The sequence below is a fragment of the Candida metapsilosis genome (assembly GCF_017655625.1).
Source record: "Candida metapsilosis strain BP57 chromosome Unknown scaffold7, whole genome shotgun sequence".
In the NCBI taxonomy this organism is placed as follows: Eukaryota; Fungi; Ascomycota; class Pichiomycetes; order Serinales; family Debaryomycetaceae; genus Lodderomyces; species Lodderomyces metapsilosis.
Window position 1 is genome coordinate 1,647,843 of NW_027138165.1, and position 68,916 is coordinate 1,716,758.

General features: G+C 38.4%; 26 protein-coding genes across 26 annotated transcripts; 6 read left to right on the plus strand and 20 right to left on the minus strand. All coding sequences in view use genetic code 12, as the record gives it.

Moving 5' to 3' along the window:
- Positions 1-516: 516 nt before the first annotated feature.
- I9W82_005299 (uncharacterized protein) lies at positions 517-2,073 on the plus strand (the record flags this gene model as incomplete). The annotated part of the gene is made up of 1 exon (XM_067694460.1): positions 517-2,073. The coding sequence occupies one exon, from the start codon at positions 517-519 to the stop codon at positions 2,071-2,073; it is 1,557 nt and encodes a 518-aa protein (XP_067546779.1).
- Positions 2,074-3,011: 938 nt separating this feature from the next.
- Positions 3,012-4,223, plus strand: I9W82_005300 (uncharacterized protein; the record flags this gene model as incomplete). Its single annotated transcript, XM_067694463.1, has 1 exon — positions 3,012-4,223. The coding sequence occupies one exon, from the start codon at positions 3,012-3,014 to the stop codon at positions 4,221-4,223; it is 1,212 nt and encodes a 403-aa protein (XP_067546780.1).
- Positions 4,224-4,685: 462 nt separating this feature from the next.
- Positions 4,686-8,690, minus strand: I9W82_005301 (putative acid anhydride hydrolase; the record flags this gene model as incomplete). Its single annotated transcript, XM_067694464.1, has 1 exon — positions 4,686-8,690. The coding sequence occupies one exon, from the start codon at positions 8,688-8,690 to the stop codon at positions 4,686-4,688; it is 4,005 nt and encodes a 1,334-aa protein (XP_067546781.1).
- A 923-nt stretch (positions 8,691-9,613) lies between these two features.
- On the minus strand, positions 9,614-11,740 carry I9W82_005302 (uncharacterized protein; the record flags this gene model as incomplete). Its single annotated transcript, XM_067694465.1, has 1 exon — positions 9,614-11,740. The coding sequence occupies one exon, from the start codon at positions 11,738-11,740 to the stop codon at positions 9,614-9,616; it is 2,127 nt and encodes a 708-aa protein (XP_067546782.1).
- Positions 11,741-12,499: 759 nt separating this feature from the next.
- I9W82_005303 (uncharacterized protein) lies at positions 12,500-15,798 on the minus strand (the record flags this gene model as incomplete). Its single annotated transcript, XM_067694466.1, has 2 exons — positions 12,500-15,379; positions 15,772-15,798. The coding sequence occupies 2 exons, from the start codon at positions 15,796-15,798 to the stop codon at positions 12,500-12,502; spliced, it is 2,907 nt and encodes a 968-aa protein (XP_067546783.1).
- Positions 15,799-15,945: 147 nt separating this feature from the next.
- OPI1 (transcriptional regulator) lies at positions 15,946-17,574 on the minus strand (the record flags this gene model as incomplete). The annotated part of the gene is made up of 1 exon (XM_067694467.1): positions 15,946-17,574. One exon carries the CDS (start codon positions 17,572-17,574, stop codon positions 15,946-15,948), a length of 1,629 nt encoding a protein of 542 aa, XP_067546784.1.
- Positions 17,575-19,259: 1,685 nt separating this feature from the next.
- I9W82_005305 (uncharacterized protein) lies at positions 19,260-24,362 on the minus strand (the record flags this gene model as incomplete). The annotated part of the gene is made up of 1 exon (XM_067694468.1): positions 19,260-24,362. One exon carries the CDS (start codon positions 24,360-24,362, stop codon positions 19,260-19,262), a length of 5,103 nt encoding a protein of 1,700 aa, XP_067546785.1.
- Positions 24,363-24,634: 272 nt separating this feature from the next.
- On the minus strand, positions 24,635-25,711 carry I9W82_005306 (uncharacterized protein; the record flags this gene model as incomplete). Its single annotated transcript, XM_067694469.1, has 1 exon — positions 24,635-25,711. The coding sequence occupies one exon, from the start codon at positions 25,709-25,711 to the stop codon at positions 24,635-24,637; it is 1,077 nt and encodes a 358-aa protein (XP_067546786.1).
- Positions 25,712-26,193: 482 nt separating this feature from the next.
- Positions 26,194-28,855, minus strand: I9W82_005307 (uncharacterized protein; the record flags this gene model as incomplete). Its single annotated transcript, XM_067694470.1, has 2 exons — positions 26,194-27,989; positions 28,219-28,855. 2 exons carry the CDS (start codon positions 28,853-28,855, stop codon positions 26,194-26,196), a joined length of 2,433 nt encoding a protein of 810 aa, XP_067546787.1.
- A 408-nt stretch (positions 28,856-29,263) lies between these two features.
- On the minus strand, positions 29,264-30,226 carry PRS1 (ribose phosphate diphosphokinase subunit; the record flags this gene model as incomplete). The annotated part of the gene is made up of 1 exon (XM_067694471.1): positions 29,264-30,226. One exon carries the CDS (start codon positions 30,224-30,226, stop codon positions 29,264-29,266), a length of 963 nt encoding a protein of 320 aa, XP_067546788.1.
- Positions 30,227-30,447: 221 nt separating this feature from the next.
- Positions 30,448-32,229, minus strand: I9W82_005309 (TATA-binding protein-associated factor TAF7; the record flags this gene model as incomplete). Its single annotated transcript, XM_067694472.1, has 1 exon — positions 30,448-32,229. The coding sequence occupies one exon, from the start codon at positions 32,227-32,229 to the stop codon at positions 30,448-30,450; it is 1,782 nt and encodes a 593-aa protein (XP_067546789.1).
- Positions 32,230-32,971: 742 nt separating this feature from the next.
- I9W82_005310 (uncharacterized protein) lies at positions 32,972-35,212 on the plus strand (the record flags this gene model as incomplete). The annotated part of the gene is made up of 1 exon (XM_067694474.1): positions 32,972-35,212. One exon carries the CDS (start codon positions 32,972-32,974, stop codon positions 35,210-35,212), a length of 2,241 nt encoding a protein of 746 aa, XP_067546790.1.
- Positions 35,213-36,334: 1,122 nt separating this feature from the next.
- I9W82_005311 (uncharacterized protein) lies at positions 36,335-37,444 on the minus strand (the record flags this gene model as incomplete). The annotated part of the gene is made up of 1 exon (XM_067694475.1): positions 36,335-37,444. The coding sequence occupies one exon, from the start codon at positions 37,442-37,444 to the stop codon at positions 36,335-36,337; it is 1,110 nt and encodes a 369-aa protein (XP_067546791.1).
- A 557-nt stretch (positions 37,445-38,001) lies between these two features.
- Positions 38,002-38,238, minus strand: I9W82_005312 (uncharacterized protein; the record flags this gene model as incomplete). The annotated part of the gene is made up of 1 exon (XM_067694476.1): positions 38,002-38,238. The coding sequence occupies one exon, from the start codon at positions 38,236-38,238 to the stop codon at positions 38,002-38,004; it is 237 nt and encodes a 78-aa protein (XP_067546792.1).
- Positions 38,239-38,808: 570 nt separating this feature from the next.
- Positions 38,809-39,444, minus strand: GPI19 (phosphatidylinositol N-acetylglucosaminyltransferase; the record flags this gene model as incomplete). Its single annotated transcript, XM_067694477.1, has 1 exon — positions 38,809-39,444. The coding sequence occupies one exon, from the start codon at positions 39,442-39,444 to the stop codon at positions 38,809-38,811; it is 636 nt and encodes a 211-aa protein (XP_067546793.1).
- Positions 39,445-39,612: 168 nt separating this feature from the next.
- I9W82_005314 (uncharacterized protein) lies at positions 39,613-40,260 on the minus strand (the record flags this gene model as incomplete). Its single annotated transcript, XM_067694478.1, has 1 exon — positions 39,613-40,260. The coding sequence occupies one exon, from the start codon at positions 40,258-40,260 to the stop codon at positions 39,613-39,615; it is 648 nt and encodes a 215-aa protein (XP_067546794.1).
- A 328-nt stretch (positions 40,261-40,588) lies between these two features.
- I9W82_005315 (mitochondrial 37S ribosomal protein mS45) lies at positions 40,589-41,802 on the minus strand (the record flags this gene model as incomplete). The annotated part of the gene is made up of 2 exons (XM_067694479.1): positions 40,589-41,044; positions 41,341-41,802. 2 exons carry the CDS (start codon positions 41,800-41,802, stop codon positions 40,589-40,591), a joined length of 918 nt encoding a protein of 305 aa, XP_067546795.1.
- A 446-nt stretch (positions 41,803-42,248) lies between these two features.
- On the minus strand, positions 42,249-43,580 carry I9W82_005316 (uncharacterized protein; the record flags this gene model as incomplete). Its single annotated transcript, XM_067694480.1, has 1 exon — positions 42,249-43,580. The coding sequence occupies one exon, from the start codon at positions 43,578-43,580 to the stop codon at positions 42,249-42,251; it is 1,332 nt and encodes a 443-aa protein (XP_067546796.1).
- A 936-nt stretch (positions 43,581-44,516) lies between these two features.
- I9W82_005317 (uncharacterized protein) lies at positions 44,517-46,064 on the minus strand (the record flags this gene model as incomplete). Its single annotated transcript, XM_067694481.1, has 1 exon — positions 44,517-46,064. The coding sequence occupies one exon, from the start codon at positions 46,062-46,064 to the stop codon at positions 44,517-44,519; it is 1,548 nt and encodes a 515-aa protein (XP_067546797.1).
- Positions 46,065-49,545: 3,481 nt separating this feature from the next.
- On the minus strand, positions 49,546-51,765 carry I9W82_005318 (uncharacterized protein; the record flags this gene model as incomplete). Its single annotated transcript, XM_067694482.1, has 1 exon — positions 49,546-51,765. The coding sequence occupies one exon, from the start codon at positions 51,763-51,765 to the stop codon at positions 49,546-49,548; it is 2,220 nt and encodes a 739-aa protein (XP_067546798.1).
- A 2,496-nt stretch (positions 51,766-54,261) lies between these two features.
- On the plus strand, positions 54,262-54,990 carry I9W82_005319 (ubiquitin-specific protease; the record flags this gene model as incomplete). Its single annotated transcript, XM_067694483.1, has 1 exon — positions 54,262-54,990. One exon carries the CDS (start codon positions 54,262-54,264, stop codon positions 54,988-54,990), a length of 729 nt encoding a protein of 242 aa, XP_067546799.1.
- A 51-nt stretch (positions 54,991-55,041) lies between these two features.
- On the minus strand, positions 55,042-57,153 carry I9W82_005320 (uncharacterized protein; the record flags this gene model as incomplete). Its single annotated transcript, XM_067694485.1, has 1 exon — positions 55,042-57,153. One exon carries the CDS (start codon positions 57,151-57,153, stop codon positions 55,042-55,044), a length of 2,112 nt encoding a protein of 703 aa, XP_067546800.1.
- Positions 57,154-57,896: 743 nt separating this feature from the next.
- I9W82_005321 (uncharacterized protein) lies at positions 57,897-60,116 on the plus strand (the record flags this gene model as incomplete). The annotated part of the gene is made up of 1 exon (XM_067694486.1): positions 57,897-60,116. One exon carries the CDS (start codon positions 57,897-57,899, stop codon positions 60,114-60,116), a length of 2,220 nt encoding a protein of 739 aa, XP_067546801.1.
- A 105-nt stretch (positions 60,117-60,221) lies between these two features.
- On the minus strand, positions 60,222-62,009 carry I9W82_005322 (uncharacterized protein; the record flags this gene model as incomplete). Its single annotated transcript, XM_067694487.1, has 1 exon — positions 60,222-62,009. One exon carries the CDS (start codon positions 62,007-62,009, stop codon positions 60,222-60,224), a length of 1,788 nt encoding a protein of 595 aa, XP_067546802.1.
- A 1,663-nt stretch (positions 62,010-63,672) lies between these two features.
- On the plus strand, positions 63,673-65,469 carry BMT3 (Bmt3p; the record flags this gene model as incomplete). The annotated part of the gene is made up of 1 exon (XM_067694488.1): positions 63,673-65,469. One exon carries the CDS (start codon positions 63,673-63,675, stop codon positions 65,467-65,469), a length of 1,797 nt encoding a protein of 598 aa, XP_067546803.1.
- Positions 65,470-65,643: 174 nt separating this feature from the next.
- On the minus strand, positions 65,644-67,752 carry GSY1 (glycogen (starch) synthase; the record flags this gene model as incomplete). Its single annotated transcript, XM_067694489.1, has 1 exon — positions 65,644-67,752. One exon carries the CDS (start codon positions 67,750-67,752, stop codon positions 65,644-65,646), a length of 2,109 nt encoding a protein of 702 aa, XP_067546804.1.
- Positions 67,753-68,916: the final 1,164 nt, after the last annotated feature.

Sequence of the window (68,916 nt, forward strand, 5' to 3'; positions counted from 1 at the left end):
AGCAGATTTGAACGCATCAACACCCGTGATTGTACAGTAGCTAGCTTTACTTTCCCAACTGTGCGCCTCCATAAACGAATAGTGGAAAGTGGGTGATTTTTTGACTATGGTGCTAATTCTGCGATTGATGAATTGTGCTTGAGCAATCGTGCTTCCAAGGCTGGGCTCAACCCATGAACGCAGGGGAAATATTCAAGCTTCGTCAAATATATCACGTGCTATCAAAGTCAAAGGAACTATTACATAGTATAAGCAGGAATGTGAGGATCTGCATATTCTACATCTCCATTCAAGACGGTTGTGATTGTTCAATAGTTCATGCTGCATTTACATACTACCTAACTACTGTCGAGCTTCTGTGGTAGCCCAGATGTTTCAAAGTACATCAAAAGGGTTGCAAACTTTTTGTTATTCCTATTGATTCGGACTATAAAAAGGGCACCAAGAAAATCCAAAAATCATTTTACAACTTCCACTTCCTTCCTTTTACCATAAACCTTAACCCACTTTTTAATCATGTACGATTTACTCACTAACTCCTCACAAGAGGACCAAAGCGTTACTTGTTTCAACCAAGCTTTTACTGTTGACAACAAGGAAAATGAAGAATATGGATTTGCTTTGATTGAATCAGCACTATCAGAGTTGAAAGAATTGGTATCCCATGTTTATTACAAAGATAAGATGTCACCCACTCAAGTCCACCCAAACATTCACCAGTCTACTAAGAAGAGCAAAGTCAAGAAGATAAACAACGGCACAGCATTTTATCCAGCAGATTCTTTGTCAACTACTTCAAATGTTTTCAACTCAACCACTCATACCAAAAAAGTGTTCACCAATTTTCAATCCAAAAGTAATAGTCAATCACATAAAAGATTAATGAAGTCGAGAATGAGAATGAGAAGAGACGAGGAAGATGACGTTGCCACTGAAGGTGCTTTTTATCCATTGTGTTTCAATGACGAAGACGAGAGTGATACATCGATCGTTATTGAATCGTCGAAAATGATGCTTGCAAGAACTAACAAGCGTATTCAACAACAAAGACAACAGCAACAACAACAACAAACAAGATTCCTCCCATCAAGTCAGAGCAGTATCAACCAAAGCAACACCAACAGCTGTTTCAATCCCTCAGTCAACTCATTTCAACCACCAAAACAAAGAAAGAAGTCAAACAAAATCGAAAAGGTTGAGTCAAACAAATCGAGTCTTGTTACGGGACCAGTTAAAAGATTTGCGACCCCCTGGGATGATTGCGAAGATGAAGATGAGAATGGCTCATCTGAGACTGATAAAATTGGAAACCACTTGAGCGATGGGTTGCGTATCACAGAAAAGATTAATTTCGTCTTTACATTACCACAGCCAGAACCACCAATGAAACATACCCCAGCAGTTTTGCACATCGGGGATGACTCTAGGAACAAAGTCAAGTTCAATAACAAAATGGAAGTGCGTCGTTTTAGTGATGACAAGTGTCAAGATTTCACCAGAGTTATTGAAGGGAAGAATAGAGACAAAAAACTTCAAAGGAAATGGTCTTGGGGATCTAAAAGAAGAGCTTCTAAAGAGATAGTTGAACAGAAGCCCAGTATATTAAAGAGAACTGGGTGGATTCCTGGTGAAAACATTACAGATGAAGTGATTCCATTATTCTCTCCTGATACTCAACTGGGACGTGTTGCTCTTCATTTGGGGATTGATCTGGACGAGGAAGATGAAGGTGAAAACGTTAGCAACACCGATGTACCCGAGGAAGCAAACTATGCAACTACTGTTCGTTGTGAGTTGTGGGATGATGGTGATGAGGAATGGACACCCAATCCTAAATTGATGGCTGATACACCAGTCAAGAAATTCAAAGTACATCTCCGAAGATTCGTTAATGGATTCAAGATACAGGGGGAAAAGCTTCAAAGCTTGTTATCATTGCACACTCTGTCGGGCATAATGTCAGGTCTGGCCAACCAGTCATTTACAAGTCCTGATTCGGGTGAAGATGACTCAAGTGAAGAAGCTGAAGGATTCATGACGATTGCTCCTAGACCAATGAGTGTGCGTGTGTAAGCCCACTCGATATGCTGTTACTGTATTGCTGTTGCTGCTGTTGTTTTTATTAGAAGTTGATGGTGTTTTTTTGTATCTTTGTTTAGATTTATTAATCCAATTTAAAATTTATTTACTTTACGAAGAATCTTTCAGATGATGTGCTCTACTCTATCACTGTACATCTACTTAATTAAGGGTGTCATAGCAAACACTGCTCAACTTGTTCTTTCCTAATGGTTCGTGCGGCTGATACGCCAAATTTGGAAAAATCTCTTTGTGTGTTGAATCGTATTTACGAGAATTATACTTTCCTTAAGGGGGGATTTGCTAGTAGTGATAAAACTATGATCTCTTTGTAGTTTCCTCAAAAAAGAGGAGAGCGTAGAAATGTGGTCATGCAAATTCGTATTTTGATTTTGTATATAAAGCATACCAATTTCAAATATATAATTCTTTTCTTTTAGGCAACAATAAGACTAACATTGGCACTTTGAAACGAGGAATAAGTGAGAAGTGGTCATGCAAATCATACGGCTTAACACCCGCCTTGATATACCAAAAAAACCACGAAATAGAACCAAGGTCTAGACTCGCAGGGATTGAAAAGTAACAGGTGGTAAAGGTCAGGAGTTGCCACTAAGGAAGAAGAAAACACATGGGATGGCTGCTATCGTCTGGTCAGAGAAGTACTAGAGCACTATAAAGTCCGTGAAGTGAGCTGAGACCCTTTCTCATTGATGGTTCCACACTATAGGTTGGAAGACGAGTGTCTTTGGTATGTGTATAGTGTTCAGAGTTACACGACCTTTGGCACGTGATTAATTGAAGTTTGCAACAATTTTGTTATTCTCAAAAAACATATAAATACCCTTCAATTTGCAAGAAAATAATTGTACCCATTTCCATCACTTATCTTTCCAAATACATTCCATTAATATCAAATTTTACACGCAAACATGACTTCCAGTATTAATTACATCACACCTGAGCAATTTAAACAAATATTTAAGTTGCAAGATATTGATTTAACACAAATCATTCCTAATTTCAACCCAGATGGAGCTTTTATGTTGACATCACCAGTCAACTTCCAAAATACAAACAAGGATGAGCCTATAATTGATCCAACTGAATCATCCACCGAAGAGTCATCCACTGAAGAGTCCCCTATCATTACCACCGACTCATCAGTCACATCAGAAGACGAAGAGGACCAGTTAAATTTAGAACTGACTACCCATACCAAGAAAGATCCTACAAACAACAACAGTCAACCAACCGACCAAGGAGATTTCATTGCTGTACAGAGTGTTCAAGACTCTGACCCATCCCTCAAGACATATTCTACCTTCAACAAAATATACTCAAACAAGTCTGATCATCACGCGAATACTGTTGATAACGCAGTATTATGCCCAAAAGGTTTAATAGAGGACATTTGCGGTGTCCCAGAAATTAGACCTAAGCGAGCCCTTGATGACAACCGTTTTGAGTCATTATTTGATTTAGTGAATTTCTTGCGAGAAGCTGAAGAGGATGTTGCTTTGATTGAAGAGGAAGAAGTTGCATCTATTGTCACGTTGGACGGAGAACATACTATTGTACAACAATTACCAGAGGAAGAGGTTACAGCTACAGAGCTGAGTGAGAATGCCCCTGCTGAGTCAAATATTACCGACGACACACAAAGGAATGGAGTGTTATACCGTTTCCCGTGTCCGGAGAACGACAACTTCGGTTACTTTGTTGATGCAACAAGTCGTTGCTTTGTTGGTAAGGTTGATACTAGAATGGTCCCTGGCAGCTATGTTCCTGATCACATACCCATCGTTCGTCATCCAGGAGGCTTTTTTTCCTTACCACTTCAAGAGGTCTTGTATTCAAGTACTGACCCTTCACCCATGTCCGAAGAAGCTTTGCTGAGACGCCGAGTGACCTTCAACAACTTCACTCAAGAGAGAAAAGTTAAAGATGGAGCTAATGAGGATAGGCGTGGATTAATAATGGGAACTTCTGATGAAAATTTTTATGAGGGTGACTTGCAAAAGAGACCAAAGTCTCGTTTCACCAAGTTGAAGAAGCTCTTGACAAAGTTGAAGTTGAAAAGAAGCCCAAAGTCAAAGTCCAAGTCCAAGAGAACCACCCAGAATAGCCCCACCACCTACTAATCCAAATGACGTTTTCGATTTTTGGTTGATGGCTAATGGAGAGCCAAGATTTGGGAGGCACTTTGAGAGACCTGGTTCTGTTGGATGAAGTATGAAGAGGGGTTGAAGCCACTGAGAGCCTCTGTGTATTCGGAGTTGTGTGATGATGCTAGTCTGGCCAACTAGTATTCAGAGCCAATGATGGATGACACAGTTGGAAGGAAAGTGGTGAAGAGTTTGAAGCTTTATATTTTACATTCTTTCTAATTTTATTTGTAACCACAAGTTGGTTTTTATATATACATCTCATACTCTTTTGTAATACTGAACCTCGGCTTCGGTTTTTTGGCAAAAGAACGATGACAATGTAAAGATGATTTTTCCAAACGTGTTAAGAAATGGAAAGCACAATTATAGAGGTACGATATCTATTTATAGGATCCTACCAGTTAGCCTTCTTTTTACAATTCTAAAATTAAATGTCTAAACACTCTCTATTTGATCGAATTCTTTCCGCAAATTCTTGAATAATTTTTTACTCTTACCAATTTTGTGCCTTTGAAATAATCTCTTGTACACTTTAACAAATCGTGGAAACCAGAGTCTTTCACCAAATATCATGAGCACAAAGTTCAAGGCAGCAAAGAATAGGATGTAGTAGTAAAAATAGCCACGAAGGGCAGTCAATTGCATCAATTCACCAAAACTTGAATCCACATCCACGAAAAATAATGCTGCAGATAAGGCTATCGCAAGCACCAAGTTAATCAAAAAGGGTGCATTTTTCTGAATTGGCTCACGGTATGGAGGACCTTGATTCAAGACAACAGCAATCAAGATATACTGAAAATTTGAAAATAAGAAAAGGACAGTGTTATCAGATGATGCAACTTCGTCGTCGCTTCCTGGAACCGGCTTGATATACCATGGCTCCTTCTTCACCCACAACCACATAAATACCTGGAATATTAATAGAAGCATAATATTGCACACTAACGGTATAAGTATTTTGGGTGACACCAAATTGGCTGTGGGTCTCTTTATTGCTAGTTTAGGATAAGGCTTCGACCAGGACATAAATATAGCTAAAGGCAAGATCAAAAACAAGTCAATATACAAAAACTGAAAATCACCCAAGTTGGTTCCAGTTTTATAAAGAATAGTGACTGTTATGAATTGTATAGCAGAATATAGTGACATGTACTCAAAGCAAGAAAAACTTGTAACCAAACTTGATCTTCCTTCTTTAATAACATCAAGAACACATGAGATTTCAAATACTCTGGATGTGAAGGGTGCTGCCACGGAGGCCTCTGCTTCAGATAGAGAAATACCCACATCAGCTGCTTTTAAAGCACCACAATCATTTGCACCATCACCACAAAAGCCGACAGTGTAATCAATCTTTTGGAGTTGCTCCACCAATTCGTGTTTCTCATCCGGGGACATTCTGGCAAATATGTCACATTTCATCAAAAGATTTTGAGTTAAATTGGTGTCCTTTATCTCTGTCAATAAGATCCTGAATATGTCTCCGGTAATGGCCAATTTGTAATTAGAATCTTGTCTGATGTCAGTTGGTTTGAGAGTTTCTGGATCTAACCTATTTTCTGGATCGTTCACATCTTGCCATGCAACATATTGTTGATCGTCTTTTGCATCAATATAAGGTACAAACACAACAGATTCGCTATCAGGAACGAGTTTCGATTCCTTAGCAACACTGATTGCAGTTAAAATATTATCACCCGTGCACATAATCGTACGAATTTTTGCCTCATTCAACTTTTCCAATGTTGGTGCTGTCGAAGGTTTAAGTTTGTTCTCAAAGACAATGAACCCTGCAAAGATTAAGTCAGATTCAACGTCAGATCTCTCAAAGTGAGAATTGCCAACACTTTTATACCCACAAGCTATGACCCTAAACCCTAAGTGCGTGTAATGATGTAGTAACTCTTCGTAGTTGCCTGGTAAGGACTCCGGAACGCATATATCCAGCATGACCTCAGGAGCACCCTTAGTAAAGGCATAGGTATCCTGGTTTGAGCTACAGATCACTGACATTCGTCTTAATGACGCCAAAAACTCAAATTCCCTTTCAATCTTAAGTGAGTAAGTTCCATTGAATACAATGGGTTTCCCTGAGTTGATGTCCTCTCTATAGTCCCACCCTGTGAATCCAAACATCTTTACGTCCAACGGATCTCCCATAAGTTCATCATCTATATGTCTCAAAGAATGACACGAGGCCATGCATTGCAACAAGAATGTTCCATTATTTGTTTCATGATCACCGCCACGGTTGGCCCTCAACAATGGTGCTTCGGTTACCAAATCCTCGAATATAATCTCTTTTCTTCCTTTCGCATTATTAGCTAAATGAACTCCCAAGACATCCAAACCTTCCTCCGTCAACGTACCAGTTTTATCAAAACAAATAACATCGAGCTTTCCACCAATATTGACGCGTGTGGGGGAGATGCAATATATGTCTAATTTCTTTAGTCTTGCAATGGCAAATGTAGTACCAATGGTCAATGTTGCTGGAAGTGCTGGAGGTACCACTATAGTGATAATATCCAATGCCCTTAATATCATCAACCTTTTGCTGAGTCCAAGCTTTATAAAATTGTACGTCGAGTATGTGAATCCCAAAGCGGCAATTAGTGTCATGAACCCAATATACTTGAAAGAGTCTCTGTAAAACTTGAACCCCGTGGGTTTGGGGAACATCATTGATCGAACCAACGATCCTTTAGTTGTGCTGAACCCCGTCTTCAATGCCATAGCAATTACAGGCTCATCATTTGCCGATTTCATTTTAAGTAATTTAGTTCCATTGAATAAATAAGACCTCGATAAATTGGGATCAATGAAATTTTGTGGCAAAAGTTTAACAATATCCCTTGTCGCTTGCACTTTGGTGACTGGTACACTTTCTCCAGTCAACATTGATTCATTCAAAACGCATTCACCATTGACAAGCAAAGCATCACAAGGTATGACACTCAAGGAAGGATCGATTTCAAAAATATCACCTGGAACCAAATCTATAGAGTCGATTTGCTTCCAGAACCCATTTCTCCATACTCTCACCTCGCATTCAAATTTCGAAATTTGTTGCAATCTCTTCATGGTGGATTTGGTTTCAATCAACGAGTTGATTATCGATACCATGGAAATGATGAATATACACGACGCATAGTAGTAATAATCGTCTGCAAGCCACAAAAAGATTGAAAATATCTGAAACACATAGAATGGATGTAAAACTTCATCTGCAAGTAATTGTATCGTAGACTTTTCATCAATTTCAATCTTGTTGAAATCAAAAATTTCCAATCTTTGCTCCTGAAGGGATTGTGAAATTCCTTCCTTAATTGTTTTAATATTCAACCAGCGTGTATCATACCAGTTGGAATTGGTTCGAAAAATGTCCTCCATAGGGTCATAGAAGAATTTGATGTATCTGTAGTTGAATGAGTGAATATAGGGAACAACTGGATCATTCTGCCCTTTTTCTTCATGAATTGTCAAATAATTTGAACGTCTTTCATCAAATCTTTGCTTTTCAATGTCTATAATCTGAAGCTCACCAAACTCATTTTCAATGACACACCAATCAGCCAATCCAAGTGGACAAGTCGAGCCCATCAAGTTGACTCTGTATCTTGGAAACCATCTTAAAATTAAAAAGGACACTCCCAAAGTGCTGATGCATAATATGTAATACAAACACTTCTTCCGCAAAGAGTTACGATAGCCAGCAATTCCAACAACTATGTCCTCCTCAGCTAGGTAGTATCTCTGCGAACAAAGTTTGGCGGGGAATTGTTGATAAAAGTCTTGGGCGATGTGATTGGCTTCTTCGCCACTTTCGTTGATCAAGTCCGACTTGTCGCTACTACTTGCATCCGAATGACGTCGATTGCGTCGTTCAAAATTCATGGAGCCATAATCAGGAGCTTCAGGGCTTTGCATCCTACCAGAATAATCATCTTCAAACACTTCCTCTGCTTGTGACATTTCCTCATCTCCAACAAACTTGTCTATAGAATAATCCCAGTTTGTATTATAATCAACAGGATCTTCGGGATTCTCAATTGTGGAACCACCCTGTGCCATTTCAATTTCATCGGGAGAAAAGAATCGGAATTGCAGTTGAGTCTCATCAGATCGTCTCGATGCAGCAGAGCTAACGGACCTTATTTCAATATTGTTCTCGTCTGTGGTAAGTAGTGGTGACGTTTCTCGAGATACCACCGATACCCTTCTGTTACCAAAACTATGAGGATAGTGTAATGAAGTAATTGACGATGGAATAACTTCCGAAGCGGCACCCGAGAACATTTCATAGTTGTTATCATCTATAATGTGACTAGTTGAGGATTCTACCGATGTTATTGAGTTGGTACGTGACCTTGGGCCTCTTCGATCAAAGGAAGAAGACCTGCGACTTCTTAAGCCCGGGCTTTGGTTTTTTGACATTATAGCAGAATACAGGGTGATTGTCTGTTTAACTGTTGGCGTTGATAATTTCCCAATATCTTAGAGACGTTGCCTGTGTGTTTCTGGAATATACTGAGTTTGTAAAGTAGAAGAACTGGGAAGCAAAAGAAAAATGAAGAGTCGATATAGCAATTTTGAAAAATTTCATTGTACTTTAAAGCCGAGGAAAACCAATCACATAGAAAAGACTCCACTGTGTTTGGTTAAGCAGAAATGGAAATGCCATTCTCACGATCCGCATACAATCACCAGTTAAACTGATAAAACTGTTGCTCATGGCACCGAATGCCAATATTGCTGCTTCTCTAATTGGCCACTGTGTTGAGACTAAGAGATGAAAAGAAAAGAGCCCAACAAGAAGGAAAAGAGAAGCGCGCAAGTGAGAGGATGATTAACACTTTATATCACATTATAGAAAGCCAATAAACAGCAAAATAAATTCAACTCAAAAAGTTCTTTAAGCAGCAATTGTAGTAAAGCCAAAAACCAAAACAGACTTTCACGGTAAAACCAGAATCAACAACCAAAACACAAATTTAAGGAGGGACAAACCTATTACTTCAAGGACTTCTACGACGACGCAAACTTGAAAACATGACTATCTTTTTTTGTAGTCATCTCTAACAATTCTTGACAAAAGTCAACTTTAGCAAACAAAAAACAAAACCCGAATATCACTATGTAGAATGAACTCTTGAGCCGAACAGCACCAGGGGGTGCGCCGTTCAATATTTAAGTAATAATCAAAAGTTCTCTCACACATTGTGGATGTGTGTGAATCTATAGTGAGGTATTGTATCATTTGCTTCTAATTCTCTCTCATCCATGATCAACTAATCTCCCAACGTCGCTTCTCTCTTTCCTTCGAATATGTATCGCATTTTTCTTTCCCATCAAAATCCTTATTGTTTCAGACTTGAATTTAACTCATCTGGTTGTTTATCTACCACCTCCTTTATTTCTGGTTTAGGAGGTAAGCGATCTAACATTGTAAACTTCTCAAAGAGAACATAGTCCTTCATCTCAAGACGGACAGCAGCTGAAAGGACCTTTTTCACTTCTGATTCTGTAAACAGTATCATATGGTTTAACTTTTCAACTAATTGTTCATCAAATTCTGTACCATCAACCGCCAATTGAAATTCTTTGACAAGTGAGTTCAAAAACCTTGACACCGAGTTGAAAATCTTTCCAGCTGATGCCATTAACTGCTTCATCCGCTTCATCTTCTTCCAATCCGGAGTTTGCAACAATTGTATTGCGAGAAAATACAAACTGAAAGTTCTTTTGTATAGGTCGGACTCTAATGTCCGTTTCAAAACAGCTTCTTGAGAAGTGTCCATGTCTAGTAAATGTTGGTGGACGGTCCTTATAAAGGTTGCAAGTTGTCTCTCGCAACGAGTCTTGTAGCTTTTGTTAATCTTCCCCTTTTCGGTGAGGAAGAATTCCAACCTTACAAAGGTAGGTTCTTCATCATCGGGAAGTTGTCCTTGCCAGTCTGATGTCAACAACGGTAAGATCATTCCCGAGAAGATTGTGTCGAAAGATTCCTCTCTCAAGTCTAATAATTTCAGCAAACCATGAACATAAGGAAGATTGTCATCTTGGACAACCACTGACCCCTCATTGTCGTTTGGTTTAATTGCTGACTCTTCTTTGACGTTTAAATTAGTGACAGGTTCTTCTTTGTCTTTTACACAGCCAATGTCAATGGGTTGAGGACCTGAGTCAATAGCAATTACGCTCACAACCACTTGAGTTTCTTCCTTGACACCCTCTTTGCTTTCATCACAAACGGATCCTTGATTTTCTCCAGTGTCGTATACGTTGGTTACAACAGTTGGGTAGTTAGTCACTCCATTGAATGCAGCTAAGCCTTTCTTATTATTTGTAAGACACTCATTTTGCTCACCACCATTTTCAGTGGCCAATTTTTTCTGCAAAATATGTATTTGCCTTAACTCATCTCTAAGGCGGAGTGCCTGCCAAAAGTGGACATTGTCCAACTTTTTCGACACACAAGCCAACACGGAATTAGTGGGATCCACCCGTTTGGTGAATGGATAAACACTATTGAAATAACGAACCTCAAATGGTTCAAATTCCTTATCGTTAAAGTGTACGATAACTTTATGGATGTGCCACGGTTGGGGGACCTTTTCAAGCATGCGTTTCAATGTACCTCTTGGTGCACCTGCTGGAAGCTCCAAATGGATTGCATCTTTGTCACTTTGTTCCTGTTGTTTCATTATTAACTTGACATCAGATGGAATTTCAATTTTGGAGTAACAGTTGTGAGAACGTCCAGACCTTTGTTTCAAATGGGATTTAACTAAGTCATAGTTCAACGGTTGCTTATGGGAGCTGAGTACTTTATAAATCCTTGTCTGCAAATTTTTGGTTGATGCTTTTAATGCAATGATGTCGACATCACCAATAGTGGAAGGACTTGCAGAAGGATTTGCTGCGACAGTGGTTGTATTTGTTGGTAATTCAGATACAGTTGGAACAGATACGGTTGGAACAGAAACACTTGGAACAGATTCAGTTGGAACAGACACACTTGGAACAGACACAGGTGGAACAGACACAGTTGCAGTAGATACATTTGGAGCAGATTCAGCTGTAGCAGATGCGTTAGTTTCAGATACGGTTGGGACGGACACAGTTGGAGTTGATCCAGTTGTTTCAGATACAGTTGGATTAAATGCAGACGGAGAAGACGATTGATCAGATTCAGCGGTTTCAAATGACGGCGTTTTGGCCGTGAAATTTCCATTCAAGACCACTTTTGCAACAAGATTGTCGCTGCTGTTGCTTCCGGCCTTGGATGTGAAGGTGGTGGTGTTTGAGGCGGGATCATAGACAGCATCGTTGGCAATAAAAGGTGAGTTTGATAAATTACCAATTGGAAAACTAAAATGGTAAACTGGAGCGTTGTAAACAGGACCATAGTTCTTGATGATAACGGGGGCTTGGGGGACAGGATGACGATGTCCCATGCGGGTGGAATGAGTAGTGTTAGGCATGTTTGTGTGGAGTAAAAAGGTGGGAAGAAAGAGATGTATGAACGAGTTCAGGCGTTCTTTTTAAATGGTTTTGAGAAAATTACTGAATTGTGTTGCAAAACTTGACAAATACAGAAATCGGGATCTAACTACGTATTTTAGCAACGTCAATTGAGTTGTATTAGTTATGGATTACATAGGTGTAGACTGTCGCATAGTACTTCAAGTCTCAATTGACATCAACGAATGTAATATCTTTGGATACGCTTCTCATCCTTCGAAGTTTGGTGAACTTTGGTGGCTAGATTTCCACTTTGAGGCACAGGCGAAGTATTCACTAATCGGAGATCTGAGGAGCTTCAACAATGATTGATTAACTGCTTCTGATGATCATTGGTCGGACTGTCTTGGTGGATGTTAACTATTTGGTCAGCTGTTGAATCAAACTTTGCAACCAACTTTTTCTTGTCTGAAAAACTGCACACTCTGAGAGCACAAAAATTAAGAGAAAGAGGACATCAAAAGAGGTTACCCAAGTATGCATTAGAATTATGACTTCAATGTGGGGTAGTTGAATATTTGACTGTAGAGTCTCTTCACTGTTACTCTTCTATACTACAATCTGTGTCAAAAATCTATGTGCTTTTCTTAGTGATCCTATATATCTATAAAACTAAAACAATTAATTATACACATCTACCTCTTCAGTACCCGACCCCGCTTCTTCTAGCTCATTGATCCGCACAGCAATCTCCAATATCAATCTCCTTCTTCGTTTACTTAAAAATCCAAACTTTTTCTCAATGAAGGACTAACAAATTTCAAAACTTGCGTCCATCCATCTTGTCCCAATACTGACTTGTAATGATTGATCAAGTTCAAGAATTGTTGTTGTAATTCACTCGTTGCATCCTCGTAATTTGTCAACACCTCTAAGAACTTAGCTAAGTTTACCTTACCTTGTTGAGTTTGAAGACCTCCAAATCCAGAATCAGGATTAACTTCAATAATTTTCAACATTCCTTGTATACCAGTTTGTTTTTCTTCATTGTCAACCAAGTTGACAAATCTTGTACACCAAGGAGTAATGAATTCAATTAACCTTGGAGCAAGTAAATCAGATCCAACGAGACCCATTCTTCCTAAACAAATGGCACAATTCTCCAACACAGTAACTTGTGTATCGGCACTATTGATCACGGGAACTAGTAAGTTGATTAAATTAGACAAGTATGGTGCCGAATCCTCTGCTGGTAACCGAATGACCATCTCTCCTAATGCCCAAATGGCATTGTTATAAACTGGAAATGTATCTGAGCTTCGATTGCTGATTTCACTACCGATGCTAATGAAAATCAGATGCAAATATGGCTTTAAAATATCAATGATGTAAATGGCCATATCTCCAAGTAAAGCATACGCAGATTGTCTGACATCAGAGTTGAAATCTTCAAAACAAGCCAACAAACAATCAGTCAAGTCAAAACTTGGCTTGTCATGATGTTGAACTAATTGAATAGAGTGGAATTCAAAACCTTGAATTAGCCCATCAATTAGATCCAAAGAGGTAACCATGAAATCCTTTTCTGGTGTGTCTATTGAAGGATCAGTTTGACAGTTTTTATCCATAATGATACAATTTGACAATATTTTCATAGCTCTGTCGTAAACAGGAATTGCATATGGTGCAAATAACTCTTTCAATGTGGCTGCAACTGATGCCATACATTCAAGCAATGGCCACAATGCAGTGTCATCATCCAGTAGTTGATTCCATCTCTCCAACAATGGAGGAAGTAAAATAGAGACATACTTTGGATCTCGTGACAAGTTTTCGTATCCCATCTTTTCAACAAATGTTTGCACGCAATCATACAAGATTATCAAATTCTTTCGTTGATATGTTTGGAAACACCGAGCAAAATGGTTAAGCAATGGCTCAAGATAAAATTCAATCAATTCTGGATCAGATTCTTCGATAAATGCAGATAAAGCGGAACAAGCTGCTTCTTGGACAATTTTCTTGGGATCCAAAGCACAAGCAACAACTGACTGGAAAGTGGGTTGGAAAAAAGTAGCATATTCACCACCCTCATGGGCCTCTACACTTACCCATGATGCATATCTCGATAGAGTCCAGCAGGTGATTTGTCTTACTCTTGGTTGATCGTCTTGCAATCTGTCAACGAGGAAGGGAACCAACTCAGGTAATTTATCACTAGCCAAATTGATAAAACTGTTGCTCATGGCACCAAATGCCAATATTGCTGCTTCCCTAATCGGCCATTGTGTCGATACAATTTTTTCTTGTAGTATAGGCAAAGCTAAAATAAGAACTTCCTGAGGCAAGCTTTCACTTAATACATCCAATGTTGCTGCTGAGCACTTTCTCAAACTCCACTCGCCCATGTCATCATCATCATCGTCCTCATCATCATCATCTTCATCATCATCATCGTCATCGTCATTTCCAGCTCCTTCTACGCTTGCACCTGTTCCATTCACCCCACCATTTTCGATGTTTGAATTATCTCCATTCGCATTCCCATTCATTCGTCTAGCTTCTTTTGACTTAACATTAGTAGGTTTGATATCTTCATCCTTGTCAGCCACATTGGCATCATCATTACTATCAGCGACTTCCATCAAAAACATTTCCTCTTCTGAATAAACCATCTTATCTAACAATACAGGCAAGATGACTTTCAATTTATCAGCGGAGAATACACCTTTAAAGTCATTAGAACCAGCCAAAGCCAACAAAAATTCACCAGCTTCCAAACTCAATTCATTATTGGTTCCCTTTTGTATCACGTGTAAGCAATAACTCATAATTCCATCAATATGAGGTGCTATTTTATCAGGTCTTGTTTCCAAAATTGAAAGGAACGAAGTACATATATTCTTTTTCAATGTATATGCATCAGGAGTTTCAATGCTATCGGTATCTTGAGCTAGTTGGAAGATTTTGGTCAAAAATTGGTCAATCAAAACAAGAAAAGATTGTGTATCTAACATGATAAATTGGTTAAAACAATGTACGGCAAACGCTTTGACTTTCACACTTGGCAGATCCATTAGTTTTAAAAATTCAGGAAGAAGCAAATTCAAAGGTCGCTCTCCGTTATACTCTTGATCTAGTTGCATATATGAATCCTCACAAATCTTGGCAAGCGCACTCATTGCTGCTTCTTGAGTTGAAAACTGATGCAGAGTGGTCTTATTTGCGTCACCGTTTTCTCCATTATGAGCCAAAGTTAACAAGCTCGTCAATGCAGTAGCCCATTGTGAAACTCCATAGATGGAAAATAATGAAGTGATGACATTACCTGTAATATTTCTAACCATCGCATCAGGACTAGTCAAACCTTGTATAACGTTATTCGTAATATAGCTTCTATCAATCAGATGGTTTGATTTGTTCTTCAATATCATGTTTTTCAAATTGATACCTGCAGCAGCACGAACGTCTGCCTTGGCTGAGTTATCAAACACCAAGATTGTAAATAGATAGTTTTCAATTTCAAGATTTTGCTTAGCCTGAACTAAAGCTTCATTGGCTAACTTCCTTTCCTCATTGTTGGACGACAAAGTCCCTTGGAAAATGTGTTTGAGTTGTTCAACCGCATTGGGGTCTGGTGTCCAAGACATATCTCTAAACTAATGTATCCGTGTTAGGTTCGAGAAGTAATGTACTATGCTATGGATACAACGTTGGATACACAAAATTATTAATGGACTAAGGTGGCGGAGAAACCCCAAAAAGATAGTGTACTCTGTTTATTAAGTGGATAAAGTGTTTATTCTTCTGGTTGCAGATTCAATTTTTTTTTTTTTTTTTTTTTTTTTTTGGTTTTGGTTTTGAGACGATGAAGAGAGAAAGAGAGAGAGTGTGTGTGCAAAAAAAGATTTTCCTTCTTACGCGCAATACACATAACTGAAGAGCAAAAAATCGGATAATGTCATCTGGGTGATCACGTGACAAGAAACACATAGTGTAGATTTAGTACCACCAAAAGGACCTATCCACAATTTATAACTACATCTCATACATCCATAAGTTTTGTTAGTACTTGCATTTCAAGGCTATATAAGATACTATTAAGATCAACTCATAGCATCGCCCCGCATTGTTCTGAATTAAACCACCCGGTGCAACACACCACGATACTCTGTATATCACAGCAAGATAATAAGAACCGAAGTGAACCTGTTTCCTGTCACAGCTAATTTTCAATCAACTCATCTATTCTCATTCTTTTTGTTGCTGATGTTATTCCATCAGGTTCTTCACTAGAACATCTAGTACTCACCAGATCGAACCCTTTTTCATCCTTCATTTCCACATCGCGTTGTTTTTCATTGACCTCCTCTTCTGTTCCATCTTTCGGGTCTTCTGGTATCTCTCCATTAACCCAAGACTCAACATGAGCCAACTGGTCGCTGAAAACATTTGTAAGTTTGGTGATCATCTCCAAACTCTCCTTGGCAAAAACAAATATACGATCATTGCCTTCTTCATTTTCACAATGCTGTATTGACGCAGGCAAACGTAATATGATATCACGTATCGTGTTTTTCAATTCAAATTCTTGTAAACAAGATCCATGTGAGGTTGTAGGAGTTAAAGTGCTTGTCGGTGTATTAGCATTGTCAGTTGATCCACTAGGTACTGGGGTTCCGTTGAAGGAACTAGTTCGAGATAAGGCATTTAGACGGTATGCTACTGGTGTTGTTGGGGTTGCGGGAGTTCCTGGTGCTGCAACCTCTGTAGAAGAAGCAATGGGAGCTGGAGCTGAAGCTGGAGCAGGAGCAGCGCCTGCACTTGCAGTTAAAGTGCTTGGACGGAAATTCAGTATAAGATGAATGATTTTCTTAACAGTACCAACAATTTCAACTTTCGTCTTTTCAGCAGTTTGATCGGAAAAGTAACTTTCATTGGATCTTTGCGTTTGCAATTGATGTCTCTTTTCTTTAATTGCCAATTCAGTTTCATCTAATTTCAATTGAAGGAAATTAATTTTAGAGCTGATTGTTGCATTGGCTGCCTTCAAAATATGGAGACAAAATTGCAATCTTCTTTTAGCATCAGAACTAGGAACAATACCAGAATATGATGAAGTAGTTGCCGTTGACAAAGTGGAAGATGTAGACAATCTCCTTTTCTTTTGCTTATTGTCAAATGAAGACATGGTATATGTTGGTGAGTTTGGTGATCCAGCACCATTTGACATCGATGTGGATGCATGTCTTTTTGTTTGATGTCTAGTGTTTAAATTGTCTTCTATTCTGGTAACCACAGGTATAGCTGCAGCTTCAACGATTCCTGCAGCATAATTGAAGGAAGAGTATCTTTGTTTCGAAGTTTCATAATATCTCACTGCATTCATAACAATTGGATGTTTAGCAACCATTGACACAGTTGATACAAGGGGGTGTCGTTGTTGTTGCTGTTGTCTTTGCGACTCATTTAAATCCAAATCATCTTCGTGATCTGTAGTAACCATGGTGTCAGCATCAGATGTTGGTGTATTACCTCCAGTCAACTGAGTTAATGCTTCTGCGGCTGATAAATCTCTCAGCTCTGGTGCTATCGGGGGTAAAGGCAACAGCTGCTGGTGTTGCAAATTGTCAGAATTTAGCATGTGATGAATAGAAAGTGATGATGACGACAATGCAGGAGGCATGCGTTGTTGAGTAGTTGGTGAGATTGATGTGCTATTGTCCACCATAGGTTCCTTTGAGTAAGGTGGTGGAGGTAAATCCGGTGGTGTACTATTGTCTGTGTCTGATGATGCCATACCATGAGAAGGAGGAGTAGTAGACACAGAAGTATTGGTGGTACTTGGTGCCATGGTGTGAATACGTGTATACTAAGTCTTTTGTTGTTGCAGAATCTCTCTGGTCAAGGCAATATAATATAAGGTTGTATTAAATGGACGTATACTACTTTCGTTGCTGCTATTTGTAAAAAGTGGTTGTTGTTATACGTAATCACAAGGGAAAAGTGGTGAGGCCTCGCGGTATTTTCTCGCTGCAAAAATAGTCTTTCTTTTTTTTTTGAGATGATTGTTTGAGTAATAAGTGGAAGATCCGTTGTATATATATATATATATATATCTTTAAGTAATTTAACCGATGATGATGATGATGGATGAAGGAGGATTAGTTATAGTGTTTTTTTTTTGTTGGATTTTTGTATTTGTATTTGTATATTAAAGAAATGTAAAAGAAATTATCACACTCTACTCTACTCTATTCTATTCTTTCTTTTGTTTCTTTCTTTTGTTTCTTTCAGATAGAGTAGTGTACTAAGTACCAAAAAAAAATAAAAAAACGTTTTTAATAAAAAAAATGAGACAAAGAGGTGAATGTGATAATTTTATACACAATCTGTATTATACTGAATAAATTTTATTATTTAACACAGTATGACAAGATACTATTAATACCCTTATCAATCCAGCACTAGAGTACCAGTATTAGATGAAACCTCTGCGATCAACTTCTTACTAATAAGTATATATATATACACAACACAATTACAATAAGGATCTCTGTTCTCACCTTCTTTTATGATACAAAAACCATTCTCAACCACAAACTTAAAACTTAAAAAGAAGAAAAAAAAAATATCACGTGTAAAATATTATAATAATATTATTAATAATGAAACACACATTCCTTTAGCCTATACTACTGTGAAGCTCGTTGAATGAATGGGAGTATAAATGCTCTATATAGTATCTCACGAAGAGTGTTTTTTTTTTTGAACAGTTTAAAAAGGTATAAAAAGAGGCTGTGAACAGTGTATAAGTGATGTGAAAAAACTCCGAGGTACACGTGATTGGGTCTTGTTTTTTTTTTTTTTTTTCGCTCTAAAACCAACAGCAGAAAGATCTCAAGTACGCCCCCACTTTCTTCTCCACCAAACGACAAACAGAAACTACAGTAAAAAAACGTATATACGTATGTAATTTATTAACTTTTTGATAGAGTATGTTATTATGAACATCTGTAAAGAGAGAATCTTTGAAAATAAGGAGACCTGCTTTCTGATTTGAACACATTCTGTTAAGGTAAAATGGGAAAAAAAAAAAATAATCAAGTGGCCCACCTCCTACTCTTGTAAGTTAATTTTGTCTTGTGAAAAAAAAAAAAAAAAATAAAATAATAAATTTTAAAAATGTTTTAATTTTAATTTTTACATTTTTTTTTTTTTTTCATTTTGCATGTGATTAGTTTTTTAGTATTGAAGTTAGAACTATTTATAAAACCAATCTACTGATCAACTTATCATCACACACATATGTTTCAACTTTTAAAGAGTCAAAGTACTTCTCTTTTCTTCCCTTTACAGATTATCAATGAAATAAAATAGTTTACAATTACGTGTATATATATAAGGAACCATCTATGTACCGATACAACTGTATTCTCAGTCTATATCCACAACAAACACCAATCCCAAAATCAGTCTCTGCCTTTTTCTTCTCTCACCAAAACTTTCTCTACCATAATATTTGCATTGTCTCTAAATCTACTCATTTTCACGAACATACTCAATGGCTCTAGCTTTTACTTTATCAACCATCTTTTCATCTCCTTGTCCTTGCTCATATTGCAACCACTTGTTGAAAAAGAATTTGGCTTGTTTACGAGAAACTTTTTTATTCTCAATCACTCTTTCAAACAAACTTTCAATATGTTGCTTATTCGAATCACCATCCTTACCCCCATACTTGATTTCTTGATCAATATACACATTCCACAAATCAATTCTCTTAGGAGCATCAGCAATCAATCCTTCAAATAACGATCTTGCTTGTTCAGCATCACCCTTGGCAAATTCCAATTGAGAAAATTTCCGTACAACTTCAATATGATCACGTTTGGGCAACACTTGTAAAGCTTTAGCCAACACTTGACGTGCTTCATTATTCAAACCTTGATCCAACAAGAAAGATCCATACAATACCCAAGTTAAAACATTCTGACCAAATTTCTTTCCCATAGTTTTAAACAAGTCACGTGCTTGGTCAAATTTCTCACTCATAATCAAAATACTAGCCAATTTCTGATGAATTATAAATGAATCCATATATTGACATGCTTTCTTGAAAATAGTATCCAAACTCTCATCACTACCAAATGTATTTTCCAAATTTAGTAAAGCAATCCAAATATTCAATTTCTCTTGTTCTTCTCGATAATTGATAGTATCTAAAGCACGTTGTCCAATTGTTCTTGCCTTATCAACCTCACTCAATTGTAAATTAAATGACATATAATTCATCCACAAGATCGAACTATTTGGATTTCCAATTAACAATCTCTCAAAATCAGCAACTGATTGTGGTGCACGAGTGTTTAAATCAATGGTCTTGTCTTCAACTTTGGTTGATTTACGTGACTTTCTTGACTTGCTCTTTGAACCACTACTCATAAAGTCTTCATCGTCAGATGAAGAGTCATAATTATCACCTGTTTGATCAAGGATTGACGCAGTCCAATCGAAACCATTGGTGGATAATGCATTTGGTTGGGAAGTTGCATCCTCTTCTTCTTCTTCTTCTTCTTCTTCTTCTTCTTCTTCTTCTCCATCCTCCTCATCTTCATTTTGTTCTTCTTCTGGATCAATAATAACATCTTCATTTTCATTTTCACTTTCTCCACTTTCATCATCCTCTTCATCATCCTCCTCCTCAGCATCTTCCATCTCAACATCGCCGTCCTCTTCTTCAACACTATCATCGAAATAAGATGCCTTCATTCCCAAAGATAATTGCTTCTTTGAAGTATCAATCTTCAAAATCTTCACTTTAACACGATCGCCTTCCCCAAACAAAGCCATTACGTTCTTCACATCATTTTCAGATATTTCCGAATGATGACACAACCCACTGATATTTACAGTTCCATCCAATTTAACAAACACACCAAAATCTGTAGTCTTTGTAACATGACCTTCAAAAATATCACCAACTGCCAAATCGTCAAATGTCTTCATTGTTTTCAATTCTCCATTAACTTCACTTTCTTTCAAAGTCATTAAAATTCTACCTTCTTCTTTACAATTGACAATTTTACCTGTGACTGATTGATTAGGTTTGAAAAATTTCTTCCAATCTTTTAAATATGAATCACTCAAATCAGATACTCTCACCAAGGCAAACACTGATCTACCCAATGAGACATAAACACCATTGGAACTAACATTCTTGACAAATCCCTTGACAATGTCACCTCTTGACAAATCCTCAAACGAGTTGATGGTTCTATCGGTGCTGTTTTCATCTCTCAAACTTACAGCAATCTTTTGTTGATCGGCATCGATATCCAACACAGTTGCTCCAACATATTCATTGACATGGAAAACTTGGTCCAACTTGTCTGAGTAATTATTCAATGCATCAGTTATGAATGATGAAGCAATAACCTTCTCACCTAGATCTACCAATACATACAGGTCCTTAACTTTGATGATCCGTGCAGGATAAGTTTTGCCCTTTTCAACATCGTCAAATTTATGAATATAATGTTCTTTAGAAGTCAATGCTAAAGTATGATGCTCAACATCAACTTCTTTCACTTTTACTTGAATAGCAGCACCAATAGGATACCTATTTTCAAAATTGTGGAAAATTGAACCATCATCTGATAAATCCATAAATGAAATACGCCCTTTAATGGAAGGGGATATAGAAACCCAAACAAACCCACGGTCAACATTATTGACAAATGCCACCAATTCATCTCCCTTCTTCACGTCCGCAAGCTTTAAGGAACTCAAATTCTTCTTGTGAATTTTCGCATCATGTAAGGACAACTCCATAGTAGTTTGCTTGTTAATCTTGTTGTGAGTAATTGGTAAAAAGGTATGATTTTTGGCATCATGAAGACCAATCACCTTCACATCAAGCTCGTCACCTTTGTGGAAACCTGACAATGGTTGTGATAAGTTCTTAATATCCTTGATCGATTTAAAGCACTGTGTTACATCAACACGTCCATTCAAGTTGTCGGCCAATCTTACATTCAACTGAGTACCCTTGACAGACTTAATAATAGCTTTAGTAGTACAACCAATGGTATAATCTTCGATGGTCTTTTTACTAGAATCCACTGGATTAATCAAGTTGTCTCCTTCGGTATCTTTATTATCAGCAACGGTTAACAAAAATCTCTTGTTTTCGGTATCAACACTCAAAACACGACATGCCAAAGATTGATACTTATAAAACCTCTTTGACAAATCTTCATGCGCATTCTTGGCAACATATTTGGCTAAAATCAACCCGGTCAATCTTCCAGTAAATGCAACAAAAATTCCTAGATTTGTCACTGACTTGACATAACCTTTAATAACTTTATTAGGTTGAATGTCATCAAAATCAGTGGGCAACTGTTTTCTCAACGATGCTTCGATAAGAGACTTTTTGGCAGTGCCAATAACAGTTCTTGCTTTCAAATCCTTTTCCAAGATCAACACTTTAATTTTTGAACTTATTTCGAGTTTCTTAAACATGGCCCTGTTTTGTTCATAGTTTCCATCACTAAGTTGTCCGTCATGAACCACTCCTCGAAGATTGGAGCCTTCCAACTCAATCAATACAGAATCATTCTTCTTTTCAACAACCACGGCTTCAACAACAGAAATACCTGGTATTAAACTGGCAATTTCAGACTTTTGCGAAGCTGACAACTGGCTTGATTGTTTCAAAGTCACCACTAAACGTTTTTGATCTTGATTGATATCCAAAATCTTAACATTGACTACTTGACCAAGTTTTAAGTATTTGGATGCATCATCCACAAAAGTTTCGGAGATCTCGGTTTTAGGTAAAAATGCACGAAGTGAACCAAAAAAGGATACAATCACACCTCCATGAACAAATTTCTCCACTGTAGCATTTGTTTTCAACCCAATCTTGGCATCTTCAAAGTTTGAAAGAATATCTTCGTCTTCTAAATTGACTAATGATTTTCTCAATGTGATCAACGGGACTTTTCCTTTATGGGCCAAGAGTCTACCTTTAACTTTGGAGCCAATTCTAAACTTTCTCTCGGGATACACTAGTTTTATATCCGACATATGGCTTGGAGGAACAGTTCCTTGGAAGTCATCCAAAAACTTGACTTGAATACCACCTGAATCTGGCAAGACATTGGTAATGATGCAGCTGGGTAGAAGAGTTCCAATTGGTACATCTTTAACGCTTAAATATGCGGCCTCAATAGTTGAAGGTTTAAATGTTAAAACGTACAAGTTGTCAACCATGTTGTATGCAACAACTCTTGCTTTGTGCTTACTCGTAGCACTGTAATCAAGTAAAGTCTTTGATTCGTCAATATTTGAGTTGTGTACTTGACCAAATGATTGTCCGAGCTTCACATATACATACTCTCTATCAGAGCCAAGAACTTCTGCATCGTCAAAAACGTGTCCAATAGGGAATGCCTCGAGAGCGAGATTTTTAGAACTATCATCGCCCATCTGTAACGAATGTTGAACTATTGAAAGAATCAACTTACGAACGCCACCTTTTTGTAATATTGCCATAATTCTGGCCTTGATACTTGTTCCAATAGCAAATTTGTGTTTCAACTCTTCCAAATTAAAGACTTGTACATCAGCAAAACTGATTGTACCATCTACTAATCCAAAAACTCTCGTAGCAATACCAGACTCTGTGACATCACTCACTAGAGCATCCACAACAGCACCAACTTGTATAGCGTCAACAGACGAAATTGTGGTGACAGGAGTAAGTTTCTTGGTAGTAAAAGCAACTGCAGGCTTAACGGTGATGACTCTTCCGGAAGGTTTGGAGAAAATCAGTGTCGTAAGTACTAACCCACTTTTACAATCCTTGGGTTCGATGCCAGCGTTTCGTAATTCCTTATTTGAAACAAATGCTGAAAAGCCATCAAGACCTGTTTCCAAAATCAAACCATGATCTTCAACAGACTTTACCGAGCACAGCAAAATGTTACCGGGAATTAAATCCTCCTTCTCAAGATTGGCATTGTTTAACTCGGGTTCAATGCTCACTTCAATTCTCTTCCTATTACCTGTCTCAGTTCCAATAACTTTTGCTCTCAACCATGAGCCAATTTTGAAGATAGATTTCAAGTCAGGAAATTCCTTTTCGGGTTTTGAACTGATTAAAGCTCCAGTTTCATTTTCATCTTCCAGTTCGCTTTCCTCCTCATACTTGTTGATTAATTCAGTAATATAAGAACTCATTGCAGTGATTGGCACGTAACCAACCAAGTTATTTTCCAAAGCCAAAGCAATATCCAACTTGTTTATCGCTTGAATTTGGCCAAATACAAACGAACCCGGAGCAAGGTTCTTAAATGACAAGTACTCGATTTGAATCTTTTTTTCATCCTCTGTGTCATCATCATTTGGATTTGATTTGGATCCTTTCTTTTTATTCGTGCGCTGTTTCTTTCTTGGCGTTTCTGAATCGCCTGCTTTCTTGGATCTCTTATTCTGACTTGCGACCTCAAATAGCACATCCTTGGTTGCTTCGTTTGAAATTTCCTTCACCTCTAGAGGAGTCAATCCAGTAGCCCCTCCTCTTGGAAACGCATACTCATTACTACTTATCTTTGAATCAGCAGTATCAGACATATTATATAGTCGCTGGTGACTAGCTGGTCTTTGTTGATAACTGGAAAATGGAGTTGCCAACAGATGAATAAAGAATGAAGAAAAGACTTTTGTTTGATGAGATGAGCGGCCCTAATAATTTTTTTTTTTTTTTCTTCTTCTTTGCAAAAGCTACTACAAAGTTAACAAAGAACCAAAAGAGTAACAAGAGAAGTGGTTTACATAGTGTTAGAGAATAAAAAGCTCGTAAAATATGAACATATATTCAACGTAACTCCACTTCATCTTCAATGCTAAAATATTCTTCTATCATTCACCGATCCTGCTTGCTTCCTTTCAAGCATTATTCTATCAGCTTCATGCAAACCATACTTTTTGATCAATTTGGAATAGAATAATCCACAAGCATTGCACAACGTCCTGCTACCTTCAGGACCCCTTCGCCATTCGGGTGTCTCCTTTGAACGACAATGTTGACAAATAACCTCCTGTTTGGAGCCAGAATCCGAATCAACCCTAGATGTTTCGAAGTTGTTTTTAGTCTCAAAGTACAAGCAGACATCATTTGGAGCAGCAGGACCACCATTTTGGCGCAACAAATCATTTTCAGTAAAACGAGGCGTCATTCTCAGATCCTTTTTACGACTTTTTTTCGATTCATAATTGGGCATCATGTGTTGACTCAAATTCCTTTTCAAATTGTTGCCACCTTCCACATCCAGAGCTCTTGTAACCTTGGACCCTGTCAAGTACTGTTTTCTATCCTCATTCCGCTTGATGTTCTCTAATAGTTCGGAAACTTTTCGGAGATTACTCAAAACCTGATCTATATCATTATGCTTCATTCTTTTTAAAATGTTTTCAAATGTTCGGCCCGAATTCCCATACGTGTAATACAGCAAGACATTTATTTCTTTGCATTTCAGCTCAAACTCAATTAAAAACTTGAGCAATTCAGACACAAACTTGTAGTCATCTTCCTTTTGCTGGTTAATAAAATCTTGATCAACTTTGGACATGTCTAAGCTTTCGATTGACGATGGCGAAGTCGAATATAATGGTAGGTTGCCCTCATTTTTTGGAGTATAAAACTGATTTGGATAGCTTTCATGTCTTCCGTAAATGGGAGTTCCGTACATGTACTCTTGACCTTTGGGGTATGGATGACCATTCGAGGCCGTGTTTGTTGACGACTTCTGAGGCGCAACTTGACTTTCCTCATGTATAGACAAATTTCTGATCGATGATGAATACTGTACAACCCTCTGAGCTGGTGACACGATATCTGTTTCCTTCAAAGTCTCATTTAATTGCCGAAATGATGGAAGTCTAGGTGCAGTTGTTGGGTCTTGACAAATACTACTGTTCATTTGGATAGATATTGCTTGTTGTTGTAACTTAAAGTCATCAAATCCTAAGATTTGAGCGTATCACCACGTTTATGTACTTTAAATCAGGCTTTCTCTTTTCCCTTTTTTTTTTTATATATATATAATTTTTTTTTAGATCGAAGCCAACAGACAGCATATCATAGAATTTCTTTTCGGTAAATCAATTGAGTATCTAGGGTGTTTGTTGGAAATTTTTTGGGAGGACAATTCCGATTTTAGTTATGCTGTCAGCCTCAAAGTTAAAACAAAAAAATTATAATTTGATGGAAGTGGGACACAAAACTAAATATTCTCGCACCTTGTTAATGGAACTACTCACGATTTTAGGAAATTAATATTCCTTTGCATGGTCTGGCATTTGATCCGCCTCAGAGTCTAGATCGCCATCTATTTTTCTTTCTTTCTTTCTTTCTTTTATTTCTTTTTCTTTTTTTCGTCAGCAACTCCCTTTCAATAGTGAATCATTGTTTCTTTTTCTTTTTCTTTTTGGAAGATGATGACGACGATGATGCCGGTGACTGCTTCATAATTACAGTACCTTGCTTCACATCGTCTGACTCGTTTTGAAGTTTTTCTTTACTGTCGAGGTAAAACATTAGGTCCGTCACCTGTTCATTTAGACCCATATTTTGACTTTGGAGCTCCTCTATAGAAGCTTTTAGTTCATCATTTGACTTCGTTATGTGTTCAATTTTATTAGAAAATGCCTCGTTCAATGCATTTGCTGTACACAATTGCTTGCTCAAATTATGGATCTTCTCCTCCTTCTTTTGAATCTTCTCCTTTAACGAAGGCACAACCGAAGTCGTTAGATCCGCTACTTTGTTTGATAAATCTTCGATTTTTAGTTCAAGCTCTTTTACCGTATCCAGATGCACACTTGAAGGGAGGATGGAGCCTTTTCTAGATTTTGATGATGACGTTAACTGTGCTGCTTGTTGATCCAAAAGGTCTTGGTAGTATTCGCGTTGACTTGCGAGCTGACTAATGAGCAACTGCGAGTATTCAAAACCAACTGCATCAATTTTATCAACGCCACTACAACCCCAATTCTTGCTCTCCTTTGACCCGCTCTTATCTGGTAGCTCCACTAACTTACCATCTGACTCGTTCGTTACCAAACGATGAACATAATTATCACCTGCATAATCCCACACTCGGCTTGTGTTTATTTCCATAGCAAAACAATGACCTGTGGTGACAAAGTGCTTTAAAGAGTGCTGCTCAGGCGCATATCTGCTGCAGCCTACATTTCCACATATCAAGCAAATCCATAAATTTGACCTCACCTGACAATCCATGCAAACATCATTTTCTTCAGGGGCCAGTAGCTGTGCATTATCTTGCAGGGCCGATTCTCCAAGGTTTAGATTTTGTAACCTCCTGTCTTGGTTCAAGTTTGCTAAGTTGGCCAAATTATGTGAGTACCTGCAAACAGGACACGAATCATCGCGCCATTTAGAAAGGCACAGACAGTGAAAAGTATGCTGACACGGAATAGTAAGTAGGCCCGTTACACCAGAATCCATTTTTTCAAGACACACAGGACAAGTTGGAAGCTCAATTAAAGAATTATCAGTGGCAAGTTTGCCTGCAGATTGCTCAGTTGAGTTATTTTCAGAAGGTGTGGTAAACGGGTCGGATAGTAGAAACGGAATCAAGGATTGAACTCCCTCAAGACGCTGTTGCTGGTAATGGACTTGAACTGAGCTAACAAAGATGACATGTGACGTTTCTGGTTCCATTGAGTTGAAGCTCTTTCCATCAAATTGGTACTGGAACTCTGCTGCTTTCACAATGTCTCGAAACTTGATCAAAACCATGAATCTGTTTTGCTTATCACTTCTTAGAATTCTAATATGGGAGATGGAGGAAACAAACCCTTCCCCAATGAATCCTAGTAGGTCCGTTGCGGTAAAGTATGTGGGTATGGCCAAAATTGCGACCATCGTGTTGTCTCCAGGAGTGGTCACAGTCTTCTTCTTCCCAACTGTTCCATTAGATGGATCATCATCTTCAAACTCTCGATAAAGTCTAATAATACCCTCTCCAATCAGTTTTGCTTTAATAGGTTCTATTGTTGCCGGGATATTTTGCATTTCTGATGATAATTTGATGTCAATCTCAGTTATACTCAACTCTGAATAACGGTAATCGAAATTTGATTTTATTGGATGTATAAAGTCTAATATAATGTGGTAGGAGTCGGTACCGATCATACTATTTCCTGATGAGATTAAATTTCTGTCGCCATGACCTAGAGTGAGATGGAGTACTTGCACTGACACCACTGTTGGACAAGTTTGTGCGACTCCTATTTTTTTCTCGCTCTCCCTGGCTTGGCTCCAATTCGAAGGTTCTACAAGTTGGCTTCGATCTAAATATATGTATCTTCCTCTACTCTAACGGGTAAAAACCTCTTACTTATACGGTTTAAAGATAGTACTTTTCCATATCAAATTCAATCAAGTTCGAAAGAATTTCACCATTCGTTCCAATGATTTCCTTTTCGTTTCCCTTTAAAACAGTTAATGCATTTGGATCAGGGATCCATATAACATGGGCATTTGCAGCAATGCCAGAGTAGACCCCCGGAATTCCATCTTCGAAAATGAGACATTCTTCAATCTTCAATGGGTCCAAATTCTGTTCAACGCGTTCTTTATTGAGACTAGCTAAACATGCAAACCATATATCAGGATGCGGCTTGCCCCTGCCTGGTGGTATTCTTGGATCATCCCCAGTCACTATGTGTCCCTCAAATAGGTTGAATCCATGCTGAAGATGTTTTGTTTTCCGGTCAAAATTTATAGTATTGGAGCTAGTACCTAAAGCAATCGGAATGTTCTTTTTATAGAGACCCTCTAAAAGTTCCAAGGCGCCGGGAAGGAACCTGGCTTTGTGCCATTTGTTTGCTTGAATCTTAATAGCTTCCTGTGCAAATTCCTCGGGTGTCAAAGGCAACTTGTATTCTTCAACCATAATCTTGGTCGCTTCCAAGCCCGGTCTACCTTGAAGTTTAATTTTAACATCCCAAGTCATAGGACCTTTCCCGTACTTTGCAAGTAGCTCCGAAGCTGCCTCCGTGTATATATCCTCCGTGTTTAGAATTGTTCCATCCATATCTTTTTCAAAAAGTTAGTCAAAAATAAGTCATCGTGTTGAGAGAAGAAATGAACGTACCAAAAAGACATGCTTTGATCTTGGTGTGGCTAGTGGTTGATAAGGTTAGATTATCATTCTGTGAATAAGGAAGTAAATAGACACAACGTACTGTTTTGACCCTGTCATGGTCACTATAATTATATTGGTTACAATTGAGGCTGGGGTCCTTCCAAGAAGAATCAAGAAAAAAAAAACACGAAAGAAAGGTTATAAAATATACGACGAGGTTCAGGGACAGAGCAAAAAAGAAAATCACACCCTAAGTTCAATAATCAAAACGTTTAATTTTATATCAAATAGTGTTGTAAGTAAATAGAGACCACTGTTACAAGTTCAAAAGTAGGTGTTTTCTACCTCGCCCTTTGGTCACAATGGCGCGTTTTTGAATAAATAAGAAATACTTTCACCATTGTGAAGTCTTCTGATAGCTTCGGCAATAACAGCCGAAACATCAATGGTGTCCAACTTGTTAGATAACTTCAATTTTTCTTCAAATGGCACTGTGTTAGTACAAACAACTTTCTTCAACTTGGAATTGTTTATATTTTTAATAGCGTTTCCTGATAAAATACCGTGTGTCACGATGGCAATGACTTCTTTTGCATTATTATCTAGTAACACTTCCGCAGCCTTGGCCAAGGTACCACATGTATCCGCCATATCATCAACAATAACACAAATCTTATTGGTCACGTCTCCTACCAAAACCATTCTGGAAACTTCGTTGGCTCTCGCCCTCTCCTTGTGAATCAAGGCAAAGTTCAAGTCAAGCCTGTCTGCCAAAGCTGCTGCTCTTTTGGCACCACCCGCATCTGGTGATATTATAATTGCATCCTTGTAGTCAATTGTCTCCTTGATATATCTAACCACGCTAGGCTCAGCGTACAAGTTATCAACAGGAACATCAAAAAAGCCTTGTATTTGGGAAGCATGCAAGTCCATTGTAATGACATGATCACACCCAGCTGTAGTAAGCATGTCTGCCATTAATTTTGCGGTGATTGGTGCTCGCGATTTGTCTTTTCTATCTTGTCTAGCGTAAGGGAAATTGGGAAGTATGACTGTGATTCTCCTAGCACTGGCTGTCTTGCAGGCATTAATCATAATCATTAACTCTATCACACGGTCATTGACTACTCCTGACCCGATTTGGCAAATAATAAATATGTCTTCATCTCTAACAGATTCTCCAATAGAGAATTGAACCTCTCCAGTAGATTCACGTTTTAATTCACTGGGAGTGATTTGGAGTCCTAATCTTCTAGACACCAATTCTGCAAGACCACGGTGAACGTCACTAGCGAGCAACTTGATCGAGTTCGTTGACATTTGTCTGTTTGTGTATGGTAGCTAAGAGAGTGGAGTAGTAAGGAGAACAAATCTCATCCAATCGATGAGTTTTTTTTTTTTTTTTTTTTTTTGTAATTTAATTTAGTTTTTTTCTTTTTTTTTTGTGTTCACGATTTCTGAAATCATTTTGTCTAGGAAGAAGAAACCAAGCTATACAGACATGAAAGCTTTTGACTTTGCACTTTTAGCTTCATTATATATTAAAAAAGATCGTCTATTGAACCAGAGCTATCATTGTTGTTGTCCAGACCTTCTGCCTCTTCAGCATCCTCATCATCATCAGCAGCGTCTTCTTCTCTATCTCTGATGCTATGATCTGAATTCTTATCAGAAAATGTCTCTGCATCAAACTGACCTCCAACAGAGCTGCGATGGAATGCCCCTTCGTTTTCATTTGATCTCAGTAAGTCCCTCTTCTTTTGTTCTAATGATGCCTTGAGGGATGAAATGTTGCTTTGAAGTTTCATTTTCATCATCGTGTCAGTTGTCGAGGAGAGATTCTTTCTATGTTTCTCTACTGCCTTCTCTAGCTCTGTGATTTCCTCCTCTAACAACTTCGTGTGCAGAAAGCTCTCTTTGCCTAGTCCTTTGTCCTCGTCATCCTCTTCATCATCCCCATCCTCGTCATCTTCCTCGTCTCCGTCGTCTCCGTCATCATCCTCGTCCGCTACAGCTCCTTCACCTTCTTCTTGATCCTCCTCCTCGTCATCATCATCATCATCCACTTCGCCAAACAAAAGTTCATCACTCGCATTGCCATCGTCATCATCTTCAGGAAACGATCCTTCAACCAAAGCACCTTTGTCTTGTAGAATTTCGGCCATCTGTGGAGATACAGTTACCACTTGATGATCGGTAGATGCGTCCTTATCATCAAGAACCTTATTCAACTCCTCTTCGAGATTGATCTCGAAATCATCATCATTCAATGCAGGATCTTGATCTTCCCTCGTGTCGGCGACATCACTACTACCTTGTATCGTCTGGTAACGATTACCCGAATCTGAAACACCTTCCAAGTTGAGTTTTGACAGCTTGTCAAACTTTTGACTCAAGGATTCAGGATAAGGCGATGGCACTCCGGACGGGGAGTTGCTTATGTGACCATATTTTGTATATGACAGGGCGTCAATTAGTTCAAAATGACTTTCTTCAGCTTCATTATCTAGTTTAATTAAAGCATCAACTCTATCCTCAATATCCTGGATCACCCTATGATCAGCTCGCGTGGGTCTAAATCTGCGATAAACATCTTTGAAAGGCTCCAAAACCCCATTTCGATAAACTGATCGTTTGCGAGGGACTTCATGATTCTTGACATGATCATAAAAAGGATGTTTGAAAAGATATTCTTCAGGCACTTCAAAGTCGGTCTCTGTATTCAATTGAGTGGGATTAATCTTATGCAACACAAGCAATATCTGTGAGACATCAAAATTCTTAAGAATGTTCTTCTTGTCAACGGTTTTGTAAACCTCCACTAATGTTGGTAAATCTATTAGTCTGGCAGAGTAAAGAGTGCCATTAATATTGACGACTGCTTTCTCTCTAGTAATCCATTTCACATTAAGTCCAGTTAAATCGCCCGATTCAACAGCATTATGAACAAACTCGAGATTCGTATCATTTAGGAATCTCAATACAATTCCTTGTTCAATTAAAGGGTCATCTTCCAAATCAGGGGCCTCGGAATCATAACCTTCACCAGGTATCCTCGTTGGCTTTATTCTTACACGTGGAGCAAACTGTGATTTACTTCCGCCACTAGGTATGTTTGGTTTACCTTTCGACAAGCTTAACTTTAATTTTTTTGGCTTCTCTTCTTTGCTTGGCTCTTTTGCCTCTAAGGTTCGCTTTGAGGATGTTTGTGGAGGCTTGATTTTCAAAGTAGGTGCTTTCGGCGTGGGGTCTTCATTCCGAGAGGGCAGCTGATTGCCTGGGCTTTCTGTTGGTCGAACTTTTAACTTTAATTTCAATGCCATTTCCTCCTGCAATAACTTATGATAAACTAGTGTGGTAGATCTCTTATTGCTGATGTTAATGTTGTGATGTTTTTGTAGGGAAGAAAAAATGAATGCGTTAATTAATTGTTTTAGTTTTACAGATATATAGGTTCAGTAAGAAAAGTACATAGATTTTTGATACCGATTGTAGAAGAACAACAGTGAAGAGACTCTATAGTCTAATATTCAACTATTGCACGTTGAACTAATAATTCTATTGCATTACTTGGTTAACTTCTTTGGGTGTCCTCTTTCGCTTATGTGCAGTTTTCAGAAAAGAGAAAGTTGGTTGCAAAGTTAATTCAACAGCTGACAAGTCAGCCATCAGCCACCAACACATCCGATCAACGATCATCAGAAACAGTTAATCAATCACTGATGCAACATTCTCAGATCCCCAATTAGAGAATACCTCATCTGTGCCTCAAAGTAGAAATCTAGCCACCAAAGTTCACCAAACTTCGAAGGATGAGAAACGTAACCAAAGATATTCCAATCATTGATGTCAATTACCACTTGAAGTACTATGCTAGTGTCTACACCTATGTATCCCATATCTAATACATCTCAATTATCGTTGCTAGAATACGTAGTTATATCCCAATCTCTGTATTTGTCAAGTTTTGCAACACAATTCAGTAATTTTCTCAAAACCATTTAAAAAGAACGCCTGAACTCATTTGTACATCTCCTTCTTCCCGTCTTTTAACTCCACACAAACATGCCAAACACTACTGATTCCACCCGCATGGGACATCGTCATCGTGTCCGCCATGCCCCCGTCATCATCAAGAACTATGGTCCAGTTTACAACGCCCCAACTTACCATTTTAGTTTTCCAATTGGTAATTTAACAAACTCACCTTTTATTGCCAACGACGCTGTCTATGATCCCGCCTCAAACACCACCACTTTCACATCCAAGGACGGAAGCAACAGCAGCGACAACCTTGTGGCAAAAGTCATCTTGAATGGAAATTTCACGACCGAAACGCCGTCATTTGAAGCAGCTGAATCTGATCAATCGTCTTCACCAACTGTATCTTCACCAACTGTATCTACCCCAATTGCATCTGAAACAACTGAATCTGTTCCAAGTGTATCTATTCCAAGTGTATCTGCTCCAACTGTATCTATTCCAACTGAGTCTGTTCCAAGTGTTTCTGTTCCAACTGTATCTGCTCCAACTGTATCTATTCCAACTGTATCTGTTCCAACTGTATCTGAATTACCAACAAATACAACCACTGTCGCAGCAAATCCTTCTGCAAGTCCTTCCACTATTGGTGATGTCGACATCATTGCATTAAAAGCATCAACCAAAAATTTGCAGACAAGGATTTATAAAGTACTCAGCTCCCATAAGCAACCGTTGAACTATGACTTAGTTAAATCCCATTTGAAACAAAGGTCTGAACGTTCTCACAATTGTTACTCCAAAATTGAAATTCCATCTGATGTCAAGTTAATAATGAAACAACAGGAACAAAGTGACAAAGATGCAATCCATTTGGAGCTTCCAGCAGGTGCACCAAGAGGTACATTGAAACGCATGCTTGAAAAGGTCCCCCAACCGTGGCAGATCCATAAAGTTATCGTACACTTTAACGATAAGGAATTTGAACCATTTGAGGTTCGTTATTTCAATAGTGTTTATCCATTCACCAAACGGGTGGATCCCACTAATTCCGTGTTGGCTTGTGTGTCGAAAAAGTTGGACAACGTCCACTTTTGGCAGGCACTCCGCCTTAGAGATGAGTTAAGGCAAATACATATTTTGCAGAAAAAATTGGCCACTGAAAATGGTGGTGAGCAAAATGAGTGTCCTACAAATAATGAGAAAGACTTAACTGCATTCAATGGAGTGACTGACTACCCAACTATTGTTGCCAACGTATACGACAGTGCAGAAAATCAAGGATCCGTTTGTGATGACCGCAAAGATGATGTCAAGGAAGAGACTCAAGTGGTTGTGAGCGTAATTGATGTTGACTCAGATCCTCAACCTATTGACAATACCAAAGCTGAAGAATCCATTTGTGATGACAGTAGAGAGGAAGATGTTAAGAAAGAGACTCAAGTGGTTGTGAGCGCAATTACTGTTGACTCAGAACCTCAACCGATTGGCATTGGCGGTGGAAAAGACAAAGAAGAGTCAGTCACTAATTTCAATGTCAAAGAAGAACCTGTCACTAATTTAAACGTCAAAGAAGAGTCAGCAATTAAACCAAACGACAATGAGGGGTCAGTGATTGTCCAAAATGACAATCTTCCTTATGTTCATGGTTTGCTGAAATTATTAGACTTGAGAGAGGAATCTTTCGACACAATCTTCTCGGGAATGATCTTACCGTTGTTGACATCAGACTGGCAAGGACAACTTCCCGGTGACCAACCACCTACCTTTGTAAGGTTGGAATTCTTCCTCACCGAAAAGGGGAAGATTAACAAAAGCTACAAGACTCGTTGCGAGAAACAACTTGCAACCTTTATAAGGACCGTCCACCAACATTTACTAGACATGGGCACTTCTCAAGAAGCTGTTTTGAAACGGACATTAGAGTCCGATCTATACAAAAGAACTTTCAGTTTGTATTTTCTCGCCATAGAATTGTTGCAAACTCCGGAATGGAAGAAGATGAAGAAGATGAAGCAGTTAATGGCATCAGCTGGAAAGATTTTCAACTCGGTGTCAAGGTTTTTGAACTCACTTGTCAAAGAATTTCAATTGGCGGTTGATGGTACAGAATTTGATGAACAATTAGTTGAAAAGTTAAACCGTATGATACTGATTACAGAATCAGAAGTACAAAAGGTACTTGAAGCTACTATCCGTCTTGAGATGACGGACTATGTTCTCTTTGAGAAGTTTTCAATGTTAGATCGCTTACCTCCTAAACCAGAAACAAAGGAGGTGGTAGATAAACAACCAGATGAGTTAAATTCAATTTTGAAACAATAAGATGGGAAAGAAAAATGCAATACCTATTCGAAGGAAAGAAAGAAGCGACGTTGGGAGATTAGTTGATCATGGATGAGAGAGAATTAGAAGCAAATGATACAATACCTCACTATAGATTCACACACATCCACAAGGTGTGAGAGAACTTTTGATTATTACTTAAATATTGAACGGCGCACCGCCTGGTGCTGTTCGGCTCAAGAGTTCATTCTACATAGTGATATTCGGGTTTTGTTTTTTGTTTGCTAAAGTTGACTTTTGTCAAGAATTGTTAGAGATGACTACAAAAAAAGATAGTCATGTTTTCAAGTTTGCGTCGTCGTAGAAGTCCTTGAAGTAATAGGTTTGTCCCTCCTTAAATTTGTGTTTTGGTTGTTGATTCTGGTTTTACCGTGACAGTTTGTTTTGGTTTTTGACTTTACTACAATTGCTGCTTAAAGAACTTTTTGAGTTGAGTTTATTTTGCTGTTTATTGGCTTTCTATAATGTGATATAAATTGTCAATCATCCTCTCACTTGCGCGCTTCTCTTTTCCTTCTTGTTGGGCTCTTTTCTTTTCATCTCTTGTTGGTAGTTGACCCATGGTGGCTGCAGTCAGGAAAGAAACAAAAAGGAAAAGTAGTTTCCTCTTCAGTAATAATCAAACGCAAAATTTTGAAAAGTGTGACGTACACTTGTCGGTTGTTACCAGGCACTTGTGGTAGAATAAAGCAAATGTTATTAGATGGTAAACCATAGTCTGGTGCTTTCTCGGGTCTTGTACTTGTTAACTAGGTATGAGTGAGGATCTGTACATAGCCTCATGCCCTTTAATGATCAGCTCAGCAAGTCCCAGACATCAAATAAATGTCACTCCAGAAGGCTCCATTCATCCTTAGAGCAAAGCTCCCTCGTGGTATAGTGCAAGATTGCCAACTATCGCAATGAGAAGTTATCTACGCCATCAAATAGTCCCTCGATGCTTGCTTGCATATGTGGAAGGGATATTGAGCGTATGGGTCAGACGTATCTGACTCAATAGGCACATTACAATTCACAAGTACTCTCCACGCTTGAGGAAATTAATTCCGCGGATGCGAGTGAGATTTACGTGTTGGAAAACTTCATCACCCTGAATATCAGTTAGTTTACTGGAGCACCATCAGTGTCCTCTTTTGTCAACAAATACTCCTTTACTGCATCACCCCATGTCTCCCTTTTCTTGTAGTACGCCATATCTTGCGGTAATGAGTCAATGCCTCGAGCAAGCTCGTTGCCCAAGCCTTCTTCATTCTTGATCTGATGTAAGCTAGTCAAATATGTGCGTGTAGTCATCACAATGGCACCGGATTGTGGTAATCGTGTCAACACCTGTCTCTCACATCTCAAAAAACATCCATCAATGAAATCAATGTCATCTATATTCAATTTCGTCACTTCATCACCTTGTCTTGCATGATTATTCAATGTAAAATATTCACCATGCGTTTGTATTGACCAGTTGTGTCGTACCCACAAGTCCGTTGGCTTCAAATTGTTGAAAAACTTGTGCATTGGGTTTTGCAAGTGTGTTTTATATTGTGGTACTAAAGTGTGGATGTACGATATTGGTTTATCAAATAGATCACTTGGGTCAAAGCCAGCTGGAAACCCCACAATTGACGATCGTAAAATGTACTCTTCTTCTTCCCCTGCCGTTGAGTCATTCTTTAACAACAAGACAAAATCTTCTTCAATGTTGGATCCAATGTTTGTCAATAGTTCATGGGAATCCAATTTTTTAGGATCTTTTGCAAACTTTGATCCATTAATTTTGTTCTCAATCATACAGGCTTTAGCATCCATTTTGAAATACTGGGGATACCTTTTAAGATAAAACTCAAACATTACCTCGTATAGCTCTTGTACCGCTCTGATTGACCTCGAATCCTGATGAATGTGCATTGTTTGATGTGGATTACTCTTTAGCGAGTTTGCCTTTAGCGTAGTGACCTTTGAATACGTGCTTTCAATCAATAACCAATCATTCGGAGTCTTTGATATATTTCTCACACCAATTTTTGGATTAAAGTTTCGTTTACCAACAAACGGGCGTACTGGTAATGGTGGTTGGTCTTGCCAATTGAAACCTGGGTCAACTGGTGTTACGTTTGCCGTGTGTCTGTGATGATGTGGTTTTGAACTGCTGTAAATAAAGTAGGCTATAGCTGTGATTACAACAAGTATACTCGCAGACACGTGAAGATGGAGCATTGTTCCTTAGTCTAAGGATACTGTTTGGTGATTGGTAAATGGATGAGGTTTTTTGCTCATTATTTATTGTTAGATAGTACTTCCATCCCCATTCCCCCCCTTTTAGTGCAATTCTCTGTTATCTTTTGAATTCCGCTTTCGAGCGCAAAGTTATTTCCTTTTTCTGACAAGGGTGACGTCTGCGAGTTTTTGGAGCTATAAACAGATGTACTGACTAACATAGGTTCATCGTAGGAGTTTACAAAACGACCCCCCCCCCACACACACACACACACACATACACACACATGTAAGGGACACTTGATTTGAAAACCTGTCAATTCTTTGCTATAGTACAATATGCCAGCAGTGTCGGCAATGTAGAGACAAAGTCTACAGTATTAGGGCTCTATTCAACTTCATTTCAATAGATACTAACTGAAATTGTAAATTATGCAAACTTTACTTCAAAACGATAACCTCCTTATAATCTAGCCACCCCAATTCTTGTATAGCGTACTTGTTTGCCACCTTTGTTCAAACAACAGTCACCATTTTCAAACCGAAACAGCTTCACCTTAAAATGACTTTCCACTTGTAGTGGCTTTATTCGTTGCTTCGTCATTATTGCTCCTAAATGCCATTGCTATAGTGATTGCCCCAGCAGCAAAAATCAAAATGCCGATTGTGACTATATCCTTGTCAAACTTGGCTGAGTTTGTGTTTATACTGTTTGTTTTTTGTGGTGTCGGTGCTTCGGCTCTGACAAAAGCGGTATCTCCCAATAAGAACAACCACGGAATTAATGGAAACATTACTAAGCTAATGAAGATTGGTGGAATGGTGAAGAAACCAAGTAGGTTGACATAAATATTTTTATGAACTCTTTTGTTTCTATTTATAAACTTGTCAACTGTGGCTGCATACCCATGTCAAAAGATAAACGAATTTGAATGCGAACTCTAGCATACGGCACCAAAAATACGCAAAATATTCTTCGTATTAAGCGACTTGCATAATCATTACCAATAAAAGTATAAGAACAAGTGTGAATAGTTAGTATACCAAAGGAAACTTGAAGGACCGTGTTCATTGTACACTGAGAAGCCACGTACTAGTGCATTTGGCTCGAATATGACTTTATCCATGCACTCCTTTATACCACATTGTCAGCATTCTTAAATTTGCGGATCAGCACCTTCAATATATGAGGTTGTATAACTCAAGGACCAAGGAAGGGTTGGTGGGTATTGCAGCTTTAAGATTCGATATCTAGGAATGGTCCCTGTCTCTACTTCACCACTGCAATTCCAAAAGACAAAGCTGTATTCATTTTTGCTGTTTCACAAGGTTGTTAAAGTAGGTTGAAAGACTGTTTCTATACTTCACTCTAAATCATCATACAATACCTCATTGACCATTGTAATTGGAAGATCCCAAACTCCACTTGGTGCTTGATGTATGTACTCTTTAATCACTTGATTACTACTCTTCATCTCATTCTCTTTGTCACTGGGGAATTGAGTATGTTCATCAACAAAATTATGAATACTATCCAATGGCAAAGTCAACACTTCAGTATTGTACAAAGCCAAGAACCAATAGATAAAGACCATCAATAGTAAGGAATAGCTGGGGATGGCAATACTCCAATATTTATCTGGATAGTAGTCAATGGATAGTTTGTGTAGAATTGATGGTGGAATCAATGTCCAAGACACGTAAAGGACCAAGGCCAATGAACTTAGTACGTAGATTGTAAATCCGCGGTATTCAGCTTGAGACAGTTTAATATTTGAGACTGTGATGTCTGATTCCCTTGCCAACTGATCTTCAGTGTTGATGTCTAGGTGATTTTCCTCATCTGCTTCTTCTGCCTCATCTGCTTCTTCTCCTGTTTCTTTGTTGTTAAAATCGTCTTCATCAGACAGTTCTTGATCCAAGTTACGTAGTATAGGTTTAGGTGATGAGGATCTTGAGTATTGTTCAGTAGTGTGTGATTTTGCATTTAGTAGTGACATGGTGTGAATGTGAACTAGTGGACACGGTGATACGCGTGTGCGTGCTAGGCTTGCTTTTAGTTTATAGATGTTTTGTGTAGAAGTCAAGGCCCTCTATAGAGTCACGCTGTGAGTGTGAGTTTATTATATATGATATGTGTGATGTGTATTGGATATGTACATATATTTCTACACCAATTGTTTTCTTGATCCTTTGAAAAATAATTGAACAATTGTAATTTGTAAAACAGCCATACCAACCATCAACAATACTTCAAATACTGAAAAATAAAAGATTCTAGACTCAGTAGATTGGACAGTAGCTTGGTTTCTACCGTTTCTAGTCTTGTAAAATTGAATAGTTTTAGCCAATCCATTCAATTGATCATCAATACTATCAACAGTTGCTCTCATATTTTCCACATGAGCCAATGGTTTAGCATTTGGTTGATTTGGTAAACTTGCTTTAACGCTCTTCGAACCGGTTCCATCACCTTCAACTTCGATTTCAAAATCAACAACTTTTTCCAGGTAAGTTGACATTGTATTTGAAAAGCAAAATTCATATTCCCCTGGGATTTGAGCTGGGAAAACAAAATCACCATGTCTCTTTTTGTTATCTTGGTATATGACATTTTGGTTAGGATCAGTTATAACATAATCAACATCGAACGATCCACCACTCTGAACAGCAAAATAGTATCTGATTTGAGTTGATGGTTTTTCAGTAAAGACATAGAAACATGATTTTTCTTTGGCAGCTAAGATGAATGTGAAAGCTGATGCGGAGATCAATTGGGCAAATGCCAAAACACAAAGTATCGACTGTATGTACATGATGAATATAACCACAGGAGAGCGTGTGTGCGTGTGTGTGTGTGTGTGTGTGTGTGTGTTCTGTTCGTGTTGAACAAGTTGTTCAAAGTTTCTTTCAACAGAGCAAAGACACGAAAAAGAAAAGAAAAAAAAAAAAAAAAAAAATTTCATATTCATGCATTGTATGCAGTACTAAAGTTTTAAAAGACGTGTCTCCTCCTCTCTTTGGATATCTCTCTAGATATATAAACCAACACTTTAGTGTATATAGACTTTCCAAAATCAATTAACCTATGAATACAGATTTACGGTTAATATATACAAGTGGCTATAGTTTTGTTAGTTTTCTTTATTGATCTGGATGCAAATAAATCATTTTACCTGCTGCATCAAAACCAATGGCTCTATCCAATTTCCTATCTCTTCTAGATGCACCATAACGATGACCAAACTCACCAACATTCTTCATGGTAAATCTAAAGAGTTTATTTTCATCTTTTCTCTTTTTACCATACACAATGTCAATCTTTTCATCTTCAATAACTTGCTGTTGTTTTTGTGCTTCTTCCAAATTGAATTCAGTCAACTTCTTTAATGTCTTTGATGCTGGTTCAAGGTGTAGTATCTTGGCTGCATCCACTGGTCCAAATGGTTCATTCTCCTCGATAGTTAAAAACCTATCAGTTAATGTCTTGTGTGGGGTTGGAATTTCCGTTAAATTATCAGCAGTATAACCTCCTTTGAAAAGAGGAAACATACGTTTCATAATAGTTGCAAATGATTTCAAATCTTCAGCAATCTCTTCCTAGATAATACGTTTTGGTTAGTAAAAAGAACTTGTGAGTGTTAATACATCCATCACCAAGAGTAAAAACAGAGGGAGGATTTTTTCAAACTAATAGCCTCCATCTGTTTCTCTTATCTATCTCTTTTGTTGATCCTTAAAAGTTCAGGGCATAAATGTATAACCATGTAGTTTGTCTTAAAGACTAATCGAATAAAATAAATTTAAAATTGCAATTTCATCATATGATTAAGGATCAACTAAGAGTAGAGTTTGTATGATGAATGTAATAACTCGTTGCTATTCTTATAACATACCTTTGGTTGAAAAGTTTTTTCAATAGCACTAAGCTTCAATATAGCCTCAACTCTTTGCAAATTAATACCATATTTATGGGCAATTTCTTGTGGATGTAACCCATTCACTTGTTCATCCTCAACAATCTGAAGTTTCAAATGCTCTGGTATCATGTACGCCGTTTTGGTATAAATATTATGAGGAAAAGGATGTAAATGAGGATCTCTTCCTGGTACATCGACATTTCTCAGTCTTGATGGTTGACCCAATTTGGGACTTTCTCCAACTACTGACTTCCCATCATTAACAATATAGTTGGGCTTGTTATTTTGTGTTGGATAGTAATATTTGTTCTTGTGATAATCTCCTGTTATGCTTCTAGGACCAAGAAACTGACGAAACTCCTTAAGTAGTCTTGTTTTATCCATCAATTCTTTTCTACTGATTCTCATCACTCGACTAGAAGATGAAAACAGTCTCATTGAAACGCAATTGGCTAACCCTGTCCCACTCATTATTCTTTCTTTTTGAGGTTTATATATAGATATAGCTTTGATCTTGTTACTGTTGAGTTTTAAAGATGATACCTTTGGGTGGAAATGAAGAAGAAAATTTTTTTTTTCTTTCATTCAATGAAAATCAGTGTCGCAGAAGCCACAAGAATATGACACGACAGCATATTAGAAGAAAATGAATTTTCTACACTATATTGTCATCAATTAAGTAAGAGATGTATATATATAAAAACCAACTTGTGGTTACAAATAAAATTAATCAAAGTACAACATATATAGCTTCAATCTCTTCACCACTTTCCTTCCAACTGTGTCATCCATCATTGGCTCTGAATACTAGTTGGCCAGACTAGCATCATCACACAACTCCGAATACACAGAGGCTCTCAGTGGTTTCCAACCTTTTTCATCCTTCATTCAACGGAACCAGGTCTTTCAAAGTGCCTCCCAAATCTTGGCTCTCCATTAGCCATCAACCAAAAATCGAAAACGTCATTTGGATTAGTAGGTGGTGGGGCTATTCTGGGTGGTTCTCTTGAAGGCTTCAAGATGGACTTCAACTCTGGGGTTCTCTTGGACTTTGACTTAGGGCTTCTTTTCAACTTCAACTTGACTAAGAGCTTCTTCAACTTAGTGAAACGAGACCTTGGTCTCTTTTGCAAGTCACTCTCATAAAAATTTTCGTCAGAAGTTCCCATTATTGTCCCACGCCTATCCATGTTTACTCCATCCTTAGATTTTCTTTCTTGAGTGAAGTTGTTGAAGGTCACTCGGCGTCTCAACAATGCTTCTTCGGAGATGGGTGAAGGGTCAGTACTTGAATATAGAACCTCTTGAAGTGGTAAGGAAAAGAAACCTCCTGGATGACGAATGATGGGTATGTGATCAGGAACATAGCTGCCAGGGACCATTCTAGTATCCACCTTACCAACAAAGCAACGACTTGTTGCATCAACAAAGTAACCGAAGTTGTCGTTCTCCGGACATGGGAATCGATAAAAAATTCCACTCCTTTGTGTTTCGTCGGTGGAATGTGACTCAGCAGGGGCATTCTCACTCAACTCTGTAGCTGTAACCTCTTCTTCTGGCAACTGTTGTACAATAGCATGTTCTCCGTCCAACGTGACAATAGGTGCAACTTCTTCCTCTTCAATCAAAGCAACATCCTCTTCAGCTTCTCGTAAAAAATTAACAAAATCAAACAATGACTCAAAACGGTTGTCATCAAGGGCCCGTTTAGGTCTAATTTCTGGGACACCGCAAATGTCCTCTATTAAACCAGCTCGGCATAATACTGCATTGTCAACAGTATTCGCATGATGATCATATTTTTTTGAGAAAACTTTTGTTATGGTAGAATATGTCTTGAGGGATGGGTCAGAGTCTTGAACACTCTGTACAGCATTGAAATCTCCTTGGTCGGTTGGTTGACTGTTGTTGTTTGTAGGATCTTTCTTGGTATGGGTAGTCAGTTCTAAATTTAACTGGTCCTCTTCGTCTTCTGATGTGACTGATGAGTCGGTGGTAATGATAGGCGACTCTTCAGTGGATGACTCTTCGGTGGATGATTCAGTTGGATCAATTATAGGCTCATCCTTGTTTGTATTTTGTAATTTGACCGGTGATGTCAACATAAAATCACCATTTGGGTTGTAGTTGGGGATGATTTGTGATAAATCGATCTGTTGAAGCTTAAAAATTTGATTAAATTGCTCGGGTGTGATATAATTAACACTTGAAGTCATTTTTAGGTATAGAATTTGATATTAATGGAATGTATTTGGAAAGATAAGTGGTGGAAACGGATACAATTATTCTTTGCAAATTGAAGGGTATTTATATGATTTTTGGGAATAACAAAATTGTTGCAAACTGTAATTTATCACGTGCCAAATGTCGTGTAATTCTGAACAACATATCCATACCAAAGACACTCATCTTCCGACCTATAGTGTGGAACCATCAATGAGAAAGGGTCTCAGCTCACTTCACGGACTTTATAGTGCTCTAGTACTTCTCTGACCAGACGATAGCAGCCATCCCATGTGTTTTCTTCTTCCTTAGTGGCAACTCCTTGACCTTTACCACCTGTTACTTTTTAATCCCACCGAGTCTAGACCTTGGTTCTATTTCGTGGTTTTTTTGGTATATCAAGGCGGGTGTTAAGCCGTATGATTTGAATGACCACTTCTCACTTATTCCTCATTTCAAAGTGCCAATGTTAGTCTTATTGTTGCCTAAAAGAAAAGAATTATATATTTGAAATTGGTATGCTTTATATACAAAATCAAAATTCGAATTTGCATGACCACATTTCTACGGTCTCCTCTTTTTTGAGGAAACTACAAAGAGATCATAGTTTTGTTATCACTACAAGCAAATCCCCCCTTAAGGAAAGTATAATTCTCGTAAATATGAATCAACAACACAAAATCAATTCATTTCCGAATTTGGTCTTATCAGCCGCACAGACATTAGAAAAGAAGAGGTTGAACAGCATTTCCTCTGAAACTCTTTGTTCCAATGGTGTACAGTCATCTATTCGACTCAAAGATTCTTTGTAAAGTAAAACAAGCTCAAATCGAGTTAATAAATCTAAACAAAGATACAAAAAAACACCATCAACTTCTAATAAAAACAACAGCAGCAACAGCAATACAGTAACAGCATATCGAGTGGGCTTACACACGCACAGTCATTGGTATAGGAGCAATAGTCATGAACCCTTCAGCTTCTTCACTTGAGTCATCTTCACCCGAATCAGGACTTGTAAATGACTGGTTGGCCAGACCTGACATTATGCCCGACAGAGTGTGCAATGATAACAAGCTTTGAAGCTTTTCCCCCTGTATCTTGAATCCATTAACGAATCTTCGGAGATGTACTTTGAATTTCTTGACTGGTGTATCAGCCATCAATTTAGGATTGGGTGTCCATTCCTCATCACCATCATCCCACAACTCACAACGAACAGTAGTTGCATAGTTTGCTTCCTCGGGTACATCGGTGTTGCTAACGTTTTCACCTTCATCTTCCTCGTCCAGATCAATCCCCAAATGAAGAGCAACACGTCCCAGTTGAGTATCAGGAGAGAATAATGGAATCACTTCATCTGTAATGTTTTCACCAGGAATCCACCCAGTTCTCTTTAATATACTGGGCTTCTGTTCAACTATCTCTTTAGAAGCTCTTCTTTTAGATCCCCAAGACCATTTCCTTTGAAGTTTTTTGTCTCTATTCTTCCCTTCAATAACTCTGGTGAAATCTTGACACTTGTCATCACTAAAACGACGCACTTCCATTTTGTTATTGAACTTAACTTTGCTCCTAGAGTCATCCCCGATGTGCAAAACTGCTGGGGTATGCTTCATGGGTGGATCTGGTTGTGGTAATGGAAATGCAAAATTAATCTTTTCTGTGATGGATCCCAACCCATCGCTCAACTGGTTTCCAATTTTATCAGTCTCATATGAGGCATTCTCATCTTCATCTTCGTAATCATCCCAAGGGGTTGCAAATCTTCTAACTGGTCCCATAACAAGACTGGGTTTGTTTGACTCAACCTTTTCGATCTTGTTTGACTTCTTTCTTTGTTTTGGTGGTTGAAATGAGTTGACTGGGGGATTAAAACAGGTGTTGGTGTTGGTTTGGTTGATGCTGCTCAGACTTGATGGGAGAAATCTTGTTTGTTGTTGTCTGTGTTGTTGTTGTTGAATACGTCTGCTAGTCCTGGAAAGCATCATTTTCGATGATTCAATAACCACCGATGTATCACTCTCGTCTTTGTCATTGAAACACAATGGATAAAAAGCACCTTCAGTGGCAACATCATCTTCCTCGTCTCTTCTAATTTTGGACTTCATAAATCTTTTATGTGACTGACTATTAGTTTTGGATTGAAAATTGGTGAACACTTTTTTGGTATGAGTGGTTGAGTTGAAAACATTTGAAGTAGTTGACAAAGAATCTGCTGGATAAAATGCTGTGCCGTTGTTTATCTTCTTGACTTTGCTCTTCTTAGTAGACTGGTGAATGTTTGGGTGGACTTGAGTGGGTGACATCTTATCTTTGTTGTAAACATGGGATACCAATTCTTTCAACTCTGATAGTGCTGATTCAATCAAAGCAAATCCATATTCTTCATTTTCCTTGTTGTCAACAGTAAAAGCTTGGTTGAAACAAGTAACGCTTTGGTCCTCTTGTGAGGAGTTAGTGAGTAAATCGTACATGATTAAAAAGTGGGTTAAGGTTTATGGTAAAAGGAAAGGAAGTAGAAGTTGTAAAATGATTTTTGGTTTTTCTTGTTGCCCTTTTTATAGTCCGAATCAATAGGAAAATAACAAAAAGTTTGCAACCCTTCTGATGTACTTTGAAACATCTGGGCTACCACAGAAGCTCGACAGTAGTTAGGTAGTATGTAAATGCAGCATGAACTATTGAACAATCACAACCGTCTTGAATGGAGATGTAGAATATGCAGATCCTCACATTCCTGCTTATACTATGTAATAGTTCCTTTGACTTTGATAGCACGTGATACCTTTGACGAAGCTTGAATATTTCCCCTGCGTTCATGGGTTGAGCCCAGCCTTGGAAGCACGATTGCTCAAGCACAATTCATCAATCGCAGAATTAGCACCATAGTCAAAAAATCACCCACTTTTCGCTATTCATTGATGTAGGCACACAGTTGGGGAAGTAATGCTAGCTACTGTACAATCACGGGTGTTGATGCGTTCAAATCTGCTCTTCCATCCTGTTTGCGTTGTAATAATCGAAAATTTATCTTCCATACTCGAGTGCACGGATTCACAGGGCTATGAGGATTAATCGTACCATGATTCAACCATAGTAACTTTCTTCTGGGATGGAACATAAATCAGTGTATAATTCCCATCTTGATCGAATATATCAAGCATGTACTATGATTCTGTTGCTTGTATGGCCATGGTGCAGATGGATGGCACTGATGAGAAAGTTGTAGCGACTCCGACTCCCTCACTTAAGAAATCACTCATACCACATAGTCTCATGGGATGAGAGCATCATGGCAATGCTGACTGATTGAGTCCCATAATGATTTCAGGTTTCCAGCAAGTGTACCTAGCAGTTGTAATTAGGAAACAAAGGAAAAAAGTTCTCCAAAATATTTCGCTTTGGGGAGAGGGTTGATTCCTTTCAAGACTATACAGAGAACCAAGAACAACATGTCGAGTGCATAATAGACGATTAATAATGGCAAAATAAACATCTCAGGCTAATGGAGTAATGGAGATATTGTGCTGTGGCTCAAGGTAAACAACTCATTTACTTTCGTATTGCTGATTATATCGTACTTGTGATGTGAGACATACCTACCCGCAAACATGCTCAAGATTACAATATTAGAATGGATTGCAGCATATCAATGGGGCTAAAGACATTTGAAATTTATCTGATGAAGAGGTTTGCTCATATTGAAGGTCACGGTAGCACCGCTAATACATTTCACCCCTGAGCTATACCCTATCAACAATGCATCACTCAAATTTGCTTATCGATCGACAAGGAGGTGGTTCAATAACGGTGAGAGCAAGCATGGAATATATGTGAGAAACTGATATTTGTTGCCGAAAGCAGGGACACCCATTGAGCCTGTGTGGTTACTACGATGGATGAAGGTCCTCCTTAACATAACTCAAGACGTTGAAAAGTTTATCTAAGCGGACCTACATGATTGGTTTCACGACAACAATGAAGCTGCCGACTATACCAAAGTGTATGATGATGAAGAGGGGGACTGAACACGCCATTACTTGCTATGCCATGTTTTCTTGTCATGAACGTAACGTCATCAGCATGTCCTTGCTGACACAAAGCATGTGAAAAGATCTACATTGACAAATGAGGTTTATGAAATGACAATAACGGGAAAGTTGTTCGTGGTTTTGATATTCCACCCTGGTAACACGAACAAACGGCCACCCAGAATCGATTCAACTGATTTGTGAGACATCGAGCAGGGGGAGGTAGGAACTATGGGATTACTGTGTAGTCTGATATGCTATGAGTGCTTGTGATGTGACGTTGATAAAACAATTTCAAGATCCTTCCGGATTCATGGAGTGCTAACGATGACCAATTTTATGCCTGTATCCTGAAGCTTTTCAAATACACACATGATACCACTCCAGACGCAATAAGAGCTTGCGCTGCCATGGACTTTATTGTGGGTACAACTACCTAAATAACGATGACGTGCTCGATGTTGGTACATGAGGAGAAGCCTATTTCAATCATCAAATAATTTTACATCTTCTACTGTACCTATTTTGAGGCTCTCGTTTTAGAAATTGAACAGGATAATACGTCCGCAGAAGGATTTGATTGGGTGATCTCTACCTTCTGGCCTTACTGTGAAGATACCCAAACACTCTGTCCATTACCGCGAATGTTCAAAGGAGCGACTGGTCCCGAAAGGGAGAGGAAGAGCAAGTATGAATGCAAAATTGACAATGAATATTCGAGAGTGCAGGGTTGTCATTCACAGAAACGGGACAACTTGATACTAGAGGACTGGACTGTGTCTATCATCAACCCTTGATATCAAATGTTGTGTATTTCATTGGTGTGTTCTTGCAACAGATAAACGAAAATGACCTTCATTGAAGTGCCTTTTGAAGTCATCAGTTATTGGCGAGTGAGTTGATAGATCTCTCCAGCTGTGATGGAATCTGATGGTCGTGATTACAGTAAACGGCGGAAATGAGAAAGAAGTGTTATCCTCGTGATAATTGTGCTTTCCAGAAGAGGTGTCAATTTGAATCACAATGCAACAGTCTTGCATTAAAACGCATTCACAAGCAATGACAAGAGAGTGACGGAGAGAGAGATAGAGAGCTTGCTACAAGGGGTTAGGATCAAAGACGTCAAATTATAAATGTGTGACACAAATATAAAAAAAAATTGCAAAAGCAAATGGGAAATTGAAGATAAAGTGGCCCACCAACTACAGCACCTTTCTCCCAGTAATTTGACGTCAAATAAGCGGTCACCAATCGCTTATAATCCATTTTCAGAATTAAACAATCACACGTAAACAAATGACAAATAAAAAAAGTGTTTAGCAAACAGTTTTAATAGTCCAGTCAGTGTAAACCAAAAAGGGTACCAAAGTAAGTAGTCCAATAGTCCATAAAGTGTGTAACAAAAGCTTAAACCAACGTATCAAGATATATCTGATTGAGACAATATGAGCACCAAAGATTGTAAACTAAATAACCAATCACGAGTTATTTCTTTGCTGTAACAACCTCATTCCTCTTCCATTGACTTTTCATAGTGAGTTAAACCAAAGGGGCAGTTTTCAACACTTCTTCCTAAACGCATCGCTGAGCGATTCCTTGTTTGGACTTCACAGACCCACATTTTGATGGTGGGTCCCCTCGAAGTAAATGAATTTAAAAGTATTTTAAATTCTCCACGAATCGACACTATGCGTTATATCCTTCCTTGTTAATGCCCTCATTGTATTAAATCCTCTTCTCGTTAAATGTAATGTTCATTTTTGCTCATCTTATCCCCGTCTCAACTTCATCTCTCTAATGAGATATCTTGCAAATTCCGCCATTGTCATAGATCCAATAGCTTTGTTGGTTATTTATGCAGCCAGTAGCAGCAGCAATTCAAAAGTATGGATGACACTAGTTGGAATATGTAAAGCATGTATGCTTAGAACTGGAATTCAGATTCAACATCCAGTTCAGCACAATTCAATACAGGAGGACTGCGTGGATGCAATTCTCCTCTAAAATCCGAGTCATCAAAGACATGTCCAGCCATGGCCAATCCCGCATCATACCCTTGCTTCCAATTACGATATGGCTCCAAACCATCTTCGTATACATTGTAACCATCGGGATATCTTTTCAATGTACAACTGTGACCATCTTTTTCATGCTTGGCCTGAGCCAATCCATCACGATACCCCTGATCCCAATCGTTATATGGTTTCCAACCATCACGGTATAAATCCCAATTAGTTGGATATAAGTTCAATGGTTCCCTAGCATTTGGAGTCACATTTGTGACATTTTCAATGCGGTTGACAACATTTCCCAAACTTCCAGTACCAGCGTTAGAGGCATCGTTGGCATGGACAGATTCTTCAGTAGGGTTACACGAAGTCAACTTCTTAGCTGCTTTACTTCTCTTCTTCTTTTCCTTCTTTTTCTCCTTTTTCCTTGATTCAAAATCTTTGGCAGTAACCTGCTCTAAATACGTCAAACCAGCAGGGTCTCTCTTACCGAAACTAAGCCAATTTTTCACAGTGGCTTTGAATTGCTTCAACTTCTCCAGCAAAGTGATTTTCAGGGGCAAGTCAACAGGAGTAGGAACAAAAACCCCATGACAAGGGAGCAATGCAAGCTCTGCGGCAATGGTGGTTTCATCATATGGGACATTTGGAACCCAAACTTTTGCAAGATATGGACCAAAATCTGGACAAACCCTTCCGTTTCGAACCGGGAAGTGGTGTACATTAGGCGCATTCACCTGTGGTTTTTTCTTGAATGACCACCATTTTGTGTTTGCAACGCGAACCTTCTTGTGTTGAACACGGTTGCCAGCACTTTCAATATCATAAGTGCTCTTGCCATGGTAATCCTTACAGACGTTCTTGGACTTCCTTCCGAAATTAAAAGCCTTTAAACTGAACTTTTTCCATTTTGGCATCACCACATCTCCATTATTTACAGACCAGGAAAAGATTTCAGTGGGACCAGCAGCAGCAGAATAAGTAACATAATTGGCAGAAACAGTTCCATAAGCAGGCTTAGAAGATTTCAACTTTTTGGCCGCTTTTCTTTTTCTCTTGTATTCCTTTCTCCTCTCTTTTTGCCTTAACGTTCTAGAATCTTTGGCACTAGCCTGCTCTAAACACGTCAAACCAGCAGGGTTCTTTTTGCTGAATCCTAACCATTTTTGCATAGTGGATTTTAATTGCCATTTTTCCAGCTTTACCACGAAAATGGGTCTCAGGGGCAAGACAACAGGGGAAACAGGGACAGTTGGAGCAACAGGAGGTGCAAGATATGGGTTAAAGCTTGCAAAAGGTCTTGCTTCTTCAACAGGATGGTTGTGTAACTTGGAAGCAGCATGACAAGCAGCAACAGTGGTAAATTCAGAATTCAATTTTTTTCTCCTAAATAAATTTTTCCACTTTGCAACACCAACTTTCTTCTGTTCAGCAGCAGCAACAACTTGTTGACCATATCCACGCTCTTCAACTTGAGGACTCACAACTGGCTGTTCAACTTCAGTATTGACAACAAGTGGTACAATTTGGTTAGTGAACGAATTGGTAATTTCGGGAATTGGGGTTGACACTGTCTTTTCAATTGGAGAAGCTGCAGTTAATTCATTTGGATGGTGGTATGGATTGTAGTATCCATTTGGTCCCGTTTTCAATCCTTTAGTTGCATAAAGCTTATCCTTTCTGGCATCACACTCGTCTTTCCAGTCAGGTCTGTGGTTGGTTCTTAATGATCTCTTGAATCCAACACCTGAGTTTCCTCTTGCATCTTCCACTCTTTTCTCTTGACACAACTTAAATCCTCCTCTATCTCTCTCAAATTGAACATCAAAATCAGGACATTTAGCTGAATTGGTGGGATCAGCTTTTTCATTTTTAATTGGTGAAGTGGATGTAATTTGAATGTCGTTTGATGTAGGTTGATGATTAGCAGTGTTGGTGAAGGCACTGACTAATCCAGTTGAATAAGCGTTTGGGGTAGTAACATTAGTGTTGGGTGCTAAATTACGCAATCTGTCAGCTCTTTCAGCTTCTTCAGCTCTTTCAATTCTCTTTCTTCTTTCGGTTCTCCAATACTTAAGGGGGTCATATGGCTCTGTTGGAGACATCGACTTCAGTTGCGGTAATTTGAGTGACATGCTACTGGGGAGAGAAGAAGAAAAGAGAAGAAAAAGGGGAAGGAAACAGTCAAATTTAAATGGTTTATTGGTTTGAATTTTTTTGGTTACTAGGTGAGTCTGACAGAATATCAAAAAAGAAGATTAAGAAATATAAACTATACCCCTCTCCCGCCATTAGATCAGACACAAAATATGTGTCGATATAGACGAATTGTCTGTTTGTTTCCCTTTTATGGTATGCAATGTGGTAAGTGTTGTTGTTTTAGTTCTAATTGTAGTTGTAGAGGGATTATTTGTACGTCAAAGTGAAAAGTCTATACACTTTAAACTAACTGGTATACAGCTGGCTTAGTTATCCATTCACTGCTCATGCTATATATCCTACTAGCTAACTGGATAACTCAGTAGAGGTGATTCCATTCTTTGTTGCCTGTATTTGAATCTGTGTCTGTTGTCTGTGTCTGTGTCTGTTTTTTGTGTCTGATTTATTTATTTTTTTTCGATTTTTGCAACCAATAGTTAAGGGTGGGGCAAAATACATCAATTTTTTTTTTAGTATGCGGAGTTACCACAGACAACAGACACAAAATTTACGATTACTTCGTATATCTTTAAATATCTCTACTTACTGATCCTTGGTTTGAAAGTTGACTACAGTAGGGCTTTTTCCCCTTTTTACCTGAGGTTCGAACCCTTGTTTTTCTTGCTTCGCCTTATTTTTTCAAACTCTTCTTCTCCTTCATTCTATAGCAACCTACACTTATCTCCTGACTGGTTACACCGTTTTTATCAATGAATTGTTCGTACCTTTCCTACCACAACTAGTTCTCTTATATATCATTTATATTTGCTTAGCACCATATTGAACAATATCGGTAGTTCCGACCTCGTTTGACATTCTGACGTACAAACCACCCTCAGTAGAGCTTTTGCTTATGCTTGTTTCCCTTCAGTTCAGCAAGGTTATAGGTGCTTCATTATTCTTCAATGTTGTATCAAAAGGGCCACAAACGACTACAAAAAGGTTCGCATCAAGTACACTTTAGTCTGTCCGTATATCACACACGATGGTAGTCTATTCATGTGTCACTGAGTATCTATTCATGTGTCACTGAGTATCTATTCATGTGTCACTGAGTATCCACCCTTGTTCTCTGTCTCAAAGTATACACACACGTTCGTGATTCGTGGTTCTGCAAAGCTCCATATACCAAAATAGGCTTTATGATGTGAATTATAATTATCTAGACGGTTCCGCTCCTCCGTACCCATAGTGTTCCCATAGCAACATCATCAACATTCGTTTCAAATGGGATTACTTCGACAACCATTTCTTTTCTTTTCTATTTATCCCGGCAAAATAGTTAGTCATAATGGCGAGGATTATCCGTCCTACTTTTAACTTGGAATTTGCACAGTATATTGAAAAATCCACCGTCTTTCCTCACAAGGTTCTACATCAGTCACATCCTCCAATTCTTGACCTTTGAGATCTATGAAATTACCGCTGTAGCTTGTTATCCGAACAAGCTTTTTTGATGGGTGACTCTCTCATCTCTGCCACGTCCAATTCTTTGGTCATATCTGTTCTCACCCCATTTTTGAGTGCAGAATTGGCAAAATAGTGGAATTGTCACCTATTTTTCATCCAATTTGGATAACATTCACTTTTTTTCTGATTCATTCTTCCTTTATATTAAGTACTAACTGGTTGGCTTTCTTCAGGTTAGTCGTATCCTCGTTCTTTCTCTTTTTGTAGAACATACCGCAAAATCTAAAATTCTTTATATAAAGAACGTGGCTCTGATTGTAGAAATCACTATGTGTATGTGGTGCGTCTCATTGTCAATGTGCGGAGCCTTGATGGGGCTCTGTAGAGTTAAAAATGTGTCATTCAGTTGTAAAAGCTGGCAGCAAAAAAAAAAAAACAATGATTCTGCCCAGGATCGAACTGGGGACGTTGTGCGTGTTAAGCACATGCCATAACCTACTAGACCACAGAACCATTTTCAAAAAAAATTAAATGTCCAGGTCTTTAAATCAGCATAGAAAAATGATTTTTATTCATTCATTTACTTTATTATTTTGGTTTATATTGACAATTGGCTTGTTTAGATGCTTAACTAAATGGATACTATATAAAGGTAGAGAATACCAATCTTTTTTTCTGACTTAGAATGTCAATACTAGTTTTCAAATTCTTTTGCTTCAAAATTCATGCAAAATAAGTAAAACAATTAAATCCCCAACGAATGTCTTTGAGAAGTCTTGTTCGCACAAGTAAGTTTCATCCCATGATGCTTGTAGCGACTCTTACTTAGTGTTGTTGTACTCACGTTGCCACTCTTTCTTCTTCTTCTTCTTATTCCTCGGTTGTGGTGTTGAGAATTGATGCGGTGATGCGGTGATGCGGCGAATTGATGCGGCGAACGGAAAAAATTCACACATCAAGATTTACTCCTCTTCGATTCCACCACCGTTTTTCCAAGGACCCTCCCCCCATTACATACAAGCATGGCAGATCTGAAACTGGTGATTCCATTGGAATCGAATCCTTCTATATTTACAGAGCTCTCTTACAAGTTGGGTCTCTCGCCGATATTACAATTTCATGATGTCTACTCATTGACAGATCCAGAGCTCTTGTCATTTTTACCCCAGCCAATATTCGGAATTATACTATTATTCCCGTTAACTCCAAACTACGAAGCCTACAGAAAGGAAAAAGATTCAGAGTCAGCTGTGTATGAAAATGAGAATCCCAATATAAACTGGTTCAAGCAAACAATTGGAAACGGTTGCGGGTTGTATGCGTTGTTGCATTTATTGGCCAATATTCTGTCTGATTTAACTTTGAGCCATCTGCAGATAAATGATTTGGTTTCAAAGGTTCTGAACCGGAACGTATCAGTAGAAGAGGTAAGCTTGATCGTTGAAGAGTTGGAAAAAAGTATCAAACTTGATGAACAGTTTGGTTCCAAAGGACAAACTGAGGCGCCCTCTCCAGAAGAAGCAGTTGATCTTCACTTTATTAGTTTCATAAAAGGTAAGGATAACCATTTATATGAGTTGGACGGAAGAAGAAATGGACCTATTGATTTGGGCGAGGCTAGTGCTGCCGGAAGGGAAAACGTAATTAAGGATCAGAAATTAATCGACAAGATTCAATTCTACATTGACAACGCCGACGAGAAAAATAAGCACAACTTCGCCTTGATGGCATTAGGCCCAACGTTAGATTAGATAGATTAGATTGAAAGGCTATACAAATTAGTTGAAATCTTTCAACTTTTGCTAAATTTGACCCTTGATATCTACTCTCAATGACTTTTTGTATAATATTTTTACCGCACCCTTGGCTTTAAAAGCCTGGAAATCACCTTTGATGACAAATGTGTCCAAATGGTGGTGCAGCAAAAATGCTTCGCAATCTTTCCTCTCATTAAAGCTCAACATTCCTTGTAAAGACTCAATCTTCATGCCAGTTCTACTGGACCCACAAATAACATAAAGTCCTGCCAACCTTAATTTACGATTCAAGTTATTCGAGATCACTTGCAACGCCAACTGCGTGGCCTCTATCCCATCGTATTTTCCCAATTCCTCGAAAAATCTAAAACAGTTGTTACAAATCTTGTAGCTGTTGAGCTTGAATAATGAGTTCATGAAACCAAAATACACCACATTCGAATCATCTCTTTGGAATCCTTGGTAATCTTGAAGTAAGCTTAATTTAAGTTTACAAAGTTCGCTATTGTTGTTTGTTATCATCATGTATATGGCCTTGTAGCAAAGCATCTCAACTTCCAGCGAGATAAAACGTCTCTTCCATTCAAAAGATGATCGTCTTTTGTAGTTGTAAAGGAATTTCAATTGGCCCAAACACTGATTGAATTCTCCTAGGTCATTGTGTTTCAAAGAAAGTCGAGCATTCTGCTCATAAACTGAAATGGCAAAATCATTTTTAATATGCTGAACAGTTAAATCTTGTCGTATGCTTTTCAATTGATCATTTATATAATTGAATGCTTCTTTTTTAGGCATCGAATTGTATTTCCGAAAAACATATTCAACGCTTTTCTCTAAGATATACTGCGGCCTTACCTTATACGGATCAGGCTCTGAAGTCAACCGCAAATAAGATTTCTCCAAATTTGTATTGAGACCAATAACTGGTCCCCCATTCTGTTCGTTAACAGGCTGTGGTCTCGATATGTTAGATGAGTTTGTCGCCTGGAATCTTTCCGCTCGTTGTCGTTTCCTCTCATTCGATGCATAATCGTCATCGTCAATAATTCGCTTACCATGAATATTCGAGTATGGCATAGCATGAGGCGGTACAACTCCCCCATGAGTTAAATCGATATATTCATTTGATGTCTTATCCCTCGAATTAACCGGAGACTGATCGACCAAGTCCGTTGTATCCTCTTTCGCGTGTTTCCCAATTTGTGGTTCTTTGGTTTGAGTATACAGTCCTTGTACATGCACATTGTCGGGAGATTCAGCGGCTTGATGACTCTGGCTACCAAAATTTTGGTTAGACGAAGTGACGTTTGTGGAATAAGCTGTATCCAATATTCCCACGGGTCCATTATCCAACTCACACTGCAACGCCAATGCACCTCCTCCATCTAATGATGGAATCCTCTGTCTGGACCAATCATTCACAACCATAAGATCTTTCTCAGCAGCAGTACGAAGGATGGTTCGCAACTCTGCTTCTGCTACATGTTGCATTTCCAAAGGAAGTTGCTTGATATCATTTAGTCTCCGTGTGGCATATTGTTTGAAAGGTTGTTCGTCACTATTTGGATCTATTGGAATATGGAATTGCGTTTGCGTGGGCTGTGAGTGATCTGGATTAGCACTGGTACGTCGATGTGGTGGCGACCCTTTGGTATATCGAAGTGTAGAGTTACTAGAACGGCGTTCCCAGATACCACTTGACTGCGCAGAAGTGACATCATCCCTAGTGTCACGCCGTGAAATCTGACTATAACTGGTAGGCTGAATTTCGGCCACTTCTTTTCGTAGACTAACATTCTGTGGAGCATAGTTATCATCTGTAAATGATCCACCTTGTATGGGTGACATGTTTGATTCGGTAAATGGGCTGCTGTTACCGCTGGGATGATTTTCGTAGTTTCCATTGCTCCATTCCGTTCCGTATTCTTGATTAAATCCATTACCACGATTCAGTCCTCCGTCATGAGAGCCATGGCTACCACGGTTTCCACCTCCGCGGTTATTTTTTCCTCTTTGGTTGCTACCTCCTCGATTACCACCTCCTCGATTACCACCTCCTCGGTTACCTTTCCCTCCTCTCTTATGATTACCTCTGCGTTTCTTATTTGTATTTCTAGATTGAAATGAGGCCGGCAGAACTTCATTGTAGTTAGCCATCTTTAAGACGTATGTAAAGTGATAGAATCAGTTATTAATTGGGTTGAATTCGGAGTAAACCAAATAGTTTTAATTGGCCACAAATGTATTCTCTCTTCTGTCAAAGTTGGTTTCAGTTTGAGTATGAAGCTAAGGAGCAGATAAAGACCAGCAATCTTAAAAAAAAAATGAACCTGTAGGAAGTTATGTGGTTTCGCCAAATTGAGTTTACAAAAACTATCCCGATGGTGATTATATATGACTATGATTTTTTTTTTTTTTTTTTTCTTTTTCTTTTTCTTTTTCTTCTTTTGGTCCTTTTACAGTTGAAATTCATTTCAAAACACTTTGACAAATTTATACACAATCTCTATAATGATTATAAACATAAGTTTAAGCTTTCTGGAGGTGTGAAATAGATGTATTTAGATACCTACGTAAAAAGAAATTGTGGTAAACACAGGAACTTCAGGAGGGAAACCTCATAATCTGCTGGTTCATTACAAATATCGTATCAGAAAACGGTATAGTTGTGTCTTAGCTGGAAACCCGTATATCCGCTATCTCATTTTCAACTTATACCTTGGTAATACTCTTGCTCTTCCAATTGTATGCCATATAAGCTTGTACAAGGTTGTAATATCTTCCACATTTCTCGCACTGGTTGTTACTCCTCACATATTTCCTTTCCTTTTTGAAATCATTTAACAAGACAAGTCTATACACCCCAGATTCCCCAAGAGCCATATGTGTTATCACCAAGAATGTCATTGAAGTCTTCAGTACTAAACAATCGAGAAGAATCTTCCCAACAGTCTCTGACAAACTGTGATGCTACGGTGTTATGTCCCAGTCTGTCTACTCCTTTTCTTAACGGAGGTACTATTGATCGAGTTACAGAATTCAAACGACAACAGAGTCAGCTTAAATCTTCCACTGGATCTACACTAGCCTGGAACATGGAAGATATTTTAGAGGCTTATGTAGTATTGAGAAACTTACCACCACCATTATCACCCACTATACCTCCAATCGAAGCACACGATACCACCCCAATCTTAGCATCTCCTGAAAAGATCCTGAACGCTGATAACAAGGAAAAATCAGCATTATCCCAATCGTCTAATGACCTCAAATCGTCTATTTCTGACCGTGCCAAGCACGGTATGCACCAAGAAAACTCACTGACTTTAAGCAAAGAGGCTACTCCACGTCACGACGCGTCCATGGAACGTTCGTCCAATCGAGTGGCGGCAAAAGAGCCTGAATCAGGTGACTCTAGGGACAAGGAGCTTGAAAAGTCATCACTACAGGTGTTGTCGCCGAGGTTGCCTGTTTCGTTCAACAATGCAAGAGCAAGTCACAAAAAGTCCAAGGCAAAATTGCCTGCAAACCGTCGCTCGGAGACCAAGGGAGTTGTCTCTATTGGAAATTTTGAGTCGTCAAACACAGCTCCTGCATTCAAAAACATAAAGACTGATGCCGGGGTTTTTAAATGGATCAACAAGATGAATGACCCAACAAAGCCGAAATTTCTTCTTCGAATTACCGTAAACAACAGATCAAAGTTTAAGGAGAAAGTTACAACCTCTTCAAAGTCGTCGAAATCTGTAAATGACCACAAGGAAACGACTAATAAGCAAATCAATAGTGGAGATAACGACAACTCTGATGTCAAGGAGTACACAAGTGGCTCTAGCCAGACTGCAGTTAATGACCAGGTTGCTACGATAGGAGAGCCAAAGGAGACACATCATTATGTAAAGAAACAGAAGAAGGCACAGCCGGAAATGTGTCATGACGCAGGCACTAAATTGTATAATATGACCAAGGACAAGCAAAAGCACGAAAAGAAATTGGAGGAACTTGTCAAGCTCATTGAGGAGAAAGATAAAAGTATTGAAGAAAAAGACAAACTATTGACGAATAAATCAAGCAGACTTGAAATATTAGAGAGTGAATTGGAAGCACTGCGTGCAAAGAACGAATCAGATCACAAACAGAAACAAGCAGGTGTTTTCATCAATGGAGACATAGTTATTGAACGATCCACCTCAGTTACTGCACTCAAATTGACAAAAGACCAATCGGAGGAAGTAAAAACAAAGCTCACGATGAAAAAGAAATACTGGCTTGACATTTGCAAGAACGTTCAAAAAGATATTGACAGTATATGGAAAAAACTTGAATTAGCAAGAGGTTCATTTCCCGAGAGCTGGAAGGGGTTTCAAATTGTTTCAGATGATGTGAATGTGGTTATAATGCAGGTAGACGTTTTCATTATGAAAATGGTGTCGTTGGACTATGATGAAAGGTCTAAAATAGTCACCGAGACTCTCCCTAGTGAGCGTTCTTGGAAGGCATTAGATAAGGATGTTGAAAGATTAATCACATATATCGGGCTTTTACTCTCGGTGAGAGATGTCAATTTGAGCCTGTCGAAAATTGACCAGTTTGAGGTTGACTTTTTGAGGACTATCAAATGCTTGATGTTTCAAACGCGGGCATTAATATTGAAGAGAATAAATTCAATTTTGTTGAAAGTGGTGGATAAATATATTGAAAAAATCAGGTTATCACAAGACGAAGCTAAACCAACATCAACTGGCTCTCAAGAAGCTTCATTGAGTCAAAAAATTATTGAGCTACAGCAGTTAAATCTCAAAAATTCCGAGAGTGTGCAAGAACTCTTTGTAAACTCACAACCGGAATATCTTAATTCGATATTGCAATCCACATTTCCCTGTGTGTGGGAAAAGAGAACTTCAAATTTAGCACAAGTTGTACAATCTTATAACTTGGACGCCTTTGACAAATCGATCAAGCCTAGTTTACAGACATATTATCTACCAATGGGCGTATACTCCAATTTAAACGAAGTCAATTCTATTTTGTTCAACGTAGTGGTCTACTTCCTTGAAACCTACAACAAATTCCATCCCAACCAAAATGTCGATTATAAACTACAAAGCAGCCAAACTTAGAGAAAGCTTAGACTGAATGAAGGCAACCTCATAGAAACAATACTCGCAAATCGCGATCAAAGTAAGGGCAAAGATTTCCGGGATCATCTGAAGCTCTTGTTAGTGCTAGGACTTTAAATACTTTTCTTTATAGATCCAACTATTTCCAATAGATTTTGCACCAAAGATTTCTGCACTTCTTAGCCACGCAGCAGCCCTATTCAAGTCCTTTTTATGACATTTTGTCTTTGTAGCCCAAACTTCACCCAACTGCTCCATTGCTTCCACACAGCACATTGCAGCTGATTTTGATAAGCAGGTGATTCCATTGGATTCATCTGTCTTTGGATTAGAGTCACCGCCAATCCCACGTAGAAGATACATACCAAGCTCAAAATAGCTCAAAGCGACAACATCAGATTTACTTTTGTTCCTTGCGATGATTCTGTTCACCTCCGATTTACTGAAAGACTTGAAATGATTATACAATGACTCTGGGTTTTCGCCGTTACCAAGTCCACTCGGATCTCTAGATTTTTCAATATTGGCAAGGACTAATTGGATCAAGTCTCGCTGTGACAATTTGTTCAATTTTGAGGCTACAATGCTGCCTCTAGAGTTGTTACCCAGTTCATTTTGATCATTCTTCTCCGACACCACGGCAGTCAAAATACATTTGCATAGCCATTTCAAGGATGAATTGTAATTTTGCTTCACGCCTTGTCCGTGTTTTAACGCCAATGCATAAAGATACATAGCTTTTGGGTTGTTGAAGGGTTCATTAGCAGCTATCTGTAACTGGTACGAAGCCTCTCGGTGATTTCCCTGAGTTCGGAGTTCCTGCGCTATTACTGTTCTTGACTCCGGTAGTAGCTCGTGGCTTTTGAGTACTTGTTCTCGGGTGGGTTCCCTGTAAATGTCCTTAGCGACAAAGTTGTTTGCATGGAACTGTTCGCGTGAGCCAGTCTCGAGCGCGGTACCTGTGTCCATGTCCCTGTCTTGTTGGCTTTTACCATAAGAGCTTGGCGCAATATCGTTGTCAAAGAGAAGATGTCTCTTGTGTTCATTTCTTTCCGAGGGGGTATTCGAATGGGATGGTTCGATGACCGGAGACGAATTTAAGCTCAATTTCAGTATTTCGCTATTAGTTGTTTCCATCGAATTGTCAGGCGTCATTAGTGTGTGGGTTGAGTGTGATTTGCTGGAAGTCAGAATGCTCCTTGGATTTAATGTTGCGACACTTGAATTAGCCGTCCCATTGATTTTTGGATCACTTTTCCATGGGTCCAGTTCGGGTATATGTAGTGTGCTATTTGATATGCTTCCAAAGCTAGTATTGATAGAGGCTTGTCTGCTGACTTGAGGTTGTAGAAAATTTGTAGCCCCTTTTTGGACGTGATTAGTGTATGGCGATTCACGTTCCCTAAACTGGCTAGATATGTTTGGTGTTTGATGTTGCACGGTATTTGATTTGTGAAATACGGTCCCATTTCCAGGTAAGTCATTAGCATCACTGCGACTTGTATAGTTGTTTTGTTGCCTGCCAGTTTCTGGAGCTTGCAAATTACCCCGCGTGAGATCTGTAGGTTTAGCGTAGTCTTTCATCCTTCTTATAGCGTTTAAACTATTCATTGGTTGTTGGGGAAGGAATAATCCATTCAGTGGCGGTTCATTATGAATTTGTCTTGATTGTTGTTGAAGGGTCTCTGTAAGGGGGACCCTATTTATGTAGGGACTATTTCTAGCATCTTGTAAGCCGCGGGAACTAATGGTAGAAGACCTGCGTGAGTCGGCTGAAACCACAGATTCATTATCGAAATCTAATCGATCAAGCAAACGCTCGTTTGTGCTTACTGAGTCAAAGGAGTAAACACTGTCCCTATCAGATTTCAGAAAGTTGAGGTGTTCATCCATCTTGTGTCTACCGCCCACGGTTGCAGTTAAGATACTCCTTTATTCAAAGTAATCTCAAACTAAGGCAGGGTAAAGTATGTCTTGGAAAACTGTGTATGTCTTTAGTTCAGCGTCGTGCTTCAGGACTGTGCTAAAGTGTTTACGCTGTACTCTTTTAACGAATCGAATTCCCGACAAGCAAAAATGTGGTCCTGGCTGTTAAAAAGCGGGGGTAAGTTAAGGGAATAAAAATGGTACTCGAATGATAGAGCGATGTAGTAACTCTTGTAGTCTTTCGTTGATGAAATCTCTTTTATCGTGTTGACATATTTTTTTTTTATTTTTAGAAAGCAGTCGCGTGTTGCATATCTGCGGCAAAACACAACCACCGCGTTTTATACTTTGTTTTGCGCAAGAACCGAACCGATCGATTATAGTAGTAGAGCATAGTAACTGGTGGGAAGCGGAACTCTCCTTAAAAGAGGTCTCAAAATGAAAAGTTCACCTAATCTATAGAGTTTACGAAATTTTTATCTATATATCAATCATGCACGTGTTTCGGACATATAAGTCCGAGACAAATTTTTGACATGCTTCCGCCCTCCTAGGGACGTCCAAAAAACTATTTTTTGGACTTCTGGCGGTGCACGGAGCGCACAATGCAGCTATCAACGTGCCTAACGGTGGATTCCAACCTTGGATCCACTTTTTTTTGAGTGTATCTCAAAAATCCGACCATGTTTTGTTATGCACACATAAAATGCGCATAACCACTCCGGGAAGAGCGTAACGATGGTGCGGATGAGCTTAATGACGCATGCCGATGTGGCAGTGAATGCCGGCAAGTCAGATAAGACCATTCTGTTGTTCTGTGTTTGCAGCAAAAGATGGACGATTGTTAGTTGCGAAAAGGAAAAACGGAACTAAGTGTTGTTCTCTCATTTCTCTCAAATTGTTGCGAAAACTTCAACTTACTGTTCAATTTGAGCAACCACTTTGGTAGAGTAAACGAGAAAAAACAACACCCCAAAAGCACATTCTGTAAAACTTCTCAGACAATGTCCACGTAGATTTTGTCAACATTATATGAGCTGCACGTGAACTACTATAAAAACCTCACACAAGCCGGGCTGTATGTAAACACTAGAGTAAATGAAAGTTTGCCGTATTTAATCATTACAAGATACGTTTAAGGTCCAAAAAGTGGTTTCCGTATTTTAACTGATTAGGATTACAGTTTCTTAGCTTTATTTTCTTGGTAAAGTGACACATGGTTGCTTTCATATGCAACTAAATGCCATTCATAGTTATTAAGAGGAAGTATAATATTCACGTGACAGATATAATAATAAATTTTTTTTTTTTTTTTTTTTTTTTTTTTTTTTTCTATTTTTCAATTTGCGTTTTACTACTGGAGGCTGTGATTTAAAAAAGCAGTTTGCACCTTTTGCTGAAAACAAAAGAGACAGCAGACTGAGTTACCAATATGCTCACACAGTATGACGTTCTGTTGCTTGACACAGGCACTCAGCTATATCTAATCACAGCATTCATTTTAAGCCCGATTTCAGTCTATATTTTGTACAAGCAATATAAAGGGCCCTGGAGAAACAAACAAGAATGGACCACCAATTTGATTGCTGTTTGTATAGTCATACTAAATATCAATGCGTGGTATTTTTCAATGTCGGGCTTGAGACAACAAGGTCAAATGTTCGATAAATCGATGTTGTACAAAGAGCTTTTGAAGATGAAATTTGACACTGTTGTAGTTGCAGGATTTTCTTTCGATGATCGGTACCAACCACTTTCAGGAATTTTACCACAAGATTCAAAGTCTGGCACGGAAAACAATCTGCCGCTGGATCCAAAGCCAGACCAGCAACTGGAAGATCAAAAGGAGCAACAGGAGCAACAGGAGCACCAGGAGCAACTGAAAGAGCAACTGGAGCAACTGAAAGGGGACCTGAATGTGCAATCGGAAAAGAAAGATGACAGGCAATCAAGGCATAGGAGCCGAAGTACATCAGGGTCCAATCTTGTTGATGGGCTGTTTGACTGTAGCTCCATTTTAATAAGGGATCAAGCAAACATAGCTGCTTCCGAAGCATTTGATTTGAATCGAGAATCTGACTTAAAGCATTTAAGAGACCAATTGCAGGTGCTTTCCAAAGAAAATGAAGCCTACAGATTATGTTTTCAGGATGATTCGGACCAACTGGAAGAATATGTTCTTCGCAGGAAATGGTTCAAGTTCTGTGGAAGCGCAGTTTGGATGGACCTTTATAAAGTTTATTTTATGGTGAATCGAATTGTGTATGCAAAAGACGCTAGACGAAGTCACCCAACCATTTCCGTATTATCTGGACAAGTATTTGATAAACACTGGCGTGAAATAAAGGGATTCAAATTCCCTCATTCTGATTTGACCTTCCCCACCATTTTGCCTCATGATTTAGATTTGGGTACCAAGGAAGACAAGCTGGTTATTGGAAGTGAAGACCCACGAATTATTTTAAATGAATATAAAAATGCCGATGGAGCTCGAGTCCAAGAGCCTGTAATCATCTTCAACGCTAGAAGAACTAAAGTGAATTGGGCACGTGCAATGAATGTTTATCGACCATTCAACGATCCCCATGAAATCATTTGTCTTACAATCAAAGACAAGAAAAGGAGTTTTATTGAAAAGAATTGGGCACCGTTCATAGACAACTCCAACATCAACAATGAACAAAAAATGATCAATTTCATCTACAACTTTAATCCATTGAGAACGGTAAAGTGTAGTTTGGAAAGTGGTGAATGTGTCAAAGTTTCGGGGCCAAACTTTAATCCCATTGATGCCAATGACAATGCAGGAGTTTTACGAGGGGGAACGAACCTTGTTGAAATACCCAAAGAGCTTCTTCCTCTGACTGAAGTTACCCGTAATCGGAAATTTTGGTTGGGAATTGCTCGTTCTCATAATAAGGAATGTGGCTGTATGCATGAATTATATCGACCTCATCTATTTATTATGGCACGATCTTTAACAAGCGAGGATTCGTTGGAGCTAGTTTATGTAAGTTCCATGGTGGATTTTAACATCAACCCAGAACCGTGGTCAAAACGTTATTCCAGCAAAGGTACATGCAAGGACGGAAAGCTGGTTCTAATTCCAAATTCGATTGCGTACTGGGATGTTAACCCTCGTGATGGCACTGATTATATGGGAGTGACGTTCAGTGAGGCTGATAGAACAAACAAGCTTATCCATATAAGAGGTATTCTCAAGCACATACACAAGGTATTGCATGTGTCGGGAAACAAAGAAGGACAAGATGCAAATGCAGAGAAGGAAGCGCTTGTTGAACGTGATGCTGATCATAAGATGGAAGATGTTGAATGGCGTAATAGACTTCTTGGTTTCTGCTCCACGTACCTTGCAGGGGAATATTGTGAAGTTGCAGAGAAGACTTTTGGTTGGATAGAGGCATAGAGGGTAGGCTAATAGAGATGAAAAAGGGATGGCACTATTTAATTCTAGGTAAGACTCTTTTTTTATTGAACAAATTGTTTGATTTTCTTCATTTATGGTAATTTCTACAAAGACTTTTTCCTTTTTGAAAGACTCTCCTTTATGTATGAGTTTTATGTTGGCAAAGGGTGGTTTCTACTCTGACTTATCCTCGGGTGGTACCGAGTTTCCCCTTAATGTCAAAGGATAATGGCGACCATCATCATCATCATCGTCATCATCATTGGCACCCAATCCTAATTTGAATCCAACGTAATCATCTGTATTCAAGCCTTCTTGTGCTTCTTGTAAACTACCTAAATCACCTGGAGTCATTAACCCTACTTTGGATCTAGGAGAACCTGGAACTGAGAGTGGTCTGGTTAATTTTAAATTTGCCGAGTTATTGAATGGATTAGCTCCGTTTTTGAATTTATCAGGATAAGCTCTCTTCAAACTTAATTGACGAGCTTTGATGTATTCCAATCCCATTCGTTTCCAATCCAACAAATCACTCAATCTTTCTGTTCTGTTTCTTTGATTAATTCTTTGTCTTCTAGTTTTCTCACAGAAATCAAACATGTATGTAGTTAATTGGTCAATTGACTCGTCGACTGATTTCATTCTTCGATCAACAATGTAAATACCGTAATCACTAGTGTTTTCAATCAAGTCTTCCATATAACATCCAAAACCAGAGAGATTGGTGGTGATGGACGGAATACCCATCACAGTACATTCTGCTGGAGTATAGCCCCATGGTTCATAATAAGATGGGAAAACACCCAAATGACATCCACGTACAAACTCATCGTAATCCAAAGACAAAATTGGGTTATTGGCATTGAGGAATTCGGGATGGAAAATGATTTTAACTCTATCTTCTGGACGATTAAACAATTGAACGCGTCTAATTTGATTCAAGATGGGATCAGTATTATCATCAATCATATTGTGAGTCACAATAGGTGGCAATCCATCTCTTTTCAAGGCGTAAATTCTTCTTTTCAATAAAACACGATCAGCAGGTTTGATCAACTCATCGATTGAAGGGACTTCATTTGATTTACCAGCAGAGTGTTCTGAGTTGGGGTACCTTGCACAATGTTCAAACAAGCGTTCACCAACCTTTTTTTGCACTTCTTCAATTGTTGATTCCAATTGTTTAATTACTGCTTGTCCTTTCAAAGTTTCAACAGTATAGGATTGCGTTCTTCCTGGCATAATAATGAATGCAACAACTGTCATCTTGGATCCACTTTCTTTCAATCTATGATTTAATCTAGCTAAACTTTCAATAAAGAAATCACAACCTTTGTTTCTAAATTCATATCTACCAGCAATGAAAAAATACAATGTGTTTTCCAAATCAAAGTCATAATTTCCATAAAAATGTCCTTTAATAAATTCATTAATCTTTTCCTTCTTCATGGCATGCAAGTTTTGAAATTCATGAACAGCTTGGAACTTGACCACATTTAAACCATTTGGTAAAACTCCATCAGGTTTTCTTTTTAACAAATGTTCACTTTCAAATGCAGTGATGTGAGAAACAGTGGTGAACACATCGGCTGAATGAGTGGCTGATCTTTCAATGCAATAACGATGATAAATTCCTCGTTTACCAGCTTCAGCATCAACATCAAAATTGGCCAAGTTATTGTAAAAATCAGTTGAACCTGCACAGAGATATCTTCCTAATAAAGTTGCGTGTGTCGTGAAAATAGTTGTGACGTCAATTCTTCTTTTACGACACAAGGGCAAAGCGATACCAGCCAACCATTCATGGAAATGAGCAATAACAGCTCTATCACGGTCATTGTAAACCAATTCACCCAAGAACCAAGCAACCAAGTATCCCAACAAGATGGCTTCATTGGTTTCCAGATCATGATCTGGAGTAGGAATTCCAGCTATATTCCATAAATCAGCTTTCCATTCATTAAGAAAATGTCCGGCAGACCAAATATCAAAAAGTAAAACTCTTGGTGCTCCTTCGATTAACCATCTCCCATAAAGCCAACGAATTCCCTTGGCAGACATTGAATCCAAGGTTTGTTTAATCAATGGGTCTTTAACTGGTAATTCCTCAACTTCAATTTGGGCTGAATTGTAGTTTAATGGACCAATTAGAGTGTAACGTTCTCTATATTCAGCAACAGTGATGGGAGCTTTTGATTTTAAAACTGAGTAGATACCTCCCACCTTATGAGCAACTTCAGTAGCTACTTCGAAAAGTAAATGATTGGTGATATCTCTAGTCATGGTGAGGAGGAGAAGTTAACGCAAGAAAACAAGAGTGAAAAAGTCGATATGTAAATGCTGTTGAATGTAAAGCAATAACCCAGATTGTGAATAATCACTAACAGTAAAAGATGTTAAAGGATTGAGGTTTTTTCTTTTAATATGGTCTGGTATGATAATTAGCCGCCCCAAAACAACAAAAAATTCAAAATAAAAATAAAAGTGGTGGATTCTCTACTCAATTGTAGTTGAGAAAGATATAAGTCTGGGTGGTTGATGTGATTGGTGGAGTAAAACTCGTTAGTGTTTTAGAAAGATGAGATTGTATATATATATACTCAGGAGCAATAAATTGGACGAATAATTTTTGGTCAACAACTTTATGTTTCATTATATAAATGTATGATATTTATATATATATATATATATCACCCAACCCAATAAAACACAAAAGTTATAACTAACACAAACAAACAAAGGTAATGTAACCAGCACCAAATGCATAGCCAAAAAAAATAAAATAAAAGTACAAAAGTATACACTAAATCATGTGACAAGAGATATAATAAGAAGGTGATCTTCTTGGGAAGTAGGATATATATAGTAATGGCTGCTCAGGGTGTCAGGTAGCAAACAACAACAACAACAACAACAACAACAAGCGCCAAATAAGGATGATGTTATAAATAAATATTATTATACTGTCTATTGTTATTGTGTATATGTACAAAGAGTTAATTCTGCATTTCATCCCCACCGGGTGGGGGTGAAGCGAACAAAGAACAACAAAATAACTAAAAGTGAAAAAGAAAAGTATGGCAAAACATCTATGTTGTGATAGGTCACAGATGGTAGATAGATCTGTAAAAGAGTTTAAAACAATGGTGGAGATTAATAAAGTAAATCTGTAGTGCTTTGTACAATTAAAGCAACATTTTCATGCCAATTCTTTTACTAAAGATTCATCTTTCTCTTTTCATATAAACAACAGTACTATCAACAAAATCGGCTCTTTAGAGTAAAGAGATTGTTTCTTATATCAACATGTTTATTCAGTTAGAGGAAGAAGATTGACAAATGACAAAAAGGTTGGTTAATAAAGAGTGAATAGTTTTTGTTATTATAATATTTTGTCAAATTGTACACGACTTTGTTGTAATCATCACAGCCACAAGTAATACCACA